At 43.6% G+C, this 50698-nt stretch overlaps 1 protein-coding gene across 1 annotated transcript; it reads right to left on the reverse strand.

The window, feature by feature from the left end:
* Positions 1-1234: 1234 nt before the first annotated feature.
* On the reverse strand, positions 1235-29063 carry BCO1 (beta-carotene oxygenase 1). The gene is made up of 11 exons (XM_069738751.1): positions 28902-29063; positions 16524-16652; positions 14607-14736; positions 12664-12811; positions 10367-10517; positions 9139-9359; positions 7605-7862; positions 5384-5489; positions 4939-5033; positions 3695-3806; positions 1235-2574 (listed from the first exon to the last, which is right to left on the reverse strand). The coding sequence occupies exons 1-11, from the start codon at positions 29050-29052 to the stop codon at positions 2420-2422; spliced, it is 1656 nt and encodes a 551-aa protein (XP_069594852.1). The 5' UTR covers positions 29053-29063; the 3' UTR covers positions 1235-2419.
* Positions 29064-50698: the final 21635 nt, after the last annotated feature.

Genomic DNA, 50698 nt, shown 5'->3' on the forward strand with positions numbered 1-50698 from the left:
GTATGTGAGGGGCCACAAGCTTTATACACATTTTTTTTTTTATATGAGACCCAGATACTTATTAAATCATTACAATTCACAATAATTTTATTATTAAATACATTAAATAAATACAATTGATTATATTATTATCCCAGATTCACAGTATTTGCAGGCTCTAGAGCAGGGGTCCCCAACTCCAGTCCTCAAGGCCCACCAACAGGTCATGTTTTCAGGATTTCCTTTGCATTGCACAGGTGATGCAATTATTACCTGGGCAAGACTAAGGAAATCCTGAAAACATGACATGTTGGTGGGCCTTGAGGACTGGAGTTGGGGACCCCTGCTCTAGACCACCATCAGACTGGTAGCTGGGTGGTCTTTTCTTAATCATCAGATCGTCTGACAGACAATATATCATATATACAATATATATACCTAATAAAAAGGCACATTAGGTGTCTGACTACCAAACATAGACATTGCGCTACATTTATCAGGATTGTAAGTGCTAAGCAACAAGATACAAATACGGTAACTAAACAGAACACAATAAGGCATAAGATGCAATATCAGGACTGATAAAGAAGAAATCAAAAATGGTCACATTGTACTAAAGAAATCAAAGATTGGACCAATAGGGCAGGTGAATATATTAAATGTGAAGTATAATTTAAGTGCTTTTCTTTACTGATTGCTTTTGACATATTTTAGTCTCTGTTTATGTCTTTCGCCCATATATTATATAGAAAGCTGATTTCAAAATTCTGGTTCAATTGGACGAGGCCGATGGACAGGGCTGGTCACATCTTCCTCCATCAGCGGCCTTTTTCAGGTCCGGCGAGCTGTGCAGTATGTAATGAAGGCTGGAGACCGTCAGCTGGAGTAAGGAGTCTTATAAGCCAGCATTGCATCCTGGCATGCAAATTATTGGAGGTAGGTAAGTAATGTCATGCATCAAGAAGCAACTGTTTCTTTACAAAAATTGTCAGGAATGTTGTAGAATTTTTTCAGAGGTAGAATTTCTCTTTAAAGTGAAAATCTGTAATATGTGGATGATGTTAGGCCTCATTTCTCTTTGCGGAAGTATTGTTTTCATAGCAAAGACTTTATTTTGACAAAATTAAAAGCATTATAAGCGGAAAAAAAAAAGAAAAACTGGACTGTGGTGACAGGTTTGTTCAAGAAACCATCTATGATGCTGATTTTGTATGAAGACCTCGCTTTCTGATTATAAGGCCTCATTCAGACATCCTTTTATTTTTTGATGTTTGAAAAATGGACCATTGTTCATCAGTGAGCTTGATCTGATTTTTAACTATATTTGGTCCATGCTTCCGCGTTTATTACCAGAATGACATCCATTTTTTTTTTCATGTAAAACAAAATTCTGAGCTTCTCTTACCCATTGGATAGTTAAAAACCAAGAACAATCGGATGATACACACTTTTTTATCAAAAGGCGGCTTAAAAACAGCCAAGTTTCTGTATCTAATCTAAGTATTGGATTGAGGTGATTTTGGAGTGGCATGCCTTGCTGGCTTCCTGACTCTCCCATGATGGTAGATATGGGATTGGGTTAAATTTCAGCATGCATAATCCTTTTTTTCTCGTGGAAGGAAAGCCACTTATGGAGGCTTCTGTCTTCTCTCCTCACTGAGAATTCATGCACGCTCATCCAAGTTTAGTGTGCACATGTACAGAGGCGTCTGGAGGGAAAAGTTGTCGGACAAACAAGGCTACAGCAGTCTAAAGTGTATGGCCACTTCATGAAGTCACAAAAATAGCTACAGCTGTCTAAGGTGTATGGCCACCTTATGGAGTCACAAACGACTACAGTTGTCTAAAGTGTATGACCACCTTATGGAGTTACAAACAAGGCTACAGCTGTCTAGAGTGTGTGATCACCTTATGGAGTTACAAACAAGACTACAGCTGTCTAAAGTGTATGGTCACCTTATGGAGTTACAAACAAGGCTACAGCTGTCTAGGGTGTATGGTCACCTTATGGAGTCACAAACAAGGCTACAGCTGTCTTAGATGTATGGCCACCTTGTGGAGTCACAAACAAGGCTACAGCTGTCTAACGTGTATGGTCACCTTATGGAGTCACGTTGGAGGAAACTTCATGATTCCTAAAAAATTTTGTAGAGGGGGAGGATGTGTACTAAGCTATTTTCTAGCCCCATGGTAAATATTTTGAGGCATAATTTAGTGGGTGAAATTGTTCCGATGTGATAGGATAAAATACAGATGCCCTCATGAAAGGCTTCCTGACGGTTGCATAAATTGAGAATGGGTCTCCAGCTACAGGGCAGTCTGCAGTTTTACAACAGCTGGAGAGTCTTCTAGATTGAATCACAATGTCGTCTACATCCTGTAAAAGTTTGTAAAGTATAATATATCGATCCCATATGTGTATACCCCTCCAGGTCGTAGCTCAATTATTGTCCGGGATAAAGATGCCATGCAGGTCCAGGTGAACATCTGCATTGACACTGGCACGTCCCACTTCTTTGAAGGTCTTTGCATCCAAAATAAGTAAGAACGAGGATTTCTTAGGATCAGAACATACGATGGCAGACAATATAATTCCTGCAAATATAACATATAGGATCTAATTAGTACAGACAAGAGGAAGGATTATCAAAATGAATGTAAATTAAAAGTGTAGGAGCTAGGAGGAACTATGAAATGATGTCGGCTAAGATAGTTCTGCCTCCCTGTGGATTCCTCTTCTCATTAGCTCATTTAGCTCTTAGCAGTCGTTGCGCCACCCTGCCCTGGTCCGTCTGCCTTGGAGGGAGGCACTGCGAATCTAGAAACTTTGCATATTAATTTGGTTGTACGACTTCAAAAAATAAATGGACAAAAGCAGAGAATGTTGTAAAATAACAATGAAGCTATACTCACTGGCTCAGTCTTCTATCACTACAGTTGATCTTTACTGAGACCCCAACCAATGGCCGGGATGGGGGACTCGTGTCAGCTGTTCTCCCCTGGTTGAAAAAAACAGCTCCACGCTATTACAAGCACTGACAAAAATATCAGATTGCTGGATGTCTTCAGTGCAATAGACCAGCCGATCCTTTCAAATCTTCCTGGCCAGTGGAGAAAGAGCATACGAGTCTCCCATTCTGGTGATTGATCAGATTGTCTGGACACAGTGATTGACAGTTCTGCTGTCCAATCTAGGACAGGGGCATGCTGAGCTATCAGTATGGTGATGGACAGATCAGCCGTCCAATTGGATGCTGGGGTGAGCTGACCTGTCAGTGTCTTGAGTGACAATTTAGCTGTCCAATCAGGACCAGGGCTTGTCAAGGCTTCATCCATGAGTCTCCTGTAATTACCTGGCTATTTAGCCAGCTCTCTGCTTTAGATTAATGCTGATTGTAGCTTTGATCAAGAGTTGTGTGTTTTGCTCTGTGCTCCTTGTCTTGTATTCTGATTTTTGTTACTCAACTTTGGGTTTGCCTTTGAACTTGTGTTTGCCTAGCCCTTTTTTCATGATCTGCTACCTTCTTGGATTTCTGACCCCGAACTGCGACCTGATTATGCCTTTGTCTCACCCCTCTGTCTCTGAGGTACCCTCCTGGCTGTTGACCTTGTACCTCTTGATGACCGAGCCTTGTGGCTTGTCCGTGAGTAGTGACACGATTTCACCGATCCATTGAATAGGTAGAATTTATGAAAGTAGATCACTGACACTTACCATCATCCTCTTCCTTGCCATCAGGGTGTGGCACAAACAACGGCTCCGCAGGCCAGCACATGTCATCGGTCCATGACAACATTTCCTTTGTCACTGTGTTAAATTTCACTATCTATGCAATAAAACAAAGAAAAAAAAGGAATTAACACATACAGTTTTAAGAATAAAAATAAAAACATAAAATCAGGACTAGGAATAGCATTAGCAGGGAAACCTCAGCACATGCGGGGGCCGAAGGTGCTTCGAGGACCAAAGGCGCTTTGTATAAACATGCTCTATACATGTCAGACACGAGGCCTACAGTGACCCATCATCTAAGGCAGCGGTTTCCAATCTTTCTTACTTTAGAGCCGCATTCGACTCCAAGAGATGGGAGTGAGCTACAACCGTGCCCCCTCCCTACAGTAATAGTGACAATATACAGCATAATTACATCCAAGGGTTCCCACTTCACCCTCATTTGGTATTATCAAATCAAGGACGCTCTCCACATAATCACATCCAACTTAAAGATCCAGAACCATCGTCAGTACATGAATACAGCACCAGAAACACTGTCCGTACATGATTACAGCACCAGAAACACCATCAGTACATGAATGCCCCTCTTAACAGTATCATCCTAACGCCAACGTAATATTTCCTCCCCTCACGCACCCTATACAAGGATATGAAGGCCTTCTCTTCATAACTGATTTGCAGCCCCCACCAAGCTAGTAGACGGCTGCAAGGCACACATCTTGGGTCCGCCAGCCACAAGTTGGGGACCCCTGATCTAAGGGCTTAAATCACCATGCACAGCAGAAGCAGTGCAAAATCCACACATGGCAGATATCATGCAGATGTCATAAAAAATATTTATTTCCATGAAATAGTGATTTCACAAAAAAATTGTGTGTTTTTTTCTTTTTGCAGCAGCAGTTGCCACAAAGACACAATTTGACTGCATCTAAAAACTAATTCACTTTAAAATACAGACTCGTGATTAAGTTCACACGTTCAGTATTTGGTCAGTATTTTACATCAGTATTTATAAGCTAAAATCCAGGAGTGGAAAAGTATAATAGAAACACGTCGCCACTTCTGTATTTATCACCCACTCTTAGTTTTGGCTTACAAATACTGATGAAAAATACTGATCAAATACTGAACGTGGCCTCAGAATGCATTCAGTGCGCTGATTCTGCAATCTGCAGCCACAGGTCCACACTACATTTATAATGTATGATGGTAAAAAGCTTTACCTTGGTTGGTATTGGACGCCATTCAACATGTGAAGCGTAAACATATCTGTGCTTCTTGCCATTGTAGTCGTAGTTAATTCTTGGTAATTCAACTCCTGGAAATGTAAAAACTTATTGCATAATTAATGAAATAGCAAAAATCGAGTGACTCAGCCATTCATGTCTTTATATCCATTGACAAAATGAAATTGGACTGACCGAATAGAGAAGATGGAACAAAAAATGTTCTCCGCATCCGAGAATATCGGATCACATTCTGATCAGACTTTGATCAGGGTGAGATTAGCGCAATCAGACTGATTTTCTCGGATGAGAGAACCATTCTTCACCCTAGGGTGCCCCATACACAATAGTTGGCTGAATATTGGTTAGGCTGATAGTTTTGGCCGGCAGCGATCTTTCCTACCGGGGCTTAGAGAAGAGACAACGTAACTGTCTGACATACCTTCACATAATATCTCGGGCTGGCAGCATATCTCGCCATTTTTGTCTTTCATCGCTGTTGCTGTCGTCGTAGGAATCTTTACTAGGTTAACTCCCACTTCAGCTTTCTATGAAATGATAATACATACATTAAATGTACATTAAAGGGCTATTCTCATCCTCATAAATGGGGATTGTCGGACAGTGCGTGCAGGCACAAGCAATTTTTGCAATGCACTGCTCATGACAGATTTTAGCTAATCCCCCATATATTGGATTGCTTGTTAAAACGTTAATGCCAACGATCACAAACTGGAATGTCCCGGTTTTGGAAACAATCCTGGCAAATTTGAAGACTTGGGGTGTATTTATACGAGACGTGATTTATTTATTTTTTGTCACGGTGTTGTTGTTTTTTTTAGGGTTGATGTTTTTAACTCAAACCCTTTACAATCCTCCCCACACAAACTAACTGTACATCACAGTCAGGGTGCACATGTATGGGGCAAGCTCAGGATCTGAGCCCGCACCATACCTAACATTTGCAATCAGAGATGGCCTCAATTGCTGTTGACAGCTGCATTTAAAGGGAACCTGTCACCCCCAAAATCGAAGGTGAGCTAAGCCCACCGGCATCAGGGGCTGATCTACAACATTCTGGAATGCTGTAGATAAGCCCCCGATGTCTCCTGAAAGATGAGAAAAAGAGGTTAGATTATACTCACCTGGGCGGGCAGTCTGATCCGATGGGTTTCTCAGGTCCGGTCCGGCGCCTCCCATCTTCATTCCATGATATCTTCTTGTCTTCACGCTGCGGCTCCGTCGCAGGCATACTTTGTCTGCCCTGTTTAGGGCAGAGCAAAGTACTGCAGTGCGCAGGCATCGGGAAAGGTCAGAGAGGGCCTGCACACTGCAGTACTTTGCTCTGCCCTCAACAGGGCAGACAAAGTATGCCTGCGACGGAGCCGCAGTGTGAAGACAAGAAAAGGACGTCATCGTAAGAAGATGGGAGGCCCCGGACCGCAACGCCCATCGGATCGGACCGCCCGCCCAGGTGAGTATAATCTAACCTCTTTTTCTCATCTTTCAGGATACATCGGGGGCTTATCTACAGCATTACAGAATGCTGTAGATAAGCCCCTGATGCTGGTGGGCTTAGCTCATCTTCGATTTTGGGGGTGACAGGTTCCCTTTAAAAGGCGTGATCATCGGTGTCCTTATGCATCCCATTGATTCTCACACAATATATCCCTACCCCTATCCCTAACTAAAGGGCAGTAAAAAAAATTCAAAAAGAAATTGTTTTAAAAAAATAGAAAAAAAAAATGATAAAAGTATAAACATGAGAAAAAAATGGCCTAAAAAATTGTTTTTTGTTTTTTTTTTTTAAACTTGAGATTGGTAGCTTCATAATTGCACCGATCTGGAGCATGACGTTTCTAAGTTACTTTTTACTGCACATCGACTGAAGGCTGTAAAGACAAAAACTGAAAAATAATGGTGGAATTACAGTTTTGTCATAATTTTACCCCATTTAGAAATTTATTTAGCACGTGATATGGTAAATTGCCATTCGATATTACAAATCATCCCACAAAAAAAACGGGTATGTCGATGGAAGGGAAGGAAAAAATGAGAGTGTTAAACCGAAAAATTGGCCAGTCCTGAAGGGGTTAAGCAGTCAGTGAAAAGCGGAAAGTATGAGGATTCCGGTGATTTTCATGGACCCATAGACTTCAATGTGCATCATTGACTTGACCAAAATCAGACATTTTCTTTGTTTTTGTATTTTATTTAGCAGACGCTCAGTCCCTCCCGCCAAGAAACACGGATGTATAAACAGTCCCATAGACTAGAATGGGTATGTATTTTTTTCTGTAAAAAAAACATGGGCGTCTGAATGAGGCCTAAGGGAAAATTTACCCACACACTGAAAAGTCTGTGTTACCTATAGCAACCAATCACAGCACAGGTTACATTTTATCAGAGCTGTTTTCAAAATGGAAGCTGGGCTCTGATTGGTTGCTATTGGCAACAAAGACATTCTCCTTTAGGCAGCTCTGATAAATGAGGCCTAATGTGCCAGATGAGGCCTAATATGCCAGATTATAGTGACTGAGTAGCAACTGTTGACACTGTAATCTGCCGTAGTGAGCGACAAGACTTGCATTATAATATATATATATATATATATATATATATATCATAGATTTGTGTTTTCTGTGAGACCTGTATACACTGACCTTGTCATACTGTAGGGGGACCACAAACCGCGTGTAGGTTGGGGCCGAGGTTACTCTCGTCTCCTGAGAGAGATCTCTCCTTAAATTGGCCAAGTAAAACATTTCATATAAACTGTTGTCCTTGTAAGCAATAATATCAAACACAACATGGCCGTCTTCTTCATATGCATTAATGTGATGGTAACACACCAATGCGTCACTGTAAAACTTCTCCGCAACGGGCTTCTTGGTCCTTTTATCCACTATGTGAAACCACGTCTAAAAAAGCATTGAACAAGAAAGAAATATTTATGACATATGTGAACATAGCCTTAGAAATGCTACAAGATGTAGTTTATATGTGCAAAATATAGGAGTATATACAACATAAATGGCCGATATGAAGGCAGGGAGACAGGCCAGATTCCTATAGGCAGTATGGATGTACGAGTATGGATTTCATGGTCCAGATACATGGCCAGTTTGGTGGACTGAACTTATGGCGCCAAATGAGGCTGTACGTTCTGTATATCCGGGAATTACGAACCAAAATAATCCGACCGAAAATGGATTTCCCAGCCATCAGAGTATTGTCATTTAGAGAAATGTCCTTTTTACTGTATAAAATTGGAGCCATCGATGATATCACACAACGTAATTTGGATTTTTGGGTTTGCAGCTGCTGCTGATATCCTATTAGGGGTGCGTAAAATTGTATGTGTGCGTGTTGTTGCATGCAACCCCCTAAAGTGTAAGGCTCCGTTTAACCTCCGTTTGACACATCATAGTATTGTCCAAATTTTCAGACTCATAGAGTGGAATGGATATATTCAAACATCTGTTAAAAACATGGATGTGAGAGTGAGATCTGTGTGACTCCGAGCAGGTCCTACTCTGATCCCATTTTGTGGATCAGACTTGTGATGTAAAAAAATGCTATTAGCCTGCAGATATGGGGTTAATCTTCAGGTTAATAATGTTCTGAAGCCGCTTGGCACCCGCACTGAGAGCCCCTGTAAATAGTGAGTGGTGATTGAAACCACACCCCAACACTTGACTGACAGCCAGCTCAGCATTAGAGCCGGCTGTTAGTCAATGTTGGGGGCATGGTTACAGCCGCCGACGACTATGCAGTGAGCAGTGACTGAAGCCTCACGGGTCCAACTCTATGACTGAAAGCCCAAGCCTGCAGGTGGAATGAAGTTAATTTCCTCCTGGCAGCGGGGCTCTCGGTGTGGCGGTCATAAAGTGTCAGAAATGGCAGCGTTCTGTTATTGGCTCCGCAAATCGCATCACGCACACTCATACAAGTGTAAGACATCACTAGAACCATATGATGGAGTTACGAAAAAAGCAAAAAAAAGGGTTAACAGCTGTAATAAAATAGTGAAAACACAGGGGCAAATCAGCCATATTTGGCCTATCATACCATACACATCGTGCACATGACAGGCGTTGTTTGCAAATTACTTACAATATGCTAATAAAATTATATATTATGTTATTTCCTGATAAGCAGAATTCTAAGTAGATCTTTCGTATTGGGAGAACGTACCTTCTCATCACTGTGGAAGCTGATGCATGAAGCCCAGTTAACTCCACGAAAATATGCAGTTGCCAATTTTAGGATATCCAGCTTTAAAGGCAGCTCTATTAAGATGACGTAATTTTCTGTCATTCCAAAACTGTGGTAGTAACTCGGGCTTAAAAGGTGATGTGCAGGAATGGAGCACAGAACCTCAGCACTTTTCAACGGCGACTTCTTCTTATCGTTATCTGGGAAATTATTATCTTATATTGACATACAGCATGATGAGGGCAGAAGAATTCATTATATTAACGATGTTTTGGGGTTTCAGACTACATGCACCCTCCCTGGGTCCAGCGCTGAGTCTATGCCGCTGATCCCGGTGTTTGTTGTCTGCAGCACTGACATCCCTGTGACAACGCTGCAGGCAATCAGTAAGTTGAGCGGCTCGTACCGTCAACTCAGCCAAAATCAATGAGGTCTTTGCATGCAGAGCTGTCAAAGTGATGTCCGCGCTGCAGAAACTAATAAACACTGGGAGCAGCGGTTGAGACTTAGTGCTGGACCTGAGGAGGCTTAAAAGGATTATCTATGACTGTTTAATTTTTTTTTACTCACGGGCCTAAGACCTAACTACCTGCTTATTGTCTGAGGCTGGATCTCTTCCGCCAGAGAGCAGTCACAGACTGCTTCTGCCAGCGATTCAACGGATTCTGCTGACATCACGTCGACAGAGCGACGGCTCCTCTTCCACTCTGCTCTGTTGACGGGGCGTGACTGTCGACATCATGCTGATTGATAGCTGGCTCCCCGCTGCCTAACTGCAGGAAGCCACCAGTCAAGCAGCATGTTGTCAACGGTCACGCAAAGTCGACAGAGCAGAGTGGAAGAGGAAGACATGCTGTGTTGACGTTGAGCAGATAAATTGCCGGTCAGTGACTGATCTGAGCCGGCGCCGAATAGAACAGCTACGTAGGTGCCTCTAATAGCAACTGCCAGCCTATTCGTTTTTAGGCCCATAGTAAAAAAAAAAAAAGTTGTGGACAACTCCTTTTAAAGGGGTTTCCTATTTTTTAATAAATAAAGTTATGCATTTTTTTTAAATATCCCTTGCAATTTAATCTTAACAGTTTTCAAGATTTAGGTATCACTTAAAATACCAAACTATAGGTAAAGATCCGTTTGCATGAGGCCTTCGAATAAATAGGAACTTTAGATGACTTCAGCTCAAGTAATATTTCTTTTTCTGTCTTACCTGCCGCCGTTTTTGATGGAACTTTAAAAATCATGTACTTTGTTTTCCCTTTGTCACCAATAGACGTCCCCATATTTAACGTGTTCCCTTCATTGTCATAGTGGGGGTGAGAAGTTGCTAAATTGACTGTCAAATATTTCAAATAATCCACCTGTAAAAAAAAAAAAAATGTTTATTATGGCCAAAATGCCAGACATAAAAGAAAGTGCAATGGTAACTGCATTAGGAAATAAAAACATATATACAGTTTTGGGAAATGTTATTGACGTCCCTACACCGTATAAAATATTTCCTGAAATAAAGTGTTTAGTGATACAGGCTTAGGCCCTATTCACATTGCATTAACACGAACCCCTGATGGGGCCATAGATGGCAATTACGGTTTATATTTATTTTTTTAAGTATCTGTCACTAGTTTCTGAGACCCGTAACATTTTTATTTTTACGCCAATGAGGCTTTGAGGGCTTATTTTTTTTGCAGTTTTATTGATACCAATTTGGCGTACATACGACGTTATATCGCTTTTTATTGCATTTTTTTAGCGCTTTTACCATATGGGTAAACTAATTTTGGATTTTGGGGGATTTTGAGACTCCAGACTTTTACAGATAATTATATGTATATTAGATGGTAGCCCGATTCTAACGCATCGGGTATTCTAGAATATGTATGCGTAGTGTATAGCACAGCCCACGCAGAACATTGCACAGCCCACGCAGTACATTGCGCAGCCCACGTAGTACATTGCCCAGCCCACGTAGTATATTGCGCAGCCCACGTAGTATATTGCGCAGCCCACATAGTATATTGCGCAGCCCACGTAGTATATTGCGCATCCCACGTTGTATATTGCCCAGCCCACGTAGTGTATTGCACAGCCCACGTAGTATATTGCGCAGCCCACTTAATATATTGCACAGCCCACGTAGTATATTGCGCAGCCCACGTAGTATATTGCGCAGCCCACTTAATATATTGCACAGCCCACGCAGTCTATAGCAATGTGGGCACCATATCCCTGTTTAAAAAAGTATTAAAATAAAAAATAGTTATATACTCACCCTCCATTGGCCCCCGGATCGAAGCGGTTACCGACACTCGCGCGCTCCAGTCTGAAGAGTGCATTGCGGTCTCGCGAGATGATGACGTAGCGGACTCGCGAGACTGCACGTTATCATCTTGCGAGACCGTAAATGCATGGAGCGGTCACCGGGGCAACGTGAGGAGCGGGAAAGGCCGGTTCCTGATCCGGGGGGCCACCGGAGGGTGAGTATATCACTATTTTTAATTTTTTTAATTATTTTTAACATTAGATCTTTTTACTATTCATGCTGCATAGGCAGCATGAATAGTAAAAAGTTGGTCACACAGGGTTAATAGCAGCGTTAACCGAGTGCGTTACACTGCGGTCAACGCTGCCATTAACCCTGTGTGAGCGCTGACTGGAGGGGAGTACGGAGCGGGCACTGACTGCGGGGAGGAAGGAGCGGCCATTTTCTTCCGGACTGTGCCCATTGCTGATTGGTCGTGGCTGTTTTGCCACGACCAATCAGCGACTTGGATTTCCATGACAGACAAAGGCCGTGACCAATGAATATCTGTGACAGACAGAAAGACAGACGGAAGTGACCCTTAGACAATTATATAGTAGATCGTTTTTTACTTTATTTTTCAGTCCCCTTAGACAACTCCAATCTGCAATCGTCCATTCGATTATAGTATATACTGCAGTAGCACAGTATTGCAGTATATAGTGAAATCACTGTCTCCTGTGAATCTGAACCTGTGGCTGAGCTTCACAGGAGTACCAACATGGTAGTAATGGGGGGCCTTCTGCCTGGCTGCCAATGTAGATCATCATTGCCCCGTGATCTTGTCTTGGGTGGCCGATGGGAGTCGGGGCGTGCAAGTGCTGGCAATTACTAGCTGCCATTGGCATTCACATTTTTAACAGCAGCGATCGGAGCTCAGCTCCGGCTGCTGCTGTAAGACACATATGCTGACAATACCCTGACTCCTGAGCCCCTCCACACACCTATACATAGTTTTGGGTTACAATGTTAAGAGGTGAACAGCTCGGACTGTGGCCCACAGGAAAACAGGAGAATCTTCCGGTGGGCCCCATTTGCTGGAGTAACTTCGTGAATATTGGGAATGAATCAGATGACACATTTTAATTAATAAAACTAAAATATGCTAAAATGTGTGCCCATTCCAGAAAACTTGTGCAAAGAGATTCACTTTCTGTTAGTAATTAGTTTGTCCTTGTTGATAGGTAGGAGAGCAAAAGTCCTACCTTGTCTAGTGTGTCCAGTGACTCAGGATCAATCTTTCTGATAAAGTTTGTTTCCGAGGAAGCATAATAATCATCACCAAACTTTATAATGTTAATTAGGCAGTTATCAGTGAACTCGGGTACTACATGTGACAGGTAAGTGAAGGCCCTGTAATAAAAGTATAACACATTCAAAATAAAGGCTTTACACTACCCAAGTCATGCCAACATTTATAAAGCCAATTACAGCTATAAAAAAATAATTGGTCATGTGCCTGTAGTGTAGAGGTGTGATGTTTGCACCCACAGAGACCATGGACGCCTCTGGCAAGGAAAATATTATTTTTACATGTTAGTGGTTACCAAGCTTTCGATTTTCTGTTGTGGGAGTGTCTCTCCCTGTAATTCAGGCTGGATGTGAGGTCTTTATATATCCAGAGTGTATATGTCACGGGTGTGACACAGTCATTCTGGATCCGGCTGTAAAAGGTCATTGTGATTAACTTTACAAGTACTTTCTTGATTTTTGCATCTTTGTGATGGATCGATATCTTTCACCCTCTAGGACCTGAACAGTTGTCTCCAGTACCTCCTGCTGCTAATTAGCACACCTTTGCTGAAGGTTTAAATACATTCAGTCTCTTCAGCAGGGTGCTGGTGTTAGTTCAATTTCCCTCTGTCTGGTTGGAAGTACTAGCATTCGACTAGTGTCTTCTTGGAGGATTGCTGGCGTGGTATCTCAGTGGTCTTCTCAAGCTAAGTATATCCCCTCATTTGTTCACCCTGTCTTTTATTGTAGTGGGGACTGACTAGCGCAGACCCCGTCCCCTCCCTAGCCAGGGCCTATGGCTAGGATCAGGCAGGGATTAGCTTCCTGCTCAGCGATAGGTGCGGAACCTATTTAAGGACGTTTAGGGCAGACAGAGTGTTGTTAGGGGTCTCCACCACCCCCTTCCCTAGTGTTTGGGCTAGCCTTCCCTCTCCCCGTTGTTGTGCACTTTGCTTCTCCCTCACCCAACGTGACATAATATGTATTCACTGGCTTTCATGTATCAGCACAAGTCATGTCTATGGTCTTGATATGCTCTTTTCACTGTATATCAGTAAACAGCCCCCCTCCTCTCCGTACTGCTTTCCTTAAGGCCATGTTCACACGCTCAGTATTTGGTCAGTATTTTACATCAGTATTTGTAAGCCAAAAAGTTTTTGTAAGAAAAATTTACATCATTTTTATATTTGCATTTGGAAAGCAAAAAAAAAAAAACAATAAAAAAAATTCTGTGCAAAGGTGTCCAGATCCTTTAACAGCACAGCTCATGTTCATAATGTATTTTGTGTAATCCTTTTCTACCCTGATATATAGTAGCTCTCATTCCACCTGACAACAGGTAATGGACTGTTTTACAACAGTCTGCCATCTGCTTTTCATAGTTTGTTTAAAAGGGAATCTATCACAACTTTTTTGACACTTAAAGTAGAGACAGAGACCCTGATTCCAGCTATGTCACTTTCTGGGCTGCTTGCTTCAGTTTTTCTAAAATCACAATTTTATCAGCTGGAGGTTATTACTAGAGGACTAATGAGCCTGCTGCCATGTAGTCCTCTATATTCATAAGTTTTGTATAACCCCCGCCCCCACCACTGATTGGCAGCTTTTTGCCTATGCATAGTGTACACAGAAAGCAGCCAATCAGTGGTGTGGGCGTTGTTATACAGAGCTCAGCCTTTCAGAGAACTGCAGAAAAAACTGTGATTTTATCAAAACTACAGCAAGCAGCCCAGTAAGTGATACATTGCTGGAATCAGGGTCTTTGTTTCTACATCATGCTGCTCTCAAGTGGGTTAACAAAAACATTGTGACAGTTCTCTTTAAGGTTGTACAGGCAGCTGTTGGAAATTTGAAAAAAGTGTTAAAACATAAGCTACTATATTGCTACTAAAAACGACATCAGGCTGAAACTTACTTGGAGAAGATGTTTTTGCAGGGGTCCGGATAAGCCATTGTGCCGAATTCTGACACCACTATTCTGTTGGCCTCCATATTGGAATTATAGGTGTCGCTGCGGAGGAATTTACTTCTGTAGTACACTTCGCCTGGCAATTAACAAAGAACATCTCGTAAAAGAAAGAACTAAGAACTTGGATTCACTCTGGTGTTTAGTCTTATGGTGCCCCATTGGTCAAATAATGCCAGAACTGGGTACGTGACATTTCTGCACCCAAATAGCTTACTGGCTTTAAAAAAAAAAAAAAAAAAAAAAAAAAAAAACGAATCAAAAACTCATTGTGGAAACATAGCCTCAAAATCCACAACTTGTCTGCATGCAACACATGAGGATATCGTAGGGAATTTTTATGCAGATTTGCTGCAAATTTTGTAACGGAAAATGTGTATCTTACACGGAAAGTGCAGACACGGTAAAATAAATTCTGTTTTAAATAGCTGATTAATAGATGTGCGTATGTAAGGCCTCACTGGACACATGGACACCTCGGCTCATCAACCACAGAACTGTACAGCAAATATCAGAATTTTTTTAGTGGTCATTAAAATCTAACTTACTAGAAATAGAAGATTTTTTAACCCAACCCTTTACTATACAGATGTATAGACAAAATTACAACCCCACCACCAGTGTCGGACTGGGCTGGCAAGGGCCCACCAGTAACATTGACTTGGAAGCCCCACTGTGCAGCTTCACGTAAATATCCCATTACCCTCTTCCACAAATTTGCTTCTATATAATAATAAACTTGTTAGTTTCTTGAATGAATGATTTGTACATAGCGAATTAATGTATGGGCAATCTACTGCTCATGTTGGGGGTAAGTGGCTTACTCCTGCACAGGGGCCCACCAGAGGATTCTCATGCTCTTCTGTCGGCCAGTCCGAGCCTGCCCACCACAATGTCACGCACAGTGTAGGACAGACTAAGTCCAACACAAAGAGATAAGGGAAGGGGAACCAAACACTAGGGAAGGGGGGAGTGGAGACCACTAGACAGATCTAACGTCACCCTGTCTGTCCTATCGTCCCTATATTGGGTCCGCACCTATCGCCGAGCAAGATACCTAATCCCTGCCTGATTCTGGCAATAAGCCCTGCACCCGGGAGGACAGGATGAGCGCTAGTCAATCCTCATTGCCGCTAAAGACAACTGGGATAAACAAACGAAACAAGGGAACACTTAGCTTGAGAATACTCATAGGGAAACATGGACATCCTCCAAACACCAGAGAGGAGGCTAGCAGACTGCTACAGTTCGAAGCCTTAACAGGGAAATGCAATTAGAAATCTCACCCGCGCTTGAAAGCAAGAAGTAAATCAACACTCAGGTCGAGGTGTGGCCATTAGCACTGGGGGAGATGGCCACTTGTCTGCAAAGCAAACTACTGAGACCTTCTACAGACTGATGCAATGGTCTGCAGCCTCTGACACATCCGTGACACACAACTAGGAAACAAAAAAAACCTTCTCACCCTAAACTTGTCATATACTGACCCATAGGTCAGTGAGACCTCTTCCCCTTCTCATATTCCCTATAGGTCGAGGTCAATGCCTTCCCTTTTCTATGAGAAAGGAGAAGATACAGTAGCCACAAGTTGGCTTTCCCAATCTTCAGCACTTTAGAGAATCACACATCTTTACTCCATTCATAGTCCAGATTGTGGCTTGGTCATGTTGGGGAAATTTTGCCCGGACCATAATTTTGTGTATGGGAGTATCTCCACTTTTCCCTGACCGATTCCTACCCGGTTTCCTTGGCCTATCATTTAGACAGGTCATCAGTGAGTCTTCATCTTCTCATACCAACACTCTTCATGGGAAACAGTTTACATTTTCTGACCTTACAGTTTTGGATTCTGGATATTGTACTTACCATTTTTAAACGTGAAGCTGTGCAATAACGAGAGACCATCAAACCAGTGGTTATATGACATTTCCCCAACAGAGTGCTTTCCAGGACCATTGCGTAGCAGAGTTCCCTTCAGCCACTTTGGTATACACCCTGCGCCAAACAAAGGAAGGAAACGGTCTTTATTACGGAACAGCACAACCGGTCGCACTGGAGCAATCTGCAAGTTCTTCCTCTGCCGTTAAAACATATCACTGATTGAAAAAATCTGATTAAAGCACATACCTTGGACATAACTGGACTTTCCTAAAATCGTATACATCATTCTTCACTGATGAGTGTTCAGCAGATTTGCAATCTTTTAGGGTACAATTATTATGAATGAGTATTCTTGGGAAGTGTAAGGGCGCAGTCGGACAGCCATATAAAATGAACCTAGATCGGAACACAGTGCACGGACTGGCCGGCAGCTCTTCCCACCCGAGTGTGACAGCTGCATAGAAATACATGAAGCTTCCACCCTCAGGACGGAAGAGCCACCGGCCAGTCCTTGCACTGCGTTCCGACCTCGGACCAATTTATCGTTCCTCGTTCCCGGCAGCACACCGTGCTGGGTACGTGCTGCTGAGAACAATGGCAAACTGGCCAAATGGCAGCCATTTAACGCTACGGATTGGCGGGTGTAAACGCTGCCTAGAAAGTAGAGGGAAAGCAATAGTTTGTCAGAAAGCATGGGACCTACAGTGGGGCAAAAAAGTATTTAGTCAGTCAGCAATAGTGCAAGTTCCACCACTTAAAAAGATGAGAGGCGTCTGTAATTTACATCATAGGTAGACCTCAACTATGGGAGACAAACTGAGAAAAAAAAATCCAGAAAATCACATTGTCTGTTTTTTTAACATTTTATTTGCATATTATGGTGGAAAATAAGTATTTGGTCAGAAACAAACAATCAAGATTTCTGGCTCTCACAGACCTGTAACTTCTTCTTTAAGAGTCTCCTCTTTCCTCCACTCATTACCTGTTGTAATGGCACCTGTTTAAACTTGTTATCAGTATAAAAAGACACCTGTGCACACCCTCAAACAGTCTGACTCCAAACTCCACAATGGTGAAGACCAAAGAGCTGTCAAAGGACACCAGAAACAAAATTGTAGCCCTGCACCAGGCTGGGAAGACTGAATCTGCAATAGCCAACCAGCTTGGAGTGAAGAAATCAACAGTGGGAGCAATAATTAGAAAATGGAAGACATACAAGACCACTGATAATCTCCCTCGATCTGGGGCTCCACGCAAAATCCCACCCCGTGGGGTCAGAATGATCACAAGAACGGTGAGCAAAAATCCCAGAACCACGCGGGGGGACCTAGTGAATGAACTGCAGAGAGCTGGGACCAATGTAACAAGGCCTACCATAAGTAACACACTACGCCACCATGGACTCAGATCCTGCAGTGCCAGACGTGTCCCACTGCTTAAGCCAGTACATGTCCGGGCCCGTCTGAAGTTTGCTAGAGAGCATTTGGATGATCCAGAGGAGTTTTGGGAGAATGTCCTATGGCCTGATGAAACCAAACTGGAACTGTTTGGTAGAAACACAACTTGTCGTGTTTGGAGGAAAAAGAATACTGAGTTGCATCCATCAAACACCATACCTACTGTAAAGCATGGTGGTGGAAACATCATGCTTTGGGGCTGTTTCTCTGCAAAGGGGCCAGGACGACTGATCCGGGTACATGAAAGAATGAATGGGCCATGTATCGTGAGATTTTGAGTGCAAACCTCCTTCCATCAGCAAGGGCATTGAAGATGAAACGTGGCTGGGTCTTTCAACATGACAATGATCCAAAGCACACCGCCAGGGCAACGAAGGAGTGGCTTCATAAGAAGCATTTCAAGGTCCTGGAGTGGCCTAGCCAGTCTCCAGATCTCAACCCTATAGAAAACCTTTGGAGGGAGTTGAAAGTCCGTGTTGCCAAGCGAAAAGCCAAAAACATCACTGCTCTAGAGGAGATCTGCATGGAGGAATGGGCCAACATACCAACAACAGTGTGTGGCAACCTTGTGAAGACTTACAGAAAACGTTTGACCTCTGTCATTGCCAACAAAGGATATATTACAAAGTATTGAGATGAAATTTTGTTTCTGACCAAATACTTATTTTCCACCATAATATGCAAATAAAATGTTAAAAAAACAGACAATGTGATTTTCTGGATTTTTTTTTCTCAGTTTGTCTCCCATAGTTGAGGTCTACCTATAATGTAAATTACAGACGCCTCTCATCTTTTTAAGTGGTGGAACTTGCACTATTGCTGACTGACTAAATACTTTTTTGCCCCACTGTATATTTGGTCCCAGAGGTCCTGGCATTGACATGAACTATTGTAAATCATTCTTCATGAATGTCCATGGCAACATGCCTCTCCCCAAAATCTGAGAAATCAGATGCTCAACAAGGATAATCAAAAGTGGACAATTCCTTTAAGTATGATAGCACGTCACTTCTAATTTGGGTGAAACACTAGCAGTTGTTTTTTTATGGAAGCTATGAGTTGTCTTATTACTTTGATATCAAATCAATTAGCACATTAATCCAGCTGAACATATAACCTATTGGTCCAAGATCAAAACCGTCCTTATGTTACCTTTAAAAGGGTTATTTAAGGCTAGAAAAAATCTTGGCTGCTTGTTTTCCCAGAACTTATCACTTATGTACATGTGCAGTGTCCAGTATTGCAACTTGAATACTGACCTGCAATACCAAACACAACCCGTGGGCAATAGTGGCGCTGTTCCTGGGAGAGGTAGCCAACATTTTCTGATCACATAAAATCTCTTTAAGGCTATGTTCACACGTTGCGTTTTTGCTGGGTTTTTAACTTTTTTATGCAAATTATAAACTGCGTTTTACAGTAGCAGAAGACTATCTCCTGCACACACATTGTTTTTTTTTTCCTGGCTGATTTAGAAACCTGATACTTGTCACACTGCTGCAATGCAGGTAGGTGCAGGCTCCACTAGATGGCAGTAGAGTGAAAGCAGGACTGCTCCTAAACAGAACTAGCCTGCAGTGTAACAGTGAGGCTACCACAGGTGGCAGCAGAAAAGTAAACCAAGCCTAGACTGTAGCGCTGAACCAAAGTAATAAGCAAACTCACGGTCAGTGACAAGCCAGGAAGTCAGTAACGATCAGGAGTGAATAAGACAAAAGACAGAAGCAGGTCAGGATACAAGCCAAGTCAAAACCAGGGAGTCAGGACACTAAAGGGAAACATGGAGTCAAGACAGGAATAGGGGAAAACAGAGACATGGGTTCAGACAGCAAACTCAGCAAGAGAAATCAGAGTCTGCTACACCAGCACTAGGTAAAAACTATAACTGACATAGCCTGCAGGAAGCAGTGGCGATAAATAGCCAACCTGAACCCAGACAGAGGCTGAGAAAGGTTAACTCTTGACATGACCAGATCGGGAAAAAAGGACCCAAAACCTGGTCTGGATCATGACACTGCGTGTTTGAAAATTGCTTCATGTCAGCTTTTTTGCAGCGTTTTTTTTTCACCAATGAGTAAGTGCAAAAACCTTAGGGAAGTCGCATCATGATTTTTTTTTTATTTTTATTTTTTTTTTGGGGGGGGGGGGGCGGGTACTAAATTTTATCAGTATGCACAAGAGACAACGAAAACAGCAAAAAATCAACAACTTTTTTTTACAGCAGCTTCTTTGAGCAGGTTTTGCCTGCAGGAGAAAAGAAAAGGATGCAAGAACACAGAGTGTGAACATAGCCTAAGGGTGCACATGTAGTATATTAGTTGTGGATTTATCACACAGATTTTCCATTTGCGAAATTGAATCCTAGTACAGTGGGAGCAATGAAAATGAGATTTACCAAGAAATCTCTACTTCATTTTGCAGATATTTACTATTTTCCAATTATGCAAAAAAAATACTTGGCAAAATCTTCATCTAACATATCTGGTTTTGCTGCAGGTTCACTGCAACCTCAGCAAAGCAGTTACATGAAATATTTGTAATGGGTTCCTCTACAATAAAGAGTGTCCTCCTACTGGAACCTCGAGTGCTCATTTGTAATCAGTAAGAAAACATGGCAGCAAGAATTACTGTAAATTTACCTGCAGCTTCAGTCTCAAAAAAAGAGGCATTGCACCGTTTCCATTAAAGGGAATCTGTCAGCAGGTTTTTGTAATTTGAGAGCACCATGTTGTCAGGGCTACTAATCAGTGCTGCGGGGCATGGTTGGACAAGAAGGCACAAAACACCTAGTCCTGTAGTGATAATCTACTGCTGATAAACACTGATTTTATTGAAACAGCAAAACACAACTTAGTAAGTGACACCTTGTTGGAATAATTGTCTCACCCTACTTCATGTTGCTCTCAGATTACACTGCAAAAACCTGCAGACAGATTCCCTTTAAAATTAATCATCTGTTTGTTGAATGCACTAAAGGTTAGGGTGTTCTAAAGTACCAGAAACTTTTTTTTAGCCATTGTCTAACATAAGGCTAGGTTCACACTTTCGCCAGAGCCACTGCCCGGGTCCCATCATTTTTGCCTGAAGAAAAAGCACAGCATGCTGCTCTTTTTTTGTTTAAATGACAGACATGCAGATGAAAATCAAACAGATCGTTCTGGCGCTACATTCATGTACTGACGGTGGTTCTGGCACTCCACTCTTAGTGATGGTGCTTTTCTCGCTGCATCCATGTACAGATGGTGATTCTGGTGCTGCATTCATGTACTGACGGTGATTCTAGCACTGCATTTATGTATTGACGGTGGTTCTAGCACTGCATTCATGTACTCACGGCGGTTCTGTCACTGTATTCATGTACTGACTGTGGTTCTGGTGCTGCATTCGTGTAATGACAGTGGTTCTGGCACTGCACTCATACTGATGGTGCATGGGTTTGTAGCAAACAAGTCATGCCACAGTAATCTAATTTCTTTTTATAATGGAATCACTGACTGGGTGGATCAGGAAAATGCAGTAGACATAGTATATCTCGACTTCAGCAAAGCATTTGATAAAGTAAGAATGAGTTACGTTCCTTATTGAGACCTTTTGTTGAGGATGGGACTTTATCTAAGAGGCAGGCTGAGAAATTGTTTCTGGATTTTCCAAATAAACCACATTGGTACCACATTCCGAAAGTGCACAAGTCACCAGTTACACCGCCAGGCCGTCCAATAGTGTCAGGGGTGGGAGCAGTAACAGAACCCCTGTCACGCTATTTAGATTGGCTTCTACACCCCCTCCTTTCTGACATTCCCTCCTATGTACATGACACCAAACATTTTTTGCAAATTCTTAAGAGTTTTTTTCTAGCCTCTATTGATGTAGAGAGTTTATTCACGCGCATTCCTCAAGACCAGGGAGTGGATGCAGTGAGAGAAGTTCTCTCTTACATCCCGACTGACGACAAAACTGTAGCGTTTATTTGTGACGGTTTACTGTTATGTCTGCTAATGAAAGGTGTAATGAAGGCAATCCAGAGACACAGTGTGCCTAGCGATCCGAGCGCACACAGTGATCTGACAAATACCCAAAAATACAAGAACGAGCTCTGAGACGTGGAAACTCTGTAGACTACACACCTGATCCTATCCTAAACACAACTAAAAGCGGCTGTGGATTGCGCCTAGCAACTACCTATGCAACTCGGCACAGCCTAAGAAACTAGCTAGCCTGAAGATAGAAAAATAGGCCTGACTTGCCCCCAGAGAAATACCCCAAAGGAAAAGGCAGCCCCCCACATATAATGACTGTGAGTAAGATGAAAAGACAAAACATAGGGATGAAATAGATTCAGCAAAGTGGGGCCCGATAATCTTAGACAGAGCGAGGATAGTAAAGCGAACTTTGCAGTCTACAAAAAACCCTAAAGCAAAAACCACGCAAAGGGGGCAAAAAAGACCCACCGTGCCGAACTACGGCGGTACACCCTTTGCTTCTCAGAGCTACCAGCAAAACAAAAGACAAGCTGGACAGAAAAAAAGCAACAAAATAGCAAAAAAGCACTTAGCTATACAGAGCAGCAGGTCACAGGAACAATCAGGAGAAGCTCAGATCCAACACTGGAACATTGACAAGGAGCAGGGATAGCAGCATCAGGCGGAGTTAAGTAACGAAGCAGTTAACGAGCTCACCAGAACACCTGAGGAAGGAAGCTCAGAAGCTGCAGTACCACTTGTGACCACAGGAGTGAATTCAGCCACAGAATTCACAACAGTTTACGTTTCGTTTTAACACATAATGCGTTCATGTTCGATTCCACCTGGTTCCTGCAAATAGAGGGTACAGCGATGGGTACGCCCGTCGCTTGTACCCTCGCTAATTTGCATTTAGCAGTGTTCGAAAAACACTTCGTAAATGAAGTAAATAATCCTTTTTTGAAACACTTAAAACTTTATATAAGATTTGTGGACGATGTATTTGTGGTTTGGGATGGGGACAGAGCTAGTTTTCAATCCTTTGTCCGGTATCTTGAACAAGAGAACAATATGAACATGAGGTTTACGTCAGTTTTTGGGGGGTCTAACCTTGAGTTCTTGGATGTCAGAATTTGGATAGAGGAGGGGTCTGTACAAACAGAGGTGTTCCGTAAGCCGACAGCGACAAATTAATTACTACACTACCAGAGCGCACATCCGCAATATACCAAAAAATCCCTCCCTTATAGCCAATTCCTCAGAGTGTTGAGGGTTAATAGCAGTCAGGCTGGTTTTCAATGTCAGTCACAGGAATTATATGCTAGGTTTAGGGAAAGAGGTTACCCCCCCAGCATATTGAACCAAGCTCTAACAAAAGTAAAAACGGAAGGTACTGTAAGGCCAGGCAAAAAAACGGGCAATAATGATTTGACACATAAACAGTTTGTTTTCAGTTTTAAATTTGGTCCCATGGACCAATGCATAAGAACGGCCATAAGAAATAATTGGCATATTTTAGAAAGAGATTCTACGTTAGCTGGTCCTGTCAGTAGAGGCCCGTTATTTGCTTGTCGCCGAGGAAAAAATCTCAAGGATGTATTGGTGCGCAATAGAGTGGCGTCAAAACGAGTTGACTGGTTATCAGCAAGTATCCCAAGAGGCAATATGAAATGCGGACACTGTAATTTTTGTTCTTACCACTTAATGGGAAAATCAATCCAAATTGGTCCTGTTCGACATGTAGTCCAGGATTTTATTTCCTGCAGAACGTCGTTTGTAGTTTACGTCTTGCTTTGTCCGTGTGGTTTCTATTATGTGGGGAAAACTATACGCCCCCTCTTCATTAGGTTCAGGGAACACTTTAAATCTATTAGTACCCGTTAGGGAGTCCCTAGACTTATAAATCATGTACGCACCCATCATGCAGGAGATGCGACATGCCTGCGTTTTGCGGGCTTAGAAAGGGTTACTCTATCAGAACAAGGTGGTGATCTCCACAAACTATTATTAAGAAGAGAGGGGAGGTGGATATTGAGAGTGGATGCAACGGGCCCCTTAGGGTTAAATGACCGTACTGATATGTTAGTCTTCTTATAAGGTATTTTGGTAATGTCTTGTAGTACTCTGTAGTCTCATACTATCCTTATTGAAAAAATTACCAAGTGTGGGAGTGACAAGGCTACGGATAGGTGGATTCATAACTGGCTCAGTGATCGTACTTAAAGAATGGTAATAAATGGTTGCACATCCAATTGGAAAAGTGTTTCAAGTGGGGTACCACAAGGCTCTGTCCTGGTCCCAGTGTTGTTCAACATTTTTTATAAATTATCTAGATACGGGAACTGAAGGTAAACTAATCAAATTTGCAGATGATGCAAAGCTAGGAGGGACACTAGAGAAGACAGAGAATGGATTCAGAAGGATCTAGATAAGCTAATAGAATTGTATTTAACGGATAGAAATGCAAGATTCTACATCTGGGCAAGAAAAACAAAAATATTGTCTATGGAATTGGAGGAATAGACTAAGCAACAGCATGTGTGAAAAAGACTTGGGTATACTAATAGATCACTAGCTGTCTACAAATATGTGAAGGCATATGACAGTGTAGAGGGATCATCCTTATTCTCATTTTCATATGGAAACACGAGATGCAATGGAATGAAACTGAAAGGGAGAAGATACAGATTAGGTACCGTATTAGAAAAAGCTTTTTGATAGTGAGGGTCAATGAGTGGCAAGTTCTTAAATAGAATTCTTCAAAGAGAGGCTGGAAAGACATCTCTATGAGGTGGTTTAGTGAATCCTGCATTGAGCAGGGAGTTGGACATGATGACCCTGGAGGTCCCTTCCAACTCTAACATTCTATGATTCTATGATGTGGATCTGGTGCTTCATCCATGTACTGATGGTGGTTCTGGTGCTGCATCCATGTACTTATGGTGATTCTGGTGCTGCATTCATGTACTGACATTGGTTCTGGCCCTGCATTCATGTACTGAGGGTGGTTCTGAACTTGGACACATGTAGCAATCCATAACGTGCTTCATGACTATGTTAAAACTTAAAAATCATCAAAACTAAACATTTTGAGGTTATGAGGAGGATTTTCCAGGTTTATGCTCAGTTTCTGTTCCAAAAAGTCAATGTAAATTAGGGTGTGTTTACAAGGAGCTTTTGGAGCAGGAACTCTCCAAATACTCCTCAAATACCAAAAACTTGCTTCTGGTGATTTATTCATGATGGTGGTTTTTGTGATATTTTCATGTAAGTACCCCTTAATATTTTGTTGTGGTCCTAGGAACGAAAAATGTTGTGATACACTGTTAGAACAGAAAAATGTAAGCTAGTCAGATACAGGAGGTTCCTACATGGGGGTACCCACCATATTTATGCAAAATTCATAATGAGATGTTTGAAAATAATTTTAGGAAAGTCGAATGCCTCTTTAAATGTCACTTTAAAAGTTATTTAAATGCCATAAATATAGTTAAATAGCCTGGATGTCAATCTCCTGTGTAATTCTTTTATCAGGAGGCCTATGCCATAGGTAAATGAAATAGTAATATAACTTTTCCTGTATGGCATACACCATCCCTGGTAAACAATGCTACATTTGTAATCACTGTGGAACAGCCCTTTAATTAGAAAGCTACTCAGTGACCTGAAACTAATGTGTTAGAGCTGAGAATGAGATTACGTCTATAATCCCAGATGCCCCATTATTGTCCTAAAAGTTGCTGAATATCCAAGCCCTGGATAGAAAATGTTATTTAGCGAGTGATTAGCATCTACTGACTAATCATTTTGCGATCATGTGATGATTCAGACAGATCCTGAGCTCCAAACTTGTGATTCATTGAAACTAAACTATAGCTGAGGTTAGAAAACAGAGTTGAGATTTTGGTGGTTCTCTTAACTTGTTTTAACCGAACAACCCTTTTATCACCCATCCTCCTGATAATGATTGGTGGGGTCCAACCTCTGAGACCCACACCGATTTGCAGAACAGGGGAACTTTTATCCCCATTAGGATGGAGCTGCAGTCCCAGGCTCAATCTACGCACCATTCATTCACCATGAGGGGCAGAGCGCTGTGCTAAACTTTTTCCGGCAGCCTGTGATGACATTTAATCTTTATTGTCCAGACAAAAAATTCAGTAGACCAGGAGACATACGTTATTATCTTTACATTGACTTTTTAATGTATGTGTCTTTCTTTGCTTGGTCAAGAAAATTGTTCATACTAGTCTAATTGTGACTTTGAACTTGCTGTTTGCTGGAAGCTCATTGTCTTTGAGGGATATAGACATAGGATAATTGAACAATAGATGTTTGATAATAGGACTTCCTGTTCCGGAAAGGGGGGGGGGGATGATCCCTGGTCCATGCGGTCTCAAGCCAGCAGACTAGAGCACCCGCTGACCCCCTTATCTCCACGCAGGCCAATAGAGACACACAACACTATCTAAGAGACACAGCACTATTGAGGAGACACTCAACACTATTGAGGAGACACACAACACTATTGAGACTATAATATTTAGGAGACTCACAACAGTACTGAGGAGCCACACAACACTATTGAGGAGAGACAACACTATAAAGGAGACAATAATATCGAGGAGACACACAACACTATTGAGGAGACACAACACTATTGAGACAATAATGTGGAGACACACAATACTATTGAGGAGACACACAACTCTATAGAGGAGACAATAATATTGAGCAGACACACCAAACTATTGAGGAGACAATAATATTGAGGAAGCACACAATACTATCCAGGAGCCACACAATATTATTGAGGAGACACACAACACTATCGAGGAGACACACACCACTATTGAGGAGACACTCAACACTATCAAAGAGACAATAATATTGAGACAATAATATTGAGGAATCACAACACTTTCGAGGAGACAATAATATTGAGGAGATGCACAACACTTGAGACACTTAGCACTATTGAGGAGACAATAATATTGAGACACACAACACTACTGAGGAGACACACAACACTATCGAGACAATAATATTGAGGAGACACACAAACTATCGAGATAATTTTGAGGAAACACACAACACTGTTGAGGAGACACATAACACTATCAAGGAGACAATAATATTGAGGAGACACCACATTATTGAGGAGACACTCAGCACTACCAAGGAGACAATAATATTGAGGAGACACAACACTATTAAGGAGACAATAATATTGAGGAGACAAACAACACTATTGAGGAGACACACAACACTATAAAGTAGACAATAATATTGAGCAGACACACAAAACGTTTGAGGAGTCAATAATATTGAGGAGACACACAATACTATCCAGGAGCCACACAATACTATTGAGGAGACACACAACACTATCGAGGAGACACACACCACTATTGAAGAGACACTCAACAGTATCAAAGAGACAATAATATTGAGGAGACAATAATATTGAGGAGACACACAACACTTTTGAGGAGACAATAATATTGAGGAGACAATAATGTTGAGACACACAACACTACTGAGGAGACACACAACACTATCGGAGAAAATAATATTGAGGAGACAATAATATTGAGGAGACACACAACACTATCGAGACAATAATATTGAGGAGACACACAACACTATCGAGACAATAATATTGAGGAGACACACAACACTATCGAGATAATTTTGAGGAGACACACAACACTGTTGAGGAGACACATAACACTATCAAGGAGACAATAATATTGAGGAGACACAACATTATTGAGGAGACATTCAGCACGACCGAGGAGACAATAATATTGAGGAGACACAACACTATTGAGGAGACAATAATATTGAGGAGACACACAACACTATTAAGGAGACAGTAATATAGAGGAGACACACAACACTATTGAGGACACAATAATATAGAGGAGACACACAACACTATTGAGAAGACAATAATATTGATGAGACAATAATATTGAGGACACACACAACACTATTGAGAAGACAATATTGAGGAGACAATAATATTGAGGACACTCACAACACTATTGAGAAGACAATAATATTGAGGACACTCACAACACTATTGAGAAGACAATAATATTGAGGACACACACAACACTATTGAGAAGACAATAATATTGAGGACACACACAACACTATTGAGAAGACAATAATATTGAGGAGACATACTACACTATTGAGGAGACAACACTATTGAAGAGTCAATAATATAGAGGAGACACACAACACTATTGAGTAGACAATAATATTTAGGACACACACAACACTATTGAGAAGACAATAATATTGAGAAGACAATAATATTGAGGAGACATACTACACTATTGAAGAGTCAATAATATTGAGGAGACACAACACTATTGAGGAGACAATAATGTTGAGGAGACACACAACACTGTTGAGGGGACACAAGGGGAGGAGAACATAGAGGATGTGAAGTATAATTAGGACACAGAGTCCTGAGTGTCTGTAGGAGGCTAGCTCATCTCAGTACCAATAAGAGCCCCGGTGAACATGGCGAGAGCATGCTACCTCCAGGGTGATTCTTACTGCTGGAGAAAGCTCTTATCAATGATCTGCTACAGCTTACCCATTATATAGTGATTGTATTGTGTAAAGATTTTCTCCTCTTTTCATAATGTCCATTCACTTATACCCTTTTGCAAAAAAGTAGTGGTGTGTAGTCTATGGACCTGCTCATCCATGCCACTACAATGCTTGAGATCTAGGCCCAAATTAAAGCCGATATTAATTCTGTTTTACGACTTGTATGTAACTGCAGCTGAAGTGTGAAATAAATAATACAGAGAGCCGCATGTAGTGATTGTTTGGTCTTCTGCAACCAGTAAGGGGTTAATCAGCTCTGACATGTATTGATTCCTTATGCAATGTACAGAAGAGAGAGGGTTGAGTGCCCCTACCTTGTACCTCTGCTTTTATTGGCTCAGGACATTCCTGACGATTTTTGGAGAAGACAACACCTATTACAGAGCCTATCCTGTCATCTGGGCACTCCATGGCTGGTCCTGTCCTTATGATAGATGAGGTCCCAGCTCTCCCAGCGCTTTCCATTCTTCGCTTTCCTCTCTGATTATTTATAGAGAAGTCTTGGTCAAAGTACAGGCTGGCTGATGGTGTTTACATGTGCACAATAGCAGTGCCCCCCCCACATACACTCACGCCACACACTCCCTCCTCCCTCCCTGAATGAAGGAGCTTATCTCTGTCCACCAGAAAAAAATAGGAAGCGTTTAACCTGCTCGATGCCGGGAAAAAATATCACTTTATGATTAATTTTCACAATTTGTATGGGATACTTTTACACGTGAAAAAAAGAAGTGTAAATGGGAGGATATTGCAATACGTGAATGTAGCATTATATGCTTTCTTGTCATTTGAATCCTATCTTACAACCTGATGCCTCCTGACACTGTGGTCCCACCTAGGTCAGGGTGCAGATACCATGTGGACCAGATGGGGATGTGATGGCGGAGCTTAATAAAAGTGATCGATCATTATAAATTTATCGCAAATGTAACGAAGACACGGCTCGTACTTAGTCTTGTCTTTTCTGCAGTAACATGAGGATGATAAAGAAGCAAGACAAAAGAAGATTGGCCGCTTTCTGCCTATGCACAGTCTACACAGAAAGCTGCCAATCGGTGTGGGAAGGTTATACAGGGCTCAACATTCAGAGATCTGCATAGGAGAAAACTGTGATTATAGCAAAACTGCAGCAAGCAGCCCAGTAAATGATAAATCGATGGAACTGGGGTCCCTGTCCCTACATCATGCTGCTCTCAGAAGGGATAGTAAAATCCCGGTGACAGATTCCATTTAAGCTATAAAACAAAATCCATAATTGGATATAGGCTTCCCAATACTGTCCTAACAATATGTTAGTGTTTGCTGAGCCTACATAATAACTGGTAATATTGGTTTTGCAGGATTATGTAAAAAATATCCTTGTGAAAAGTACAGAATAATTTTATTTTGCTTTTGACTTTTTGCTGCATTCCTTAGAAATTAGCGCTTTGATTAATATGCAGTGTTGAGTGCTCTGGGTGTGACACATTCTGCGTGTTGCTGTTTCAATAAAATCAGTGTTTTATCAGCAGGAGATTATCAGTACAGGACTAAGTGCCTCTTTTCATCTAGTCCTTCTGCTCTGTGTAACTCCACCCCCACCACTGATTAGCAGTGGTACATTGAATGCAGAAAGCAGCCAATCAGTGGCGTGGGCGGGGTTATTGAGGCTCAGGTAAATCTGCAGCAGAGAAAACAGGGATTATATCAAAATGACAACAAGCAGCCCAGTAAGTGACACATCGCTGGAATCAGGATCTCAGCCCCTACATCTTGCTGCTCTCAGATTACATAGCAAAAGCCTGGTGACAAATTCATTGTAAAGACCTTCAAGCTCATATATGCGGTTTGGGGAGATTGATCTTTCTGACAGGCTCCCTTTAAAATGTCATGTTTTGCTAAGCCTTATATTTACTAGTTCTTTTCCTGTTCAGCTTCACAAGCACACATGACACAGCAATTCACAGACACACTTCCTCCAACCACATGTAGCTTATTTCTGGCACAGATTCCATGTCTGGTCAGTGACACTTGTGTTCATACAATGGATGAACGATTACATGAATAGAGATAGAGAAGTTACACAGTTACTAAGTCATAATATAGAATACAGGATATCTTCACATACTGTTGGTGGTGGTGGATTTGTGCCTTATATTTTACTTGTAATAGTCGCAGTTTTCCAAAAATCATGACACCCACCAATACACATGAGACAGAGCAAATCTGCAGCAGATATAACCCTTTGCATTGCAGTGTGCCTCAGTTGCCTTATTTTATAAAAGAGGACCTTCCACTTGCCATCTTTACTCTGTGTAAATGGCCCTTTTCTCCTGAATCCGGCAATATTTTTCTTTTGCACCTGCGCCTTTCCATTCCTAAGATATGGCTCCTTCTTCTTTGTATGTAGTTGTTAGCCATGTGGGCGTGGTCATAATGAATACGCCCATGAGGATCACATCCGCTTGGCTAAAAGAGACTAGATTTACACACAGGGATGAGGGACCATAACTCAGGAACAGAGAGACGCAGGAGCAAAGAAAAACAACGTTAGATTTAGGAGGATGGTGACATTTACACCAACTACATATTTATGGCAAGTGGGAGGTCTTCTTTAAAGGGGTTTAAAAAAAAATAAAGGTCCCGATTGATCAAGACCGGAGATTTTCTTGACGACGGTGTGTGTAGGAGTCAGAGGTTTGTGCCTCTTAATGATTTAGGAGCATCTGACAATCGGTATGAGCCTCGCCGAATTGAAGTCTATGGTTCAATTGGGGGCAACATCCTGAATGAAATCATAAACGTTGACACCTAGTCTCAGTCCAGACTAACATAACATATTGATGTTATCCCTCTGCTTTTCGGAGACTGTGGTCCAGTTCCTACAAAGAGAATGATAAACATCATTCGATTCACCAATACATTTAGGAGAAGCTTATGGTGAAAAGGACCTTGAAATTTAGCCAAATTTTTGCAAAAATGTTGGCGTTTTTACCCCAGTCCCGACCAGCTTTGGCAAAGTGGGCAAATTTTTAAAATTTTTTGTCACTTTAGACACTTGTACGATGCCGGCCAACCTTGCATGCCATTCCTCTCGGCAAGTGTGTGGAGCCATCGTGTCAACCACTCACTTCCCGAAAAGAGGAGGAGATGTAAACGTCATCACATGATGTGATATTGAAGGCACCTGTGAGATTCGTATACCAGGACAGCAGCTTGGAATCCGTTCTGTGAAAGGAAGATATGGGCGTCCATGTTTATCAGTTTACAGTATGTGGCGCTATCAGCTCAGATAGGATGAATCAAAGTCTAATTATTGTGGTAGTTAAATATTTCCTTGTGGACGTGATCAGTGTTATCATTATTACTCTGAGCCATTTCAGGTCCGCCTAATGATGAGGACTGGACTCAGGTTGGAGCAAAGGTTTGTTATCTGAACTGATTCTTTAGATGATAACTTGCTGCCTAATGTACATCATATAACGGTGACTGCTACATAGGAGGTACACTACAGGTACTGGCACTATCTATGGCTGTCTGATTATAACTGGCTCCACTGCGGTGACCTGCAACATCTCTGAACTGATTTAGGTGGTCAGTCGTCACGTCAAGGAAAACAGATGGAGGGTTATATTTCAATTTCAAGTCAAATGTGATATAGGCAGAGTCTCTCAGAAGCAAAGATGGTCAGATATATCCAATCTGTGAACAAATGCGTCTAAAACTTATGGAACAATTGTTATTCAATGTAAAATGTCAAAAACTTTAAATATCGTACCATCTAAAGTTGTCATGTGTCTGGGTTCGAACCCTTAAGCCTGTGCTTTGTGGTTGGCTTCTCTGTCTGCCGAGCCATAGTAGATCCATCTTTTTTTCCTGGTGTTTAGTTTTGTCTTTTTGGGTAACAGGTGTTTTCATTTACTCATTTGTCTGCCCTATCACCTTTTGGGTGCGGCTTTATACACTTTTCCCCTGCTGGTATTTCCTGCTTGTGATAGTCTCATATGGATGTCCAGCCATACTGCTGTAGTTTAATTCAGTCAGTGAAAGACTAGCTAGGGTTTATTTCTTTGCTGTTTGTTTTTTACTCTGCACCTATTTGCTGTTTTTTTTAGGAAGTAGGTGGCATGTTCTTTAACAGTACGTACTTCATTCTTTATTTTGTATTCCATGGTTTGTTTTACTCACTCTGGGATCTCTTTCTATTGCAGCACACTTTCCCTTCTGTAGGTAATTTACACTCTGCTCTGCACTACGGTTCTTTTTGAGGAACACAAAGCGCTTGGCTGCCTTTCATGCAGCATAGGTCCATGTTACCATCATCTAGTCTAATGGTTAGGGCTATCTCAGCTCACGTAGGAACCACTAGGTACTGTGGGGTCAGGATCTCCAATCTGTATTGGAACCGGCAGGGTCAGTCGCAGTTTTTACTGCGTTTCCTATTTTCCGGAGTAAAGGCCCCTTCACATTAAGCGACGCTGCAGCGATACCGACAACGATCCGGATCGCTGCAGCGTCGCTGTTTGGTCGCTGGAGAGCTGTCACACAGACCGCTCTCCAGCGACCAACGATGCCGGTAACCAGGGTAAACATCGGGTAACTAAGCGCAGGGCCGCGCTTAGTAACCCGATGTTTACCCTGGTTACCATGCTAAAAGTAAAAAAAAACAAACACTAGATACTTACCTACCGCTGTCTGTCCTCCAGCGCTGTGCTCTGCTTCTCTGCACTCCTCCTGTACTGTCTGTGAGCCGGAAAGCAGAGCGGTGACGTCACCGCTCTGCTTTCCGGCTCACAGCCAGTACAGGAGGAGTGCAGAGCACAGCGCTGGAGGACAGACGGCTGTAGGTAAGTATCTAGTGTTTGTTTTTTTTTACTTTTAGCATGGTATCCAGGGTAAACATCGGGTTACTAAGTGCGGCCCTGCGCTTAGTTACCCGATGTTTACCCTGGTTACCAGTGAAGACATCGCTGGATCGGTGTCACACACGCCGATCCAGCAATGTCAGCAGGAGTCCAGCGACGAAATAAAGTTCTGGACTTTATTCAGCGACCAACGATCTCCCAGCAGGGGCCTGATCGTTGGTCGATGTCACGCATAACGATTTCATTAACGATATCGTTGCTACGTCACAAATAGCAACGATATCGTTAACAATATCGTTATGTGTGAAGGTACCTTAAGTTGCTACACTGTGATAACAACAGTATATATTATCGTCAAAAGATTCAGAGATTCTGGAGAAATCCATATGCACACAGGACAAGGCTGATGGCCAATTTTGGATGCTGGTGGTCTTTGGCCCTTAGGCAGCACTGCATTAAAACAGGCATGATTGTGTCATGAAAATCACAGCATGAGCTCTGAAACACTTCCAGAAATCATTGTGGACCCAGTTTGCTGTGCAATTCACAAATGCAAGTGAAACATCTATCAGGCAACGAATAAGCCATATATCAACACAATCCAGAAAAGCTGCCATCTTCTCTGGGCCAAAGCTCAGGTAGTCATGTTCTGTGGTCTCAAGAGAAGAGGGACCATCCAGCTTGTTAGCAGCACACTGTTCCTCCATCTCTGATGATTTGGGGCTGCATTAGTGCTTATAGCATAGGCAGTTACACATAATAGACGCTATCAATGTTGAGCATTATGGAAGTGTTAGAACAACATCTGCTCCACCCAGACATGTCTATTTCACGGAAGGTCTTGTGTATTTCAGCAGGACAATGCTAAGCCACATACTGCATCCATCACAACAGCATGGTTTCTCAGAACAAAAATTTGGGTGATGAACCGATCGCCTGAAATTTGGACCTCTCACTAATGGAAAACATTTGGTGCATTATGAAATGAAGAATCCAGCAAAGACCCCAGACTGACGAGCAACGGGAATTGCGGTCCCTTGAATCGTGGCTCTCAAGGTCAGAAAGGTTGGGGACCACTGCTGTACACTGTACGCCTGTGAGGGCACTGTCCTCTCCCAGTCTCTGTACCAGTCTGTCACTGTTATTTTGTTCACTGTATTTTATATACTGTATATATTTTGTATGTAAACCCTGTTCAAAAGTACAGAACTATGGGATCAAGGTGCTTTAACAATAAATAATAATGAGCTTTGAGCAACCATGATCTTGTCCTCAGTTTACAGATTGCATAGTTAACAAGATTTCAATAGCCAAACTTCAGAATTTAATCCCCAACCAAGGAGAACATGAACCTTGTTCCTTTTGTGCTTCAGTTTGCTGTATTGCCCAATCCTGCACTGTTGGTTATACTTCTTTACTTAATTCTACCACTTTTGGCAGGTATTAATGCAGCCCCTTAGAATACATATAGTATAATGCAGCCCCATAGAGTATAATGCAGCCCCATAGAATACATATAGTATAATGCAGCCCATAGAATATAATGCAGCCCCATAGAGTATAATGCAGCCCCATAGAATACATATAGTATAATGCAGCCCCATAGAGTATAATGCAGCCCCATAGAATACATATAGTATAATGCAGCCCATAGAATATAATGCAGCCCCATAGAGTATAATGCAGCCCCCAAAGAATATAATGCAGCCCCATAGAATACATATAGTATAATGCAGCCCATAGAATATAATGCAGCCCCATAGTGTATAATGCAGCCCCCAAAGAATATAATGCAGCCCCATAGAATACATATAGAATAATGCAGTCCCATAGAGTATAATGCAGCCCCATAGAATACATATAGTATAATGCAGCCCCATAGAGTATAATTCAGCCCCATAGAGTATAATGCAGCCACCATATTCCTGCAGTATTATGGCCACCACATGCTCACTGATTTGAAAAAAAACAATACTCACCTTTCCCCTTTCATCCGCTGCTTCGGTCTCTGCTGCGTGTCTACCGATCAGCATCATTATCCGGCACAGCATGTCACGTGATGAAGTGATGTGATCATACCTGCTGCGTCAGAAGCAATGGGAGAATGATGGGAGAGGAAGCGTTACTGGACGCTCTCTCCTCCATCATTGCTTTTAACTGTATCAGCATCTATGATGCCGACACAGTTGAATGCGGGGGTGGGGCTTGAGCCGGCATTGGGCCCCCCTTACTCATAAGCTCAATGGTGGCCACTGGCTTTGGGGGAGTGGGGGCCCTAGGCAAATGCCTAGTTTGCCTGCCCCTTTCACCAGCCCTGAGTTCATGTCCCAGATGGCAGACCCCCCCCACTGATCTATAAGTTACCCCTTATCCTGTTTTTATTCCTTTAAAGAGATTGCCAATGGGTATATTATTAGGAGAGGTCATCAATATTAAATCGATGGGGCTATGTCACCCGGCATCCTCACCAACCAGCTGTTATCAGCCCTGGCTGCAATTGGACACAAACATTGAAAAAACTGAACAACCATTTTGGAGATGCTCTGGCCCAGTCTCCTTGCTAGCATATTTTGGCACTTGTTAAAGTAATTTATATCCTTAAACTTGCTCAATTTTCTTGTTTCGGACACATCAAGTCTGAGAACCAACTGCCCACTTGCTGCCTAATATGTCCCGTCTCTTAACAGGTACTATTGTCACAGGAAAGTCATGTTTGTTAGATAATGACCTATGTGAACCCAGGGCTGCCACTAGAAATTTCGGGGCCCCATACTGGCAAAATTTTCGGGGCCCCCTTGAAACTCCGCCCAGGCTCCACCCCAGCCCCGCCTCCAGGCTTCACCCCACGAATTGTCCACAGTCCCACCGCTCTCTCTTGGAAAATCTCCACTTCTCACCTATCACACATTGACAGTTCCCATCACCAGATCACACATATAGCTGCTGCTTTTGTTTTGGCCAAAAGATTTTTTAAGCCGCCACCATAACACGGTAGACACTTTTGGCCGGGCCCTACTCTACTGTAACCTACTAAATATTTGTTAAAATATGCAATACAATTTAGGTATATTTTTATTTATTTTTAAATTTTTAAAATGACCTATAATACTACATACAAGGAACAAATACCACCGCACTATGACGAGATGACATATTACCACCACAGTGATCGAATAATATAAAATACAAGGAACAAATACCGCTACACCATGACCAGACCGCATATTACCACCAATGACTGAATACGACAATACTGATCAGTAATAAAAAAAAACCACAATACTATCACCATCAGTGCCATTTTGCACAGGAGATCTGTAATTAGTAAGCAGTGTCTGTGTACAGGTAATACAGTGATCACCGGTGACATTACACACAGGAGTTCTGTATATAATGTATAGGTAATACAGTGATCACTGGTGACATTGTACACAGGACCTCTGTATATAGTATACAGTGTATAGTGTCAGTGTATAGGTAACACTGACTCACTAGTGACGTCTCTAGGTGAAGTCCTTCATCTTTCATCCAGCACAGACCGCCATCACTTCATCCAGCCAGGACTCGTCTCTGCAGGAAATAAAACAGTTATCTCGAGTTCCGCTTGTAGAACACATTACTTAATTTTCCCAACTTCTACATTACACCACATGAAGAAGGCAACATAGTATCACTCTACACAGTAACAGGACCGCCCCCCCATTTAAAACAGTATACTCAAAAAACAAAATAAATACATCACTGCAATAATAATATCCCTTAATTAGCCCCTATGGTAATATTCGCCATCATGGCCCCCGTGTGTCTCATTCCAGGCTCCAGCCATATGTTCTCCCATCCTGCCCTCATGAGCATCCATTCTGCCCCATATGATCTCCCCATCCTGCCCCATCTGTCTCCATCGTATCCATCCTGCCCCATCTGTCTCCAATCTTGCCCCATCTGTTTCCAATCCTGCCCCATCTGTGTCCAGCACTCTGCCCCATCTCTGTGCAGCACTCTGCCCCATCTCTGTGCAGCACTCTGCCCCATCTCTGTCCAGCACTCTGCCCCATCTCTGTCCAGCACTCTGCCCCATCTCTGTCCAGCACTCTGCCCCATCTCTGTCCAATCCTGCCCCATCTGTCCAGCACTCTGCCCCATCTCTGTCCAGCACTCTGCCCCATCTCTGTCCAGCACTCTGCCCCATCTCTGTGCAGCACTCTGCCCCATCTCTGTGCAGCACTCTGCCCCATCTCTGTCCAGCACTCTGCCCCATCTCTGTCCAACACTCTGCCCCATCTCTGTCCAGCACTCTGCCCCATCTCTGTCCAATCCTGCCCCATCTCTGTCCAGCACTCTACCCCATCTCTGTCCAGCACTCTGCCCAATCTCTGTCCAGCACTCTGCCCAATCTCTGTCCAGCACTCTGCCCCATCTCTGTCCAGCACTCTGCCCCATCTCTGTCCAGCACTCTGCCCCATCTCTGTCCAGCACTCTGCCCCCAATGTGTCCAGCTTTACTGTCCCCTCTGTGTCCAGCTTTCTGCCCCCCCCCCTGTGTCCAGCTTTCTGACCCCCCTGTGTCCAGCTTTCTGACCCCCCTGTGTCCAGCTTTACTGCCCCCTCTGTGTCCAGCTTTACTGCCCCCTCTGTGTCCAGCTTTACTGCCCCCTCTATGTCCAGCTTAATTACTGCCCCCTCTATGTCCAGCTTTACTGCCCCCTCTGTGTCCAGCTTTACTGCCCCCTCTGTGTCCAGCTTTACTGCCCCCTCTGTGTCCAGCTTTACTGCCCCCTCTGTGTCCAGTCCAGCTTTACTGCCCCCTCTGTGTCCAGTCCAGCTTTACTGCCCCCTCTGTGTCCAGCTTTACTGCCCCCTCTGTGTCCAGCTTTACTGCCCCCTCTGTGTCCAGCTTTACTGCCCCCTCTGTGTCCAGCTTTCTGCCCCCCTGTGTCCAGCTTTCTGCCCTCCCTGTGTCCAGCTTTCTGCCCCCCCTGTGTCCAGCTTTACTGCCCCCTCTGTGTCCAGCTTTACTGCCCCCTCTGTGTCCAGCTTAATTACTGCCCCCTCTGTGAACAGCTTTACTGCCCCCTCTGTGTCCAGCTTTACTGCCCCCTCTGTGTCCAGCTTTACTGCCCCCTCTGTGTCCAGCTTTACTGCCCCCTCTGTGTCCAGCTTTACTGCCCCCTCTGTGTCCAGCTTTACTGCCCCCTCTGTGTCCAGCTTTACTGCCCCCTCTGTGTCCAGCTTTACTGCCCCCTCTGTGTCCAGCTTTACTGCCCCCTCTGTGTCCAGCTTTACTGCCCCCTCTGTGTCCAGCTTTACTGCCCCCTCTGTGTCCAGCTTTACTGCCCCCTCTGTGTCCAGCTTTACTGCCCCCTCTGTGTCCAGCTTTACTGCCCCCTCTGTGTCCAGCTTTACTGCCCCCTCTGTGTCCAGCTTTACTGCCCCCTCTGTGTCCAGCTTTACTGCCACCTCTGTGTCCAGCTTTACTGCCCCCTCTGTGTCCAGCTTTACTGCCCCCTCTGTGTCCAGCTTTCTGCCCCCCCCCGTGTCCAGCTTTCTGCCCCCCCTGTGTCCAGCTTTACTGCCCCCTCTGTGTCCAGCTTAATTACTGCCCCCTCTGTGTCCAGCTTAATTACTGCTCCCTCTGTGTCCAGCTTAATTACTGCCCCCTCTGTGTCCAGCTTTACTGCCCCCTCTGTGTCCAGCTTTACTGCCCCCTCTGTGTCCAGCTTTACTGCCCCCTCTGTGTCCAGCTTTACTGCCCCCTCTGTGTCCAGCTTTACTGCCCCCTCTGTGTCCAGCTTTCTGCCCCCCCTGTGTCCAGCTTTCTGCCCCCCCCTGTGTCCAGCTTTACTGCCCCCTCTGTGTCCAGCTTTACTGCCCCCTCTGTGTCCAGCTTAATTACTGCCCCCTCTGTGTCCAGCTTTACTGCCCCCTCTGTGTCCAGCTTTACTGCCCCCTCTGTGTCCAGCTTTACTGCCCCCTCTGTGTCCAGCTTTACTGCCCCCTCTGTGTCCAGCTTTACTGCCCCCTCTGTGTCCAGCTTTACTGCCCCCTCTGTGTCCAGCTTTACTGCCCCCTCTGTGTCCAGCTTTACTGCCCCCTCTGTGTCCAGCTTTACTGCCCCCTCTGTGTCCAGCTTTACTGCCCCCTCTGTGTCCAGCTTTACTGCCCCCTCTGTGTCCAGCTTTACTGCCACCTCTGTGTCCAGCTTTACTGCCCCCTCTGTGTCCAGCTTTACTGCCCCCTCTGTGTCCAGCTTTACTGCCACCTCTGTGTCCAGCTTTACTGCCCCCTCTGTGTCCAGCTTTACTGCCCCCTCTGTGTCCAGCTTTCTGCCCCCCCCGTGTCCAGCTTTCTGCCCCCCCTGTGTCCAGCTTTACTGCCCCCTCTGTGTCCAGCTTAATTACTGCCCCCTCTGTGTCCAGCTTAATTACTGCTCCCTCTGTGTCCAGCTTAATTACTGCCCCCTCTGTGTCCAGCTTTACTGCCCCCTCTGTGTCCAGCTTTACTGCCCCCTCTGTGTCCAGCTTTACTGCCCCCTCTGTGTCCAGCTTTACTGCCCCCTCTGTGTCCAGCTTTATTGCCCTGGCTCTCCCCCCTCCCCCCGGATCGCCGCTCTCAATTAAAAAAAAAAAAGTTCTGCTTACCTGCCGCGCTCCTGATCTCTCCACGCAGCTGCACCGTGCACTCGCCGGCAACTGACAATGACGTCAGACGCCGGCGACCTGCACGCTGCGGCTGGCGGCTGTTAACTATTGACGTGCGGGCGTGGGCCCGCATGTCAATAGCGTACAGCTGTAGCGCCGGCCGCCACTAAGGGCCCGGTTCAGCCTGCGGCTGCCGGTAGGGGCCCGGTGAGCAGGTAAGAGGGGGCCCGATGCGGGCCCCCTCTGCTCACCGTGCTCCATACGCCAGTCACGGCTGTAATGCCCTGATGGCGGCCCTGTGTGAACCTATAAAGATTCCAGTTAATGGAGATTGCTGGTTACTATTTTTTAATCTACAGGTCCTTCTCAAAAAATTAGCATATAGTGTTAAATTTCATTATTTACCATAATGTAATGATTACAATTAAACTTTCATATATTATAGATTCATTATCCACCAACTGAAATTTGTCAGGTCTTTTATTGTTTTAATACTGATGATTTTGGCATACAACTCCTGATAACCCAAAAAACCTGTCTCAATAAATTAGCATATCAAGAAAAGGTTCTCTAAACGACCTATTACCCTAATCTTCTGAATCAACTAATTAACGCTAAACACATGCAAAAGATACCTGAGGCTTATATAAACTCCCTGCCTGGTTCATTACTCAAAACCCCCATCATGGGTAAGACTAGCGACCTGACAGATGTCAAGAAGGCCATCATTGACACCCTCAAGCAAGAGGGTAAGACCCAGAAAGAAATTTCTCAACAAATAGGCTGTTCCCAGAGTGCTGTATCAAGGCACCTCAATGGTAAGTGTGTTGGAAGGAAACAATGTGGCAGAAAACGCTGTACAACGAGAAGAGGAGACCGGACCCTGAGGAAGATTGTGGAGAAGGACCGATTCCAGACCTTGGGGAACCTGAGGAAGCAGTAGACTGAGTCTGGTGTGGAAACATCCAGAGCCACCGTGCACAGGCGTGTGCAGGAAATGGGCTACAGGTGCCGCATTCCCCAGGTAAAGCCACTTTTGAACCATAAACAGCGGCAGAGGCGACTGACCTGGGCTACAGAGAAGCAGCACTGGACTGTTGCTAAGTGGTCCCAAGTACTTTTTTCTGATGAAAGCAAATTTTGCATGTCATTCGGAAATCAAGGTGCCAGAGTCTGGAGGAAGACTGGGGAGAAGGAAATGCCAAAATGCCTGAAGTCCAGTGTCAAGTACCCACAGTCAGTGATGGTGTGGGGTGCCATGTCAGCTGCTGGTGTTGGTCCACTGTGTTTCATCAAGGGCAGGGTCAAACCACTGGTAAATGGTTTACTGACCATGGTATTACTGTGCTCAATTGGCCTGCCAACTCTCCTGACCTGAACCCCATAGAGAATCTGTGGGATATTGTGAAGAGAAAGTTGAGAGACGCAAGACCCAACACTCTGGATGAGCTTAAGGCCGCTATTGAAGCATCCTGGGCCTCCATAACATCTCAGCAGTGTCACAGGCTGATTGCCTCCATGCCACGCCGCATTGAAGCAGTCATTTCTGCCAAAGGATTCCCGACCAAGTATTGAGTGCATAACTGAACATTATTATTTGATGTTTTTTTTGTTTGTTATTAAAAAACACTTTTATTTGATTGGATGGGTGAAATATGCTAATTTATTGAGACAGGTTTTTTGGGTTATCAGGAGTTGTATGCCAAAATCATCAGTATTAAAACAATAAAAGACCTGACAAATTTCAGTTGGTGGATAATGAATCTATAATATATGAAAGTTTAATTGTAATCATTACATTATGGTAAATAATGAAATTTAACACTATATGCTAATTTTTTGAGAAGGACCTGTATATACATCGAAGTAGAACTAGTGACACTCACCGTGACACGTAACAAACAGTCAAGTGCTTGCTTCGAGATGAGAAAACCTGTTATACGGCACATGTTGGAGCCTAGGAGAATTTTTTTTTTTTGCAAATTGCCAAAAAAATCAATGAGAAAAATGTGTGCCTGTATTTATTATTATTATTTATTATTAATTCCATGGCGCATTACATGTGAGGAGGGGTATACATAATAAACACAAGTAATAATAATAATTTTATTTATATAGCGCCAACATATTCCGCAGCGCTTTACAAATTATAGAGGGCACTTGTACAGACAATAGACATTACAGCATAACAGAAATCACAGTTCAAAATAGATACCAGGAGGAATGAGGGCCCTGCTCGCAAGCTTACATACTATGAAGAAAAGGGGAGACACGAGAGGTGGATGGTAACAATTGCTTTAGTTATTCGGACCAGCCATAGTGTAAAGGTACCTTCACACATAACGATATCGTTAACGATATCGTTGCTTTTTGTGACGTAGCAACGATATCGTTAAGGAAATCGTTATGTGTGACAGCGACCAAAGATCAGGCCCCTGCTGGGAGATCGTTGGTCGCTGAACAAAGTCCAGAACTTTATTTCGTCGCTGGATCTCCCGCTGACATCGCTGGATCGGCGTGTGTGACACCGATCCAGCGATGTCTTCACTTGTAACCAGGGTAAACATCGGGTAACTAAGCGCAGGGCCGCGCTTAGTAACCCGATGTTTACCCTGGTTACCAGCGTAAAAGTTAAAAAAAAAAAAAAACACTACATACTTACCTACCACTGTCTGTCCCCGGCGCTGTGCTCTGCACTCCTCCTGTACTGGCTGTGAGCGTCGGTCAGCCGGAAAGCACAGCGGTGACGTCACCGCTCTGCTTTCCGGCCGCTGTGCTCACAGCCAGTACAGGAGGAGTGCAGAGAAGCAGAGTGCCGGGGACAGACAGCGGTAGGTAAGTATGTAGTTTTTGTTTTTTTTTACTTTTACGCTGGTAACCAGGGTAAACATCGGGTTACTAAGCGCGGCCCTGCGCTTAGTAACCCGATGTTTACCCTGGTTACCCGGGGACTTCGGGATCGTTGGTCACTGGAGAGCTGTCTGTGTGACAGCTCTCCAGCGACCAAACAGCGACGCTGCAGCGATCCGGATCGTTGTCGGTATCGCTGCAGCGTCGCTTAATGTGAAGGGGCCTTAAGGCTCGGGTGTTCATGTAAAGCTGCATAAACCAGTTAACTGCCTAAGTATGTAGCAGTACAGACACAGAGGGCTATTAACTGCATAAAGTGTATGAGAACATGATGCGAGGAACCTGATTATGGTTTAAGTTTTTTTTTTTGAATGGGCCACACAGGGATAGTTTGGCCTACCGCCTCAACGCATTAACCTATCTGAACAAATTTGTTTTTAGGGCACGCAACTGTGTTGATTGGGGATTAATCGTATTAACCTGGGTAGTGCATTCCAAAGAATCGGCGCAGCACGTGTAAAGTCTTGGAGACGGGAGTGGGAGGTTCTGATTATTGAGGATGCTAACCTGAGGTCATTAGCGGAGCGGAGGGCACGTGTAGGGTGGTAGGCTGAGATCAGAAAGGAGATGTAGGGTGGTGCAGAGCCATGGAGTGCTTTGTGGATGAGGGTAATAGTTTTGTACTGGATTCTATAGTGGATGGGTAGCCAGTGTAATGACTGGCACAGGGTAGAGGCATCGGTGTAACGGTTGGTGAGGAATGTAATCCTGGCAGCAGCATTCAGGACAGATTGGAGCGGGGAGACTTTGGTAAGAGGGAGGCCGATTAGTAGAGAGTTACAATAGTCCAGACGAGAATGAATAAGTGAAACAGTAAGAGTTTTTGCAGTCGAAAGTAAGAAAAGGGCGAATTCTAGAAATGTTTTTGAAATGCAGATAACAAGAGCGAGCCAGTGATCGGATGTGGGGGGTGAATGAAAGCTCGGAATCAAGTATGACCCCAATACAGCGGGCATGTTGCTTTGGAGTAATGGTGGAACTGCACACGGAGATGGCAATGTCAGGCAAAGGTAGGTTAGTAGAGGGAGAAAACTACAATGATCTTAAACAATACAAGTCACAACTGATACAGGAGGAGAGAGGATCCTGTCCGCGAGGGCTCACAATCTACAAGGGATGGGTGAGAATACAGTAGGTGAGGAGAGAGCTGGTCATGCAGTGGCTTGGTTGAGTGGTGGTTACTGCAGGTTGTAGGCTTGTCGGAAGAGGTAGGTCTTCAGGTTCTTTTTGAAGGTTTCGATGGTGGGCGAGAGTCTGATATGTTGTGGTAGAGAGTTCCAGAGTAGGGGTGATGCACGAGAGAAATCTTATATGCCATTGTGGGAAGAGGAGACAAGAGGGGAGTAGAGAAGAAGATCTTGTGAGGATCGGAGGTTGCGTGCAGGAAAGTAGCGGGAGACGAGGTCACAGATGTACGGAGGAGACAGGTTGTGGATGGCTTTGTATGTCATGGTTAGGGTTTTGTACTGGAGTCTTTGGGTAATGGGGAGCCAGTGAAGGGATTGACAGAGTGGAGAGGCCAGGGAATAGCGGGGTGACAGGTGGATTAGTTTGGCAGCAGAGTTTTGAATAGTTTGGAGGGGTTTGAGAGTGTTAGTGGGGAGGCCACAGAGCAGGAGGTTACAGTAGTCGAGGCGGGAGATGATGAGGGCATGGACTAGGGTTTTTGCAGATTCTTGGTTTAGGAATGTATGGATCCGTGAAATATTTTTGAGTTAAAGGCGGCAGGAAGTGGAAAGGGCTTGGATATGCGGTTTGAAGGAGAGATCAGTGTCAAGGATTCCCCCATGCAGCGAGCTTGTGGGACTGGGGAGAGTGGGCAGCCGTTTACTGTAATGGATAGATAATGGAATGAATGGTCGCGTGATATGGGGGAAAGATGATGAATTCTGTTTTGTCCATGTTAAGTTTTAGAAATCTAGCAGAGAAGAAGGATGAAATAGCGGACAGACATTGAGGGATTCTGGTTAGTAGGGTGGTGATATCTGGTCCAGAGATGTAGATCTGCATGTCAACAGCATGGAGATAATACTGAAAACCATGAGATTCTATGAGCTGTCCCAGGCCAAAGGTATAAATGGAGAAGAGCAGGGGCCCTAGGACTGAACCTTGCGGGACTCCGACAGATAGGGGGCGAGGTGAGGAGGTGATGTGTGAGTGGGAGACGCTGAATGTCCGGTCTGTTAGGTATGACGAGATCCAGGATAGGGCCAAGTCTGTGATGCCAAGGGATGAGAGGGTCTATAGTAATAAGAAATGGTCCACTGTGTCAAAGGCAGCCGACAGGTCCAGGAGGAGGAGGACTGTTATGAAAGGTAATTCAGTACCGCAATGGACATAGAAGTCAGTGCACATACAGTGACCTGGCAATAACCCAAAAAACAGGAACGAGCTCTGAGACGTGGGAACTCTGTTGACCGCAATCCCTAATCCTCTCCAACCACACTAGAGGCAGCCGTGGATTGCGCCTAACGCTGCCTATGCAACTCGGCACGGCCTGAGAAACTAGCTAGCCTGAAGATAGAAAATAAGCCTACCTTGCCTCAGAGAAATACCCCAAAGGAAAAGGCAGCCCCCACATATAATGACTGTGAGTAAAGATGAAAAGACAAACGTAGAGATGAAATAGATTTAGCAAAGTGAGGCCCAACTTTCTGAACAGAGCGAGGATAGGAAAGGTAACTTTGCGGTCAACACAAAACCCTACAAAAACCACGCAAAGGGGGCAAAAAGACCCTCCATACCGAACTAACGGCACGGAGGTACACCCTCTGCGTCCCAGAGCTTCCAGCAAACAGAAAAAAACAAATTGACAAGCTGTACAGAAAAAAACAGCAAACAAATAGCAAAGAGGAACTTGGCTATGCAGAGCCGCAGGCCACAGGAACGATCCAGGAGGAAACAGGTCCAATACTAGAACATTGACTGGAGGCCAGGATCAAAGCACTAGGTGGAGTTAAATAGAGAAGCACCTAACGACTTCACCACATCACCTGAGAAAGGAAACTCAGAAGCCGCAGTACCACTTTCCTCCACCAATGGAAGCTCACAGAGAGAACCAGCCGAAGTACCACTTGTGACCACAGGAGGGAGCTCTGCCACAGAATTCACAACAGAGGACAGAGTAGTGTCGCTTGCTCTTGGTGGTTAATAGGTCATTGGTGACATTAGTTAGGGCAGTTTCAGTGGAGTGGTGTGACCGGAAGCCAGATTGTAAGCGGTTGAAGAGGGAGCAGCAAGAGAGATGGGACGACAGTTCAAGATGGACGTGTTGTTCCAGTAGTTTTGAGGCATAAGGGAGAAGTGATATAGGGCTATAGCTAGTTACAGAGGATGGGTCAAGATAGGGCTTTTTAAGGATAGGTGTGATTGAGGCATGTTTAAAGCTTGAGGGGAAAACACCAGTTGTAGTGATAGGTTAAGAGGTGGGTTAGGGTTGGGATGAAGACTGTGGCGAGGTTTTGGATGAAGTGGATGGGATCGGGTCAAGTGCACATGTGGTGAGATGCGATATTGAGACTAGAGTGGAGAGTTGATTTTCTGTAATGGTGGAGAAGTTGGTTTTGGAGGTGGAGGGCTGGGCAGTTGGGAGGAAGTGCTCTGGGGGTTGTCGACTAAAACTGTCTCTGATGTTATCAATCTTCTGCTTGAAAAATGAGGCAAAGTCTTCAGCTGAGATGAGTGGAGAGGGAGGGGGTGCTGGGGGACGGAGGAGAGAATTGAAGGTGTTGAATAACTGTTTAGGGTTGTGAGACAGGGAGGATATGAGAGATGAGAAGTAGGTTTGTTTTGCTGTGGCGAGTGTGGTCTTGAAAGTAGTAAGGGACTGTTTGAATGTGATAAAGGGTTCGTTGGAGTGGGATCTTTTCCATCTCCGCTTAGCAGCCCTGGATCCTCGCCTCAGTTCTTTGGTCAGGCTGGTGTGCCAGGGCTGTCTGTTGATTTTGCGAGCTTTGGTATGTGTAAGTCGGGCAACCGATTCCAGAGCTACAGCTATTGTGGTGTTATATAGTAGAGCAGCAGCGTCATCCGCATTGTGTAGGGAACTTATATCTGTGAGAGGGAGGAGGAATTCAGAGAGTGAGTGTAGATCGAGATGTTTAAGATTTCTGCGAGGGTGCAGAGGCGGGTGAAGATGAGGTCCAATGTGTGACCATCTTTGCGAGTGGCTGCAGAACTATATGTATCACACAAAACCATAATACACTTGTGTACTTATTTAAAGGAAATCTGTCAATAGGATCAACCCTCCTAAGCCATCTGTATGGACATTTGGTCATAGGAAGTTAAATTAAATGATACCTTGATATCTGTGATCTGATAACATGCTAATTCGCCTGGTGAAATGATTTTTACGCAAGCTAAAAAAAAAAATCATCTTTCTCGGCAGCACATCGTCCAGTATAAGCAAGACGTGCTGCCGAGAACAATGATGTTCTGTGTTAACAATCGTTCTGTGCACATTGATATGCGGTTGGCTTGTTTAAAATGGCTATTAAATGACCACCATTTGGCTTCCATTTAGCCAATCTGCGTTAATTAAACAGCCAAGAGTCAGCCTGTCTAAAGGAGCTCTTAGTATTTCCAAATTACAATCTATAGTGAATGCAGCAGCCAGGCCCAGGCTTATATTTTTGTCCAATCACTGCATCAATTCCTCCACCCTGTGCCAGCCATTGCACTGGTTACCCATCTGCTACAGAATACAATCTAACCTTATCCCACTCATCCACAACGTTCTCCACAGTGATACTTCACCTTACATTTCCTCCCATTTCTCTGTCTTCTAACGTGGGCTTTATCTTCTGTGATTGATCCAAGATTAACCTCTCTCATCTGAACCTCACACTCCTTTTTATAGGACTTTTTTGTGCTGCACAAGTTTTCTGGAATGCACTACCCTAGTAACAAAATCCATAGTATTAAATGTTTCCCCAAAACACATCTTTTTACAGAGGCCTGTCACATTTCATAAATTAATTCTAAGGTTTGATCATTTCACTCCTTGCACCCTAATTATAATACACTTTATATCTGCGCTCTCACAGTAAGGCCTAGTGATTGGCTCATGCAGCTGTGTGTGTCACCATGATTGTTAGAAAAAAATGGCTGGACAATTGTACAGGTCAAGTTCTTGAACACATTGTCAGCAGTATTTTTCCACGCATGTGATCTATGTGTCTACGACCTATAGCACATAAGTCTTATCCAGCATTCCAATTAAGATGTCATCTAAATAGCAGCAATTACAAATTAGCTTATAAGATAAGAAGGACAATCATAATTATAAGAAAAATGTAGAAAGTGATAATACAGGTTTATTGGGTAGTAAATGATCAAAGAACAAACTGAGGTTGTGATGACACCTCTCCATCCAAAGTATTCCAGGTTTAGCTGAGATTTAAGAAAATACACTGAACTATTTTTCCTCATATATTCACCAAAATAAGTCAGTGAAATGCAAATCAAGGAAAAATTTACTTTTAACTATGAGCCTAAACTCTACGTGAAGCTGGAGACTGTTAATTATTAGCCATGTAATACGATTTTCCTATATATAATGGAGCCCACATAAACCAGAAAGATACAGCTGCTTCTAGAGTTATATTGAGGACATAGCTGCTTGTAAAGGGTTAGTTTCAGTCTTTCCCTTCATACTAATAATATAAATATGAGAATTGCTCCAAAATGGAGCAATGTATGGCATATTGGGTGCGATGGACAAAGCTAACACCCACTGAGGTTGAGCAATTACAGGTACAACACTAGGAAAAAAAAACACGTCATAGAGTATTCAGGGCTGCCACTCTCCACCTGGGCAGCTGAAGAAATCAGCACTCTAAGAAATCCAATGATGAACTGTGCATAGGAAAAAGCATGAATGTATGGGCTCCACCAAAAGGATAATAGTTGTTTGAGGTTAAAAGGTAGAATTCTCATCTGACCTAGCTGTGTCCCATAAATGGCATGTAGAAGAAGATGCTCAGGTCAGATGAGATCAAAGTAGAACTTTTTGGGCTAAATGAAAAACGCTATGTGTGCCATAAACTAACACTGCACATCACCCTGAAAACACCATGCACACCATCAGACATGGTGGTATCAGCATCATGATGTGGGGATGCTTTTCTTCAGCATTGACAGGGAAGCTGGTCAGAGTTGATGGGAAGGTTGATGGAGCTAAATACAGGGCAATCCAGGAGGAAATCCTGTTAGAGGCTGCAAAAGAACCGAGACTCTAATGTAGGTTCACCTTCCAGCCAGACAACGACCCAAAACATCATGCCAGAGCCACAATGGATGGTTTAGCTCAAAGCATATTCATGTGTGTGAATGGTCCAGTCACTATTCAGAGCTAAATACCATTGACAATCTGTGGCAAGACTGGAAAATTGCTGTTCACAGACATCTCCATCCAATCTCACTGAACGAGAGCGAGTGTGCAAAGAAGAAGGCACAGAAATTTCAGCTTCTAGATGTGGGGCGGTTGATTACAAATGCACGTCACAATTTTCAGATTTATATTTTTAAAATATTTACAAATCCATGTATAATTTCCTTTACACTTACTTGCTACTTTGTGCTGGTATGCCATATAAAATCACAGTCGAATTGGAACACTGTGACTGTGTGTGATTCGGGAAAGGGGCACCGAACCGTACCTAGGACTGGAGCCCTAACCCTGCTCCCAAAGGTACTTCTAAAGGTGAGGAGGTTAAGGCCAGGCCACCAGCCTTACTGTTCTGTTATGCCCTAAGCTGTACCATCCTCCAGGAGACCTGGGACAGAAATGCTAGTGTACAAACACTGTCAGCAGGATTGTGCACAGTAACATACACACAATGTCAGGTCGGTGCCGTTATACTCATTAAAATGATACCTTGGTTGAGGAAATCAGTCTTGTGGTTGTTGTTTAACCTTTATTTTCAGTTTTGAGTTAATGATAGGCTCGTGCTCCGGTGCGGCCTATGGCGGTCTTCATGTGGTGCTCTGATTAGGTATTTATAATGCAGACTGCTGACAGGTCACTGATCCCTCACTGACCTGCCCCCTAGCTGAATATATGTATACTAGATGGTGGCCCGATTCTAACGCACCGGGGTATTCTAGAATATGCATGTCCACGTAGTATATTGCCCAGCCACGCAGTATATTGCCCAGCCACGTAGTATATTGCCCAGCCCACGTAGTATATTGCCCAGTGACGTATTGCCCAGTTACGTAGTATATTGCCCAGCCACGTAGTATATTGCCCAGCCACGTAGTGTATTGCCCAGTCACGTAGTATATTGCCCAGCCACGTAGTATATTGCCCAGCCACGCAGTATATTGCCCAGCCACGTAGTATATTGCCCAGCCCACATAGTATATTGCCCAGTGACGTATTGCCCAGTTACGTAGTATATTGCCCAGCCACGTAGGATATTGCCCACCACGTAGTATATTGCCCAGCCACGTAGTATATTGCCCAGCCACGTAGTATATTGCCCAGCCACGTAGTATATTGCCCAGCCACGTAGTGTATTGCCCAGTCACGTAGTATATTGCCCAGCCACGTAGTATATTGCCCAGCGACGTAGTATATTGCCCAGCCACGTAGTATATTGCCCAGTCACGTAGTATATTGCCCAGTCACGTAGTATATTGCACAGCCCACGTAGTATATTGCCCAGCGACGGAGTATATTGACCAGGCATGTAGTATATTGCCCAGCCACGTA

The sequence above is a fragment of the Ranitomeya imitator genome, chromosome 9 (genome assembly GCF_032444005.1).
Source record: "Ranitomeya imitator isolate aRanImi1 chromosome 9, aRanImi1.pri, whole genome shotgun sequence".
Lineage (NCBI taxonomy): Eukaryota > Metazoa > Chordata > Amphibia > Anura > Dendrobatidae > Ranitomeya > Ranitomeya imitator.

What these genes read in the sequence shown, in the direction of transcription:
- BCO1 (XM_069738751.1), bottom strand. Translation starts at nt 29,052, where the DNA reads ATGGAAAGCGCTGGGAGAGCTGGGACCTCATCTATCATAAGGACAGGA. An exon ending in CAGCTTCACGTTTAAAAATG is followed by an intron (nt 14,737 to 16,523) that starts GTAAGTACAATA and finishes GTTAATTGCCAG; the next exon opens with GCGAAGTGTACTACAGAAGT. An exon ending in GCCCGAGATATTATGTGAAG is followed by an intron (nt 5,034 to 5,383) that starts GTATGTCAGACA and finishes TTACATTTCCAG; the next exon opens with GAGTTGAATTACCAAGAATT.